This window comes from Hypanus sabinus, chromosome 5 (assembly GCF_030144855.1).
Source record: "Hypanus sabinus isolate sHypSab1 chromosome 5, sHypSab1.hap1, whole genome shotgun sequence".
Taxonomy (NCBI): domain Eukaryota; kingdom Metazoa; phylum Chordata; class Chondrichthyes; order Myliobatiformes; family Dasyatidae; genus Hypanus; species Hypanus sabinus.
Window position 1 is genome coordinate 178,481,426 of NC_082710.1, and position 72,089 is coordinate 178,553,514.

Sequence of the window (72,089 nt, forward strand, 5' to 3'; positions counted from 1 at the left end):
CAAAACAATGAACCTGATACAAACCAGATATAGATGGTAAATCCAATGTGTAGGTCACATTCTGGAATTCAACCTCAGTTCCCACTGATCAACAGAGAGACCCTCACACCCACTGCACCAGACACACTCACAGTCTGTGACTGCAATAGGATGTTACTCTGAGTCTCAGGGGATATTATACGTGGGAATCACAGAAACGATCACCAGTTCAGTGCTCTGATCAGAGTAACTCATTCCCAAGAAGGATGCAGACTGTCCAGCGATGTACAGATGTTATGAGAGGCCGGTTTGGAGACAACAGCCCTGAACAGTCAAATCATCATTCTGGTTTTAATCAGTTTACAACTCCAGTATCAGTAAATCCCACACTGAGTTAAAATACATCATTTTGTGACTATGTACTTTTACAGGACCAAACTGAAATCTCTCACCATGAGGAATATGATATTGTCTTGTTGATCCATCTGTTCCTGTAACTTTGAGATTTCCTCCTGAATAGAATTTAGTTTCTCTTGAATCTCGCGAAGATTTTTCTCCATTGGATTCAGAATCCTCTCCTCTTCTTCTCTGAGATCTCGGAGTGCACGCTGCTCTTTCTTGGTGAGAATCCGGCGCAGTTCATCAAACTGGGATGTGATGTGGGACTGAACGCTTTGTGACTGTTCCTGTCAAATGAAAGGAGAGGCTGGTTTATTATCTGGCCCTGATGTATTTCCTTATGATATGGAAGGGTCTGTCCAGCCCACTATCATCCAAGAGGACCACAACCTTGCCGTTGGGTTTGGAGGCTTCTGTGCCTCAATGACCCAAAGAACTCTGTTGGCTGGAATGTGGGCTTTATGCTTTGACCCCTGTTAGGGTCACCCATGCCAAACAGGTCAAAGGGTAGAGGCCAGAGTGAGAGTGGTCCACTGGTCCTCCAGGTTCATGGGTTCAGCTCAGGGCTAACAACACTGACTGGTAAAACAAAACTGTTACGGAAACAATGAAGAGTCTTTCTACATCTGAGTGCCATGTTATTCCCGAGTCTCCACTCAGGACCTGCATGACTGACAGTAGTGAAAACCGAGAAGCAGCTACTGACATGTTGAATGAAGACATGAACACTGCCGCAGATGGAGGAACTTCATTGCTGTCCCAAACACCAGTGGCAGAACAGGCAGAGAGTGAGTGGTTCCCAGATCTTCATCAGAGTTCCCTGAAACCCAGTCTTCCTCACTGACCCATTAACTCCCACCTGATTCACATACAAACCCCTTCACAGGGTTAATTACAGTTGCCAATTTACTGTTCAACCCTGAACAGTCAAAACATCCGTCTGGTTTAAATCAGTTTACAACTACATTGTCTGTAAATCCCACATTGAGTTGATTGTCGGCTAAAAGAAGGTACCGGTTACTGAGAGAACGTGCAAACTCCACGCAGACAGCACCAGAGGTTAGGATCGAACCCAGGTTACTGGAGCTGCGATACTCTGCTATTCTGCATTAAAGGGAACAAAACTACATAACAAGATTGTATATTCTGCTGAGGAAGTCTCACCCGAACTCCAGAAATCTTCTCTTTCTGTTGCTGTTCCATTTCCTGAAAGTCTGATTTCTTTTTTGCGAGAGAGTCCAAGGAAGATTTAACCCGATCCTGGGAATTAAAGAGTTAATGGATTAGTCAAAACAAAAAGACAACATAAACAGACGATCGAAAGCGAGTTAGTTTTACCTTGTAGATTTCAGCGGCTTCCTTAACCGGCATGAAGTTGTGAGACTTGTGTTCCCGCGCAGTCGCACAGATCAGGCAGATCAGTGTGTCGTCCGTCTCACAAAACGGCTTCAGTTCTTCCTCATGTTCCTCGCAGTGAAGTTTACTTTCCTTCCCTTTCGGATTCAGGTTTAGTTTCCGAGCTTTCTCAGACAGATTTGCTAAAGCCCGACTGACCCTGAGGGTGCGGTCTGCAATCTCCTCTCTACATTCCGGGCAGGAGTTTCTCTCCTCCCTTTCCCAACACTGTGTGATGCAGGAGCGGCAGAAGTTGTGTCCACACTCCAGTGACACCGGATCGGTGAAGAAATCCAGGCAGATGGGACAAATTACCTCCTCGGTCCAACTCTCGAACAGTTGTTTCGAAGCCATGTTAACTCCCGGTACTTCCGGGTTCAGGGTCCTTTCACTTTCGGGCGCTGCAGAACCCAGCAGTACCGGGAATGTCCACTAGGGGCGCTGCAGACTCGGGAATGAACAACGTTGCTCCAACTGTTCTCTGGGCAGGAATCGCGGCAATTTCCACGTCAGGGTGGGATCAGAAATACATTACAGAGGTCTGAATATAAATGAACCCGGAGTGCGGAGCCTGGATCAGTGTAAAGTAGAACTGAAAGGGACAATTCCTGAAAAGCGAGATAGACAGTTGGCCTATGTCCCTGCCTGCTCCAGCCCCACTGAACTTGTCCTCATACATTGTCTCCATTCTAAACCCTTCAGGTCAATCCCTCCCAACCCACATCCGCGACACTTCTCATGCCCTCAATCTCCTCAGCAATTTTCAATTCCCAGACACTGACTGCCTCATCTTCACCATGGATGTCCAGTTATAACTTCTATCCCCCATCAAGAAGACCTTACAGCTCTCTGTTTCTTTCTCAATAAAAGAACAAACCAGTTCCCCTCCAGCTGGAAGGACTGGTGCTCACCCTCACCAATCTTCCTTCCGTCCTCCACCTTCTCCAGACTCGAGGGCTATCCATGGGTATCTGCATGAGCCCCAGTAATGACTGTCTCTTTGTTGGTTACGTAGAACAGTCCATGTTCCAGGCCTTCCCCAGTAATGCTCCCAAATCTTCCTCAGAAACATTAATGACTGCATAGGTGCTGCTTCATGCACCCAGGCCGAGTTTATCAATTTCATCAACTTTGCCACTAACTTCCACCCTGCACTTGAATTCACTTGGTCCATTTCAAACACTTCCCTCCCCTTTGCCCTTCTCTCTGCCTCCATCTCTGGAAACAAACTGTCAACTGACATACTTTATAAAGCTACTGATTCCCACAGGTACCTTGACTATACCTCTTCCCACCCAGTCTCCTGTAACTTTTCTAAACTCCTTCATTTCCACTGAATCTGTTCCCAGAATGTTCCCTTCCAGAACATCAGGTATGTCCTCTGTAAAGAACGGTTTCCTTTCCTCCGCTATTGATGTTGCCCTTACATGCATCTCCTCCATTTCCCGAACATCTGTGCTCTCCTCATCTTCCCTCTGCCTCAAAAGTGATAGAGTTCCTCTTGTCCTAACCTACCAGCACATAAGTGTCCACATCCATCACCTCATCCTCCATAAACCTCCACCATCTCAGAATCAGAATCAGGTTTATTCTCACCGGCAGGTGTCATGTGTCATGTCCTGTATTGTGTTAACGTAGCAGCAACAGTTCAATGCATAATATAGAAATACTATATACATATATATATAAACAACATGTGGTAGTGTTCATGGGTTCAATGGCCATTTAGGAATCGGATGCAGAGGGGAAGAAGCTGTTCCTGAATTGCAGAGTGTGTGCCTTCAGGCTTCGGTACCTCCTCCCTGATGGTAACAGTGAGAAAGGGGCATGTCCTAGGTGCTGGGGGTCCTCAATAAAGGATGCTGCCTTTCAGAGACAAGATAGAGCCAACTAAATTTATGACCCTCTGCAGCTTTTTTCGGTCCTGTGCAGTAGCACCCCCACACCCCATACCAGACAGTGATGCAGCCTGTCAAAACGCTCTCCAAGGTACATCTGTAGATGTTTTTGAGTATTTTTATTGACATGAAGTATAATCACTGTCTTGCCTTCTTTATAACTGCATCAATATGTTGGGACCAGGTTAGGTCATCAGTGATCTTCACGCTCAGGAACTTCAAACTGCTCACTCTATGTGTTCCTTCATCTTACCCTTCCTGAAGTCCACAATCAGCTCTTTCGTCTTACTGACGTTGAGTGCCAGGTTGTTGCTGCGACACCACTCCACTAGTTGGTATATCTCACTCCTGTACGCCCTCTCGTCACCACCTGAGATTCTGCCAACAATAGTTGTATCATCAGCAGGTATATAGATGGTATTTGAGCTGTGCCTAGCCACATAGTCATGGTATCTGATCACCAAACACATCTTTACCTCTTCCCTTCTCTACTTTCCTCAGGGATCACTCCCTCCATGACTCCCTTGTCCATTCACTCTCCCCACTAGTCTCACTCCTGATACTTAACCCTGCAAGTGGCCAAAGTACCTATTCACCTCCTCCCTCACCTCCATTTGAGGACCCAAAATGTCCTTCCAGGTGAGGCAACACTTCATCTGCTGGGTCATTTATTTGCTCTGCTGCTCCCAATGCAGCCTCCTCGACATTGGTGAGACCTGTTGTAAACTGGGGTTCTGCTTCATCAAGCACCTCTGCTCCATCTGCCAAAGATGGAACATTTTACTTCCAATTCTCATTCCCATTCCGACCTGACAGTCCATGGCCTTCTTTTGTGCCACGATGGAGCTACCCTCAGGCCGAAGGAAAAACACTGTGTAGTATGTTTGGGTAGCCTCCAAATAGATGGCATAAATATTGATTTCTCCTTCCCGAAAAAAAAATTCCCTCCCTCTCCCTTCTTCTTCTATCCCCCACTCTGGTCCCTTACCTTCACCTTCCTGACTGTCATCTCCCCGTGCGTCCCCTCCTCCTTCCATTTCCCCTATGGGCCATTCTGCTCTCGTATCAGATTCCTTCTTCTCCAACCATTTACCTTTCCAACCTACCTGGCTTCACCTATCCCTTTCCAGCTATCCTCCCTCCCGTCCCCCACCTTTCTATTCTGGAGACTTCCCACTTCCTTTCCAGTTCTGAAGAAGGATCTCGGCCCGAAACCCATTTCCATAGATGCTGTCTGACCGGTTCCTCCAGCATAGAACATGGAAAATCCACGGCACATTATAGGCCCTTCCGCCCACAATGATGAGCCAGCCATGAATCCTGCTCCAGAAGCTGCCGAGAATTTCCCAACCACACAGCCCTCTATTTCCCTAAGCTCCATGTACATATCTAAGAGTCTCTAAAAAGCCTTTATTGATTCCGGCTCTACCACCTTCACTTTGCATTCAATGCACCCACCACTCTTTGTGTGAAAAATTCACCTCTGACATCCCCTTGTACCTCCTTCCAAGCACCTTAAAACTATGCCCCCTCATGTTAGCCATTTCAGCCCTGGGAAAAAGCCACTGGCCATCCACATGATCAATGCCTCACATCATCTTATACACCTCTATCACGTCTCCTCTCATCCTCTGTCACTTCAAGGCCAAGTTTACTCAACTTGTCTCATAAGGTACGCCCTCCAATCCAGGCAACATCTTTGTAAATCTCCTCTGCACTCTCTCTAGAGCAGTGGTTCCCAACCTTTGTTTAGCCATGCCCCACCTAATCACCTCTAAAATCCTGATGCCCCCTGTGGTGATATATAATTCTTATTATTCAAAAAGTGAACTCCTATTCACCTGGAGGAAGCCTAAAAGACCATTAACTTGGGTTAAACAAGCTTCCAAAGAACATGGCGTTCATGAAAGAGAAAAATAAAAGAACCAAAGGACTGTTAAAGTTCTGAGGAAGAAATTACTAAGAAATTGTAAAATAAAGAACATTAAGTGATATTAAAATAATAAAAATAACAAATAAATAAAACAATGCCGATTCATTTCTACAGCATACAAAGACAGATACACTGTTTAAAAGAGATGACGCAATGTACACACCTTCACAACACCAAGAACCGAAAGCTGCTGCAAAAAGCAGCATTGGTGCGACCTCGTACGAGTTTCTTACACGTTTGGACTTGTTCATTCCTTCCTTCCTACATCAGTCAATTCATTAATTTAATTATGAAAGCCATTTAATGGTTGTAATGATGGTGATACACTATATACACAATTACACATGTACATACACACAAGTATTTTTATGTATGCATACTGTATATACACATAAGTATTAACTCGCACACACACTCATACTCACACAGACTCACTGGAAAAAATTCACTTCTAATAACTCATTCTCAAATTGCCCCCCCTTAAAAATCAAATTACCCCCCATGGGGCCTACGCCTGACGTTGGAAACGACTGCTCTAGAGTATCCACAATCTTCCTGTAGTGAGGTGACCAGAACTGAACACAGTACTCCAAGTGGGGTCTGACCAAGGTCTTATATACCTGTAACATTACCCCACGGATCTTAAACTCAATCCCACAGTTGATGAAGGCCAACACAACATACGCCTTCTTAACCATACTGTCAACCTGCGCAGCAGATTTGAGTGTCCCCTGGACAAGGTCTCACTGATCCTCCACACTGCCAATATTCTTACCATTAATATTACATTCTGTCTTCAAATTTGACCCACCAAAATGAACCACCTCACGCTTACCTCAGTTGAAGTCCATCTGCCACTTCTCAGCCCAGTTCTGCATCCTATCGATGTCTGCTGTAACCTCTGACAACCCTTCAGACTATCCACAACACCCCAACCTTTGTGTCCTCAGCAAATTTACCAACCCGTCCTTCTGCTACCTCATCCAGGTCAATAATTAAAACCACAAAGCGGAGGGATCCCAGAACAGATCCCTGCGGAAAGCCACTGGTCACCATCTTCCATACAGATAGGAACCATCTACAACCACTCTTTGCTCTCTGTGGTCAAGCCAAAAAGCAAGGTCTCCTTGGATCCCTCGATCATCTGGTAATGCCCCCAATCCCTCTCCTCCACCATTCCCCATCCCCCTTTTCCCTCTCCCACCTTATCTCCTTGCCGCCCATCGCCTCCCTACGGGGCTCCTCCCCTCTTTTTTCCTTCCATGGCTTTCTGTCCTCTTCTGTCAGACTCCCCCTTCTCCAGCCTTATACCTCTTTCACCAATCAACTCCCCAGATCTTTACTTCACCTCTCCCCCTTCAGGTTTCACCTCTCACCGAGTGTTTCTCTCTCCCCTCCCCACCTTTTAAATCTCCTCAGCCTTTTTCCCCCCCAGACCTGCCGAAGCGTTTCGGTCCAAAGTGTCAATTGTACTTTTTTTCCATAGAGTTCCTCCAGCATTTTGTGTGTGTTCACCGTGTACATCGAGTCCTTCCTGGTGACTTGTGGTCAGTGGTGTTAGTCTGGAGGAACTGTGCCCAAGTTCATTAACGCAAAGTTCACATGCACAGGCGATAAACGAAGTTACTGGTAGGAGCTTCCCCGCCGGGGATCGGGGCCTGTTGTCCGCAGCTGCCTGAGGGTGACCGGTCTTTCCTCACCGGGGATCGGGGCCTGTTGTCCGCAGCTGCCTGAGAGTGACCGGCCTTTCCTCACCGGGGATCGGGGCCTGTTGTCCGCAGCTGCCTGAGGGTGAACGGCCTTTCCTCACTGGGGATCGGGGCCTGTTGTCCGCAGCTGATGAGGGTGACCGGTCTTTCCTCACCGGGGATCGGGGCCTGTTGTCCGCAGCTGCCTGAGAGTGACCGGCCTTTCCTCACCGGGGATCGGGGCCTGTTGTCCGCAGCTGCCTGAGGGTGAACGGCCTTTCCTCACTGGGGATCGGGGCCTGTTGTCTGCAGCTGCCTGAGGGTGACCGGCCTTTCCTCACCGGGGATCGGGGCCTGTTGTCCGCAGCTGCCTGAGGGTGAACGGCCTTTCCTCACTGGGGATCGGGGCCTGTTGTCTGCAGCTGCCTGAGGGTGACCGGCCTTTCCTCACCGGGGATCGGGGCCTGTTGTCCACAGCTGCCTGAGGGTGAACGGCCTTTCCTCACTGGGGATCGGGGCCTGTTGTCTGCAGCTGCCTGAGGGTGACCGGCCTTTCCTCACCGGGGATCGGGGCCTGTTGTCCACAGCTGCCTGAGGGTGACCGGCCTTTCCCCGCCGGGGATCGGGGCCTGTTGTCCGCAGCTGCCTGAGGGTGACCGGCCTTTCCCCGCCGGGGATCGGGGCCTGTTGTCCACAGCTGCCTGAGGGTGACCGGCCTCTCCTCACCGGGGATCGGGGCCTGTTGTCCGCAGCTGCCTCCGAAACCCGCCTCCTGCTGCTGGGAGACCGGAGCTGCTGATGGATCTCTGGTGCTCTCACCTCTCTCCCGTGCAATCCGACAGACTGAAGGGCGAGGGAGGTCAAGCACCGATGACCCGTTCTGCCGTCCTCAACCCTCCTCCTCTCCCTGGTCACCCCGCTCTGGATCGTTTCATTGCAAACTGCCGACGAGACATCGACCGTCTCCACTTCCCCACTCCTCCCTCCAATTCCAAACTCACTACTTCCGAACGCCCTGCTCTCCACTCCCTCAGCACTAATCCTTACCTCACCCTCAAACCCGCGGATCAGTGGGGTGCTGTAGTAGTCTGGCGTACTGACCTCCACCGCTGAGGCCCAGCGACAATTCTCAGACACCTCCTACTTACTTACCCCTCAAACAGGACCTCACAGAGGAGAACCAGGCCACTCTCTCCCACACCATCACCGACTTTATAAGCTCTGGGGATCTCCCATCCACTGCCTCCAACCTCATAGTTCCCGTACCTCCCCTTTCTACCCAAGATCCACAAACCTGCCTCTCCAGTCAGACCCATTGTTTCAGCTTGTTCCTGCCCCTGAACTCATATCGACACACCTCGACTCTGTTTTATCCCTCCTGGTCCAGTCCCTTCCTCCCTACAACAGTGGCACTTCACACTCTCTGGATCTTTTCAATGATTTCACGATCCCTGGCCCCAATCATCTGATTTTCACTCTGGATGTCCTGTGCCTATACACCTCCACCCCCAACCAGGAAGACCTCAAAGCTCTCCATTTCCTACTGAACAGCAGACCCAACCAGTTCCCCTCCACCACCACTCTCCTCTGTCTGGCAGAACTGGTCCTCACTCTCACTCATTTCTCCTTTGGCTCCTCGCACTTCCTTCAAACCAAAGGTGTAGCTATGGACACTCACAAGGGTCCCAGCTTTGTCAAGGGTATCTTTTTGTCAGCTTTGTGAAACAGTTCATGTTACAAGCCAACCCTAGTGTCCGTCACCCACTTTTCCTACACTACATCGACGACTGAATTGGTGTTGTTTCCTGCACTGATTCTGAGCTCTTCGATTTCATCAACTTTACCACCAACATTCACCCCACCCTCAAATTTACCTGGTCCATTTCCGACACCTCCCTCCCCATTCTCGATCTCACTGTCTCTATCTCTGGAGACAGCTTATTAACTGATGCCTATTATCAACCCACAGACTCTCACAGCTACTTGGACTATTCCTCTTCCCACCCTGTTACTTGTAAAAACAACATCCCCTTCTCTCAACCCCACCAGGGACAGGGTTCCTCTTGTCTTCACCTGCCACCCCACCAGGGATAGGGTTCCTCTTGTCCTCACCTGCCACCCCACCAGGGATAGGGTTCCTCTTGTCCTCACCTGCCACCCCACCAGGGATAGGGTTCCTCTTGTCCTCACCTGCCACCCCACCAGGGATAGGGTTCCTCTTGTCCTCACCTGCCACCCCACCAGGGATAGGGTTCCTCTTGTCCTCACCTGCCACCCCACCAGGGATAGGGTTCCTCTGGTCCTCACCTGACACCCCACCAGGGACAGGGTTCCTCTGGTCCTCACCTGCCACCCCACCAGGGATAGGGTTCCTCTTGTCCTCACCTGCCACCCCACCAGGGATAGGGTTCCTCTGGTACTCACCTACCACCCCACCAGGGATAGGGTTCCTCTTGTCCTCACCTGCCACCCCACCAGGGATAGGGTTCCTCTTGTCCTCACCTGCCACCCCACCAGGAATAGGGTTCCTCTTGTCCTCACCTGCCACCCCACCAGGGATAGGGTTCCTCTTGTCCTCACCTGCCACCCCACCAGGGATAGGGGTCCTCTTGTCCTCACCTGCCACCCCACCAGGGATAGGGTTCCTCTGGTCCTCACCTGTCACCCCACCAGGGATAGGGTTTCTCTGGTCCTCACCTGCCACCCCACCAGGGATAGGGTTCCTCTGGTCCTCACCTGACACCCCACCAGGGACAGGGTTCCTCTGGTCCTCACCTGCCACCCCACCAGGGATAGGGTTCCTCTTGTCCTCACCTGCCACCCCACCAGGGATAGGGTTCCTCTTGTCCTCACCTGCCACCCCACCAGGGATAGGGTTCCTCTTGTCCTCACCTGCCACCCCACCAGGGATAGGGTTCCTCTGGTCCTCACCTGACACCCCACCAGGGACAGGGTTCCTCTGGTCCTCACCTGCCACCCCACCAGGGATAGGGTTCCTCTTGTCCTCACCTGCCACCCCACCAGGGATAGGGTTCCTCTGGTACTCACCTACCACCCCACCAGGGATAGGGTTCCTCTTGTCCTCACCTGCCACCCCACCAGGAATAGGGTTCCTCTTGTCCTCACCTGACACCCCACCAGGGATAGGGTTCCTCTGGTCCTCACCTGCCACCCCACCAGGGATAGGGTTCCTCTGGTCCTCACCTGCCACCCCACCAGGGATAGGGTTCCTCTTGTCCTCACCTGCCACCCCACCAGGGACAGGGTTCCTCTGGTCCTCACCTGTCACCCCACCAGGGATAGGGTTCCTCTGGTCCTCACCTGCCACCCCACCAGGGATAGGGTTCCTCTGGTCCTCACCTGCCACCCCACCAGGGACAGGGTTCCTCTTGTCCTCACCTGCCTCCCCACCAGGGATAGGGTTCCTCTTGTCCTCACCTGCCACCCCACCAGGGATAGGGTTCCTCTTTCCTCACCTGCCACCCCACCAGGGATAGGGTTCCTCTTTCCTCACCTGCCACCCCACCAGGGATAGGGTTCCTCTTTCCTCACCTGCCACCCCACCAGGGATAGGGTTCCTCTTTCCTCACCTGCCACCCCACCAGGGATAGGGTTCCTCTGGTCCTCACCTGCCACCCCACCAGGGATAGGGTTCCTCTGGTCCTCACCTGCCACCCCACCAGGGATAGGGTTCCTCTGGTCCTCACCTGCCACCCCACCAGGGATAGGGGTCCTCACCTGCCACCCCACCAGGGATAGGGTTCCTCTTGTCCTCACCTGCCACCCCACCAGGGATAGGGTTCCTCTTGTCCTCACCTGCCACCCCACCAGGGATAGGGTTCCTCTGGTCCTCACCTGCCACCCCACCAGGGATAGGGTTCCTCTGGTCCTCACCTGCCACCCCACCAGGGATAGGGTTCCTCTGGTCCTCACCTGCCACCCCACCAGGGACAGGGTTCCTCTTGTCCTCACCTGCCTCCCCACCAGGGATAGGGTTCCTCTTGTCCTCACCTGCCACCCCACCAGGGATAGGGTTCCTCTTTCCTCACCTGCCACCCCACCAGGGATAGGGTTCCTCTTTCCTCACCTGCCACCCCACCAGGGATAGGGTTCCTCTTTCCTCACCTGCCACCCCACCAGGGATAGGGTTCCTCTGGTCCTCACCTGTCACCCCACAAGGGACAGGGTTCCTCTGGTCCTCACCTGCCACCCCACCAGGGATAGGGGTCCTCTTGTGCTCACCTGCCACCCCACCAGGGATAGGGTTCCTCTTGTCCTCACCTGTCACCCCACCAGGGATAGGGTTCCTCTGGTCCACACCTGCCACCCCACCAGGGATAGGGTTCCTCTGGTCCTCACCTGCCACCCCACCAGGGATAGGGGTCCTCTTGTGCTCACCTGCCACCCCACCAGGGATAGGGTTCCTCTTGTGCTCACCTGCCACCCCACCAGGGATAGGGGTCCTCTTGTGCTCACCTGCCACCCCACCAGGGATAGGGTTCCTCTTGTCCTCACCTGTCACCCCACCAGGGATAGGGTTCCTCTTTCCTCACCTGCCACCCCACCAGGGATAGGATTCCTCTGGTCCTCACCTGTCACCCAACCAGGGATAGGGTTCCTCTTTCCTCACCTGCCACCCCACCAGGGATAGGGTTCCTCTGGTCCTCACCTGTCACCCCACCAGGGATAGGGTTCCTCTGGTCCTCACCTGCCACCCCACCAGGGATAGGGTTCCTCTGGTCCTCACCTGCCACCCCACCAGGGATAGGGGTCCTCACCTGCCACCCCACCAGGGATAGGGTTCCTCTTGTCCTCACCTGCCACCCCACCAGGGATAGGGTTCCTCTGGTCCTCACCTGCCACCCCACCAGGGATAGGGTTCCTCTGGTCCTCACCTGCCACCCCACCAGGGATAGGGTTCCTCTGGTCCTCACCTGCCACCCCACCAGGGATAGGGTTCCTCTGGTCCTCACCTGCCACCCCACCAGGGATAGGGTTCCTCTTGTCCTCACCTGCCACCCCACCAGGGATAGGGTTCCTCTGGTCCTCACCTGCCACCCCACCAGGGATAGGGTTCCTCTGGTCCTCACCTGCCACCCCACCAGGGATAGGGTTCCTCTGGTCCTCACCTGCCACCCCACCAGGGATAGGGTTCCTCTGGTCCTCACCTGCCACCCCACCAGGGATAGGGTTCCTCTGGTCCTCACCTGCCACCCCACCAGGGATAGGGGTCCTCTTGTGCTCACCTGCCACCCCACCAGGGATAGGGTTCCTCTTGTGCTCACCTGCCACCCCACCAGGGATAGGGGTCCTCTTGTGCTCACCTGCCACCCCACCAGGGATAGGGTTCCTCTTGTCCTCACCTGTCACCCCACCAGGGATAGGGTTCCTCTGGTCCACACCTGCCACCCCACCAGGGATAGGGTTCCTCTGGTCCTCACCTGCCACCCCACCAGGGATAGGGTTCCTCTTGTCCTCACCTGTCACCCCACCAGGGATAGGGTTCCTCTTGTCCTCACCTGTCACCCCACCAGGGATAGGGTTCCTCTGGTCCTCACCTGTCACCCCACCAGGGACAGGGTTCCTCTTGTCCTCACCTGCCACCCCACCAGGGATAGGGTTCCTCCTGTCCTCACCTGCCACCCCACCAGGGATAGGGTTCCTCTGGTCCTCACCTGCCACCCCACCAGGGATAGGGTTCCTCTGGTCCTCACCTGCCACCCACCAGGGATAGGGTTCCTCTGGTCCTCACCTGCCACCCCACCAGGGATAGGGTTCCTCTGGTCCTCACCTGCCACCCCACCAGGGATAGGGTTCCTTTGGTCCTCACCTGCCACCCCACCAGGGATAGGGTTCCTCTTGTCCTCACCTGCCACCCCACCAGGGATAGGGTTCCTCTTGTCCTCACCTGCCACCCCACCAGGGATAGGGTTCCTCTTGTCCTCAATGGAGAACGTGGTGGAGGGATTGTCTGCTGAGTCAGTGTGGGTGGAAGTGAGAAACAGGAAGGGAACAAGCCCTCTGTTTGGAGCCAGAGGATTGGGAGGGTATTAAAAACTAATAAAGCCAACTAAAAGACAGGTTAACAAAGATGAAATATGAAGATGAGCTGGTCAGTAATATAAAGGAGGATATCAAAAGTTTTATCCGATATATAAGAATAAAGGAGGGGTGAGAGTGAATATCGGTCCGCTAGAAAGTTACATTGGAAATGGTGGACAAAGTCATGAAGTACATTGTGTCAGTCTTCATTGTGGAAGACACCAACAGTGTGGCAGAATTTTGAGAGTGTCAGGTCACAGAAGTGAGTGTTGTCACTCACTATGGAGAAGGACCGTGGAAAGCAGAAAGATCTGAAAGTAGACAAGTCACCCGGAGCAGATGAGTGAGACCCAGAAGCAGCTGAAGTGTTCCTGGAGACATTAGTTCTGATCGTTCAGTTTTCACTGGGGGTTTTGGGGGACTGGAAAATTGTAAATGCCACTCTTTAAAAAGAAAGGGAGGCAAATGACAGGAAATTATAGGTGACTTCTGACTTCACTGGTTGGCGAGTGTCTGTTATTAAGGATGAGGTTTCAGAGTAATTGAAGGACATGATGGGTGAAATCAGCATGGTTTCCCAGTGGAGAAATCTTGCCTGACCAATCTGTTGCATTCTTTGAGGAAATAACAGGAAGGATAGACAAAGGAGAGTTAGTAGATGTTGTTTACTGGGATGTTCAAAAGACATTTGACAAGGAGCCACACATGAGGCTGCGAAACAAGGTGAGAGTCCATGGAATTACAGGAAAGATACTAGCACGGATAGAAGATAGACTGATCTCAGGAGGCAAAGAGGGGAATAAAGAGGTCCCTTACTGGTGTTGGTGACAAGTGGTGTCCGCAGGGGCTGGTGTTGGGACCACTTCATTTCATTTGATCAGTCAGTGATACGGGTGGCAGAATTGCTGGTTTTATGGATAATACAAAGATAGCTGGAGGGGTAGGGAGTGTTGAGGAAGCAGGGAGTCTGCAGTAGGCCTTAGATTCCAGAATGGCAAAAAATTGGCAGCTGGAATATAGTGTAGGGAAGTCCATGGTCATGCACGTTGGTAGAGGGAATAAAGGTATTGACTATTAAACATGCAGCAAATTCAGAAATCGGAGGAGCAGAGAAACTTGGGAATCCTGGTGCAGTTTTATCCAAAGCTTAACATGCAGGCTGAGTCAGTGGTCAGGAAGGCAAATGCAATGTTAGCATTAATTTTGAGGGGACAAGAATGTAAAAGATGTAATACTGAGCCTTGATAAGGCATTGGTCAGACTCCATCTGGAGTATTGAGAGCAGTTTTGGCTCCTCGTATCAGAAAGGTTGTGGTGACATTGGAGAGGGTCCAGAGGTGGTTCAGAAAAATGATCCTGGTAAAGAACGGGGTAGTGAGAAGAAGTATTTGATGGTTCTGTGCCTGCACTTGCAGGAGTTTAGATAAATAAGGAGTTATCTCATTGTGACCAATCAAATATTGGATGCCTACAGAGAGTGGAGTTGGAGAGGGTGTCTCCAACAGTGGGAGAGTCTAGGACCAAGGCGCACAGACCCATAATACAAATACATCCCTTTTGTACAGTGGTGATGGAGAATTTCTTTAGCCAGAAGTTCGTGAAACTGGAATTCATTGTCACAGAAATATGTGGGAGCCAAGTCATTGAGTACATTTAAAGTTGAGGTTAATGGGTTCTTGATTAGTAAGGCCATCAAATTGTTGAGAGAAGTCAGGAGAATAGGATTGAGAGGGTAAATAGGTCAACCATGGTGGGTTGACAGCACAGACTTGATGGGCCGAATGGCGTAATTCTGCTCCGATGTTCTATGCTTTACTGCTCAAACTCAGTTCGATCCTGTCTCTCAGAAATTTTCCCATCACAGATGTTCGGCTCAGCGGCCTGGAGTTCCCTGGATTGTCCCTCCTGCCCTCCTCAATTTCTGTCCTTCAGCCACCCTCCAGTCGTCCGGCCCCTCACCTGTGGCTAAGTACGAAGTAAATTTCTCTGCCAAGATCCCTGACATTTTGACCTGGTCCTGATGTCTTTGCATGCCCCTGATCAGGCTCTGGGGATTTATCCACCTTAATTGGCTTTAAGACCATCCGCACCTATTCTCTTGTAATGTGAGATTTTCCAAGATGTTAATGTTCAGTTTCCTTCATTCCGTGGATTCCATGATGTTTTCCCTGGGAAACAGAGATGGGAAATATTGATTTCAGACCACTCCCCTCCCGAGCTGATGAGAAGTCAGAGTGAAAGGTGAGGGGAGGGAAAGAGGAAACATAAGTTTGTAGGTGACCAGTGAAACCGGGAGAGGGGGAGTGGTGAAGTAAAGAGCTGGGAAAGAGATTGGTGAAATCGATAAAGGGCTGGAGAAGGGGGAATCTGATAGGAGAGGAGCGAAGGCCTTGGAAGAAAGGGAGGGTGGAGGAGCAGCAGAGGGAGGTGATGGGCAGGAAAGGAGACAAGCTGAGAGAGCAAAATGGGAATGGGGAATGGTGAGGGTGTGGCCATTACCGGAAGTTCGAGTAATTGATGTTCATTCCATCAGGTTGGAGGCTACCCAGAGGGAATAATGATTTGACAAGATGTATGTAGATAGTTCGACTAGAGAAGGGAGTGCAGATGACCGCCTCCCAGTCAGTGAGGCTGGGACCAAGTGGTTAATGTGTCACTTTGCCCCAGTGAGCATCTTTCTATTTGTTTTGAAATAGTTATGGGAAAATTGGACCAGTGCAGAGCCTGCATCTACCTGGAAAGCAGCGAAGATGTCTCAGGCTCTCTCTCTCGCTTTCTCCGCCTCTGACAGAGAGAGAGTGAGACACACACACACACGCACACGTGAGCTCAGACATTTACCTTTACCCACAGGCTCGTCTTCAATAACACTTACACCCAGTTTCTTCTGAATCTCCCTCAACTTTGATCCGTCTTGTCCTCTCCCTCAGGATTTCTCCTGCCCCTTACCTTCTGTGCACCCTTCCTCAGACCTCATGCCTCCAACACTTCCCCACCCCTCCCATTGTTGCACCCTGTGCGACCTAACGTTTGGACGTTCAGTTCATGGCGGTACCGCTTTCAACCAGGAGATGGGGATAGTGAGCTGTCCGAGGATCAGTTTGACGGTGAACATCCCCACCTGCTGCTGGGCACCGGTACTGCAGGGGCTGCCGGGGGAAAAAAAATCCAGCTGATAAATGTTTGGACGTTCAGTTCATGGCGGTACCGCTTCCAACCAGGATCAGTTTGACGGTGAACATCCCCACCTGCTCCTCCGTCTTATTCCGACTTTAACCCCCACCTTCCCAGTCCCGATGAAGCGAAACATCGTTTGTTCATTTCTTCCATAAATGCAGCCGTTCCCACTGAGTTCCTCCAGCATTTTGTGTTGCTCGGGATTTCCAGTGTCTGCAGACTCTCGTCTGTCAGATCCATTTGTTGTTGTTTGCTTGTTTGTTTATTTGAATCAGATGCTCAAATAACTCAAAATAAACTGAAAATACTTGACCTGTATTCCCAGATCTCTTGGTTCTGCTGCACTCCTCACTCAGGTAGGCCCTACCAAAGTGCAACATTTTACAGTTGTCCCACTAGATTCCATCTCCAGTACAAATTTTCTAATCTTCAGCAATGAGCCCATTTACACGGAGCTACATGGACCATTATTTCTGGCTGTTCACCCTCCCACTTAAGAATGCAGAGGACTCGATCCTAGAGGTCCTGGACCCCTGCACCTCTGAGGCAACATACCATCCAGGAATTTCATTCTCGTCCACAGAACCTTCTGTCTGTTCCTCTAACAAATCCCACATCACCACAGCATTCCTCTTCTCTCCCCCTATCCCTTCTGAATCAGAGGCAGACTCAGTGCCGGGGCCCGACCACTGTAACTTTCCTCTGTTAGCTTATCCCCCCAACAGTATCCAAAATGATATACCTGTTATTGAGGGGGATGGCCACTCTGCACTCGCTGTTTAACCCTTTTCCCATCCTGTCACCCAGTTTTCTGTGTCCTGTACCTTGGATGTAACTATCGCCATCTATCCTATCTAGATATGTCCTATCTCTCACACCTTCAGCCTCCCGAACGATCTGGAGTTCATCCAGATCCACCTCCATCTCCTTAAAGTGGATTATAAGAAGCTGCATCTGGATGCACTTCTCGCAGTTGTAGTCATCAAGGATGCTACAGGTCTCTCTGCTTTCCCACGTCCTACAAGAGGAGCATTCAACTATCCTGCCTGGCATTTCTACTGTCCTAACTAAGCAGATATAACGAAGGGATGGGGGGAAAAAACACTTTACCTGGAGCTTTTCTTTGATTTCTCTTTGCTGAAGCTTTGAAGTGCTAAAGCCTCAAGATCACCACTCTTACTCTGTCCACTCAGACTATGGCTGCTGTGCTTGCCCCTGCCTTCCTTTAATTTCATCAGCGAGGAACCGGATGGCCCACAGGGCCGCGTCCAATGGCGCGCGTCTTCCAGGCCACACCTGGAGATACTGAAACGCGGGACCACACGATGAGAACCCACTGCCCGTGGAGAACCATAGTCTGAACTGCAACTGTAGACCACTGACACGACCCCAGCCATCTTGAAATGAAAAGAAATTAGCCTATCTGAACATATTTTAAAAGCTCCATATGTACCCACACCACCCCAGGCACCCAGCACTCCCTGTGTAAGAAAAAACTTAACCTCTCACATCTCCTTTGAAAATACCCCCCTCATCTTTACTGCATGCCCTCTGGTATTGGAGATTTCAACCCTAGACAACAGATACTGTCTGTCTACTCTATCTGTTCCTCTCATAATCTCTATCAGATCTCCCCTCAGACTCCACTGCTCCTGGGAAAACAACCCAGCCTCCTGTTATTGTGTTGTGTAATCCAGGCAGTACCCTGGTAAACCTCTTCCGCATCCTCTCCAAACCCTTCCCGCGATCCCTCACGGTCTTACCTATCAGATCCTCTTCTGCTCCGTGTGGAATAACCCCAGGGTCTCCAGACTATGCACGGAACGACCATCTCTCATCCCTGGACTAATTCCAGTCAAACATTTCTGCACTCCCTCTACATCCTGCACATTTTCCCTGAAGCATGGCCCTCCTCCCCAGGACTGAATCTGTGTGTCAATGCGAGGAGCATTCGTAACAAGGTGGATGAATTGAATGTGCAGATAGTTAATAATGAATATGATATTGTTGGGATCACAGAGACATGGCTCCAGGGTGACCAAGGATGGGAGCTCAACATCCAGGGATATTCAATATTCAGGAGGGATAGACAGGAAAGAAAAGGAGGTGGGGTAGCATTGCTGGTTAGAGAGGAGATTAATGCAATAGAAAGGAAGGACATTAGCCTGGAGGATGTGGAGTCGATATGGGTAGAGTTGCATAACACTAAGGGGCAGAAAACGCTGGTGGGAGTTGTGTACAGGCCACCTAACAGTAGTAGTGAGGTTGGGGATGGCATTAAACAGGAAATTAGAAATGTGTGCAATAAAGGATCAGTAGTTATAATGGGTGACTTCAATCTACATATAGATTGGGTGAACCAAATTGGTAAGGGTGCTGAGGAAGAGGATTTCTTGGAATGTATGCGGGATGGTTTTCTGAACCAACGTGTTGAAGAACCAACTTGAGAGCAGGCCATTCTAGATTGGGTATTGAGCAATGAGGAAGGGTTAGTTAGCAATCTTGTCGTGCAAGGCCCCTTGGGTAAGAGTGACCATAATATGGTGGAATTCTTCGTTAAGATGGAGAGTGACATAGTTAATTCAGAAACAAAGATTCTGAACTTAAAGAAGGGTAACTTTGAAGGTATGAGACGTGAATTAGCTAAGATAGACTGGCAAATGATATCTAAAGGGTTAACGGTGGATATGCAATGGCAAGCATTTAAAGATCGCATGGAAGGACTACAACAATTGTTCATCCCAGTTTGGCAAAAGAATAAACCAGGGAAGGTAGTGCACCCGTGGCTGACAAGGGAAATTAGGGATAGTATCAAGTCCAAAGAAGAAACATATAAATTAGCAAAAAAAAGCGGCACACCTGAGGACTGGGAGAAATTCAGAGACCAGCAGAGGAGGACAAAGGGCTTAATTAGGAAAGGGAAAAAAGATTATGAGAGAAAGCTAGAAGGGAACATAAAAACTGACTGTAAAAGCTTTTATAGATACGTGAAAAGAAAAAGATTGGTCAAGACAAATGTAGGTCCCTTACAGTCAGAAACAGGTGAATAGATCATAGGGAACAAAGACATGGCAGACCAATTGAATAACTACTTTGGTTCTGTCCTCACTAAGGAGGACATAAATAATCTTCTAGAAATAGTAAGGGACCAAGGGTTTAGTCAGATGGAGGAACTTAGGGAAATACATGTTGGTAGGGAAGTGGTGTTAGGTAAATTGAAGGGATTAAAGGCAGATAAATCCCAGGGCCAGATGGTCTGCATCCCAGAGTGCTTAAGGAAGTATCCCAAGAAATAGTGGATGCATTAGTGATAATTTTTCAAAACTCCTTAGATTCTGGATTAGTTCCTGAGGATTGGAGGGTGGCAAATGTAACCCCACTTTTTAAAAAAGGAGGGAGAGAGAAACCGGGGAATTATAGACCAGTTAGTCTGACATAAGTGGTAGGGAAAATGCTAGAGTCGGTTATCAAAGATGTGATAACAGCACATTTGGAAAGAGGTGAAATCATCAGACAAAGTCACCATGGATTTGTGAAAGCAAAATCATGTCTGATGAATCTTATAGAATTTTTTGTACATGTAACTAGTAGAGTGGATAGGGGAGAGCCAGTGGATGTGGTATATTTAGATTTTCAAAAGGCTTTTGACAAGGTCCCACACAGGAGATTAGTTTGCAAACTTAATGCACACGGTATTGGGGGTATGGTATTGATGTGGATAGAGAATTGGTTGGCAGACAGGAAGCAAAGAGTGGGAGTAAACGGGACCTTTTCAGAATGGCAGGCAGTGACTAGTGGGGTACCGCAAGGCTCAGTGCTGGGACCCCAGTTGTTTACAATATATATTAATAATTTTGACAAGGGAATTAAATGCAGCATCTCCAAGTTTGCGGATGACACGAAGCTGGGCGGCGGTGTTAGATGTGAGGAGGATGTTAAGAGGATGCAGGGTGACTTGGATAGGTTAAGTGAGTGGGCAAATTCATGGCAGATGCAATTTAATGTGGAGAAATGTGAGATTATTCACTTTGGTTGCAAGAACATTAAAACAGATTATTATCTGAACAGTGGCCAATTAGGAAAAGCGGAGATGCAACGAGACCTGGGTGTCATTGTACACCAGTCATTGAAGGTGGGCATGCAGGTACAGCAGGCAGTGAAAAAGGCAAATAGTATGTTGGCATTCATAGCAAAAGGATTTGAGTACAGGAGCAGGGAGGTTCTACTGCAGTTGTACAAGGCCTCGGTGAGACCGCACCTAGAATATTGTGTGTAGTTTTGGTCCCCTAATCTGAGGAAAGACATTCTTGCCATAGAGGGAGTACAGAGAAGGTTCACCAGATTGATTCCTGGGATGGCAGGACTTTCATATGAAGAAAGACTGGATTGACTAGGCTTATACTCACTGGAATTTAGAAGATTGAGAGGGGATCTTACTGAAATGTATAAGGGATTGGACAGGCTAAATGCAAGAAGATTGTTTTCGATATTGGGGAAGTCCAGAACGAGGGGTCACAGTTTAAGGATAAAGGGGAAGCCTTTTAGGACCGAGATGAGGAAAAACTTCTTCACACAGAGAGTGGTGAATCTGTGAAATTGTCTGCCACAGGAAACAGTTGAGGCTGGTTCATTGGCTATATTTAAGAGGAAGTTAGATATGTCCTTTGTGGCTAAAGGGATCAGGGGTATGGAGAGAAAACAGGTACAGGGTTCTGAGTTGGATGATCAGCCATGATCATACTGAATGGCGGCACAGGCTTGAAGGGCCGAATGGCCTACTCCTGCACCTATTTTCTCTGTTTCTATGAATCCAATCCTCAGGGTGTCAGATTCATCATCACCACTTACATGTGCTGTTTTGCAGCAGCAAAGCTCAAAGTGAAAGTAAACTTTCTGATCAGAGGACAGACACGTCTCCACACACAACCCCGAGATTCTTCTTCTGTGGGCAGACTGAGCAAATCTATAGAACAGTATGTAAACAGGATCAACGGACAACAAACCAACAACGCAAATATAAATAACTAGCAATAAATAATGATCATGGAATGACAACATAAAGAGTTTGTAAAATGAGACAATTGGCTGTGGGAACACCAGAAGCAGAATGAGTGTATTTATCCCCTTTTGTAAAAGAAACTGATGGTTGAGGGGTAGGAGCTGTTTTGAATGTGGTGGAGTGGCCAGTCGTGACACTTGTACCTTCTGCCTGATGGCAGCAGCGAGAAAAGAGTAAAATGTGATAACATAGAAACACTATAAACTACAAAAGTAAATACAGTGTAATAAAAAGAAATAAAGAAGAAAATACAGAGGTCTGATGGGTTAGATTGTCCGGAGTCAGAGGTCTGTTGTCTGCGAGTCTGAGCCAGGATGTGAGGTTGTAGTCAGGGACTGAAGGCCTAGAGGCAGCCTGTCCTGTGTTTGGCCCAGAGGCAGCCTGTCCAACGCCAAGGACTGAAGGCCTAGAGGGAGCCTGACAGAGTCAAGGACTGAAGGCCCAGAGGGAGCCTGACAGAGCCAAGGACTGAAGGCCTAGAGGGAGCCTGACAGAGTCAAGGACTGAAGGCCCAGAGGGATCCTGACAGAGCCAAGGACCAAAGGCCTAGAGGGAGCCTGACAGAGCCAAGGACTGAAGGCCTAGAGGTGGCCTGTCCAACGCCAAGGACTGAAGGCCTAGACACAGCCTGTCCAACGCCAAGGACCGAAGGCCTAGAGGGATCCTGACAGAGCCAAGGACTGAAGGCCTAGAGGTGGCCTGTCCGACGCCGACTGAAGGCCTAGACACAGCCTGTCCAACGTCAAGGACTGAAGGCCTAGAGGCGGCCTGTCCTGTGTTTGGCCCAGAGGCAGCCTGTCCAACGCCAAGGACTGAAGGCCTAGAGGCGGCCTGTACAACGCCAAGGACCAAAGGCCTAGAGGGAGCCTGAGAGCCAAGGACCGAAGGCCTAGAGGTGCCCTGTCCTGTGGTTGGAAGTCTGTGTGAGAGAGTGGGTGTGAAAGAGGTTTGTTCTGCTGTTGTGGTCTTGTTTTTGTTGTGTTGTTGTTCTGACCGTTCTGGGCACCCTATAGCAGAATGTGTGCTGATACTTTCGAGCTGCCTCAGCAAATCCTTGCCTGTGTTGGTTTTTAACACAAAGGACACATGACTGTACGTTTTGATATAGGTGTGATAAAAAGAATCTGTATCTGAATCGTTCATGGGCTCACGGGGATTGTGTTCATTTAGGACCGTTCGAAGATCTGATGGAGGAGGGGAAGAAGCTGTTTCTGAATCATTGAGTGTGGATCCTCGGGGTTCTGTACCTCTTCTCCAAGAGGTCTTGGGCAATCAGTGGCAGAAGAGATTCTGGAGACGCTGAAAATTCAGAACAACTCACACACCAAAATACTACAACAGAAATTTTATTGTTTGCTTTATTTTTCTGTAAATGCCGGCATGAAAATTAATTTCAAGGTGGTAAACGGTAACGTACAGGTACTTTGACAATGAATGTTACTGAACTTTGAGTGCTGGAACTGAGGGCAACACAGAGCCAACCCCAACATCCTGGACAGTGTTTACCACACAAACACCAAACTAAAGAGCCATTTTGGATGTTTTCAGCTTGTTATGCATGAACACACAAGATTCTGCAGAAACTGGAAATCCAGAGTAACACTCACAAAATGGAGTGTTCTGTGTGATGAGAAAACCAGATGGAGATAGGGTCCAGAGTTGACCCCCTCCCCTGTGAACTATGCTGTTAATGAGAGAGAGAGAGATGAAGAACAGAGGGAGAGGCATCTGATACAGATAAGAGAGAGAGACACACATGATTTAGTATTATGGCTTCTTCACTGATTATTTACCTTTTGCTGCAAGGACACTGCTTTGCTCGTTAACATTCCTGCGGAGACAGCGGGGAGTGGCCAGTTGGATGGTCATGGAGTTGATGGATGGCTGGTACCCCTTCAGGGGAGATAAAAGACGGGTCTGCTGATACACGGGCAGACACGCCACGAGGCACTGCAAGAGTGTTGTGCACCCACAGGAAGGTGGGGGCTTAGAAAACCGAATCGGGAGATCAGTCACAAAGCTCACAGTGTGACGGCAGGACCGGTGGGGGCTTGTGTGTGTGTCCACTCATGCCAGAGTGACGAGTCCACCACAGAAGAACGGTCTGGCTGAGAACGGAGGGGTCATAACCGAATGACCACAACGGTACAACGGAACAAGAAGACAACGGAAGGTTTGCCTGCTGCAGCTGCTCAAATCTCTCTCTCTCTCCCTCTCTCTATCTCTCTCTTGCTCTCTCTATCTCTCTCCCTCTCTCCAACGTCACAACAGCAACTACCTCAAACCAAACTGAACTGAACTGAACTCTGCATTAGCTTAAGACTCTTCATTTACCCCTGGACTATGATACTTGGTTTTGATTCTTATTCCTACACTTCTGTATTTATTATTGCTAGCCTGTTTTATATGTATATTTGCATTTTTGATACAGTATTACTTAGTTTACTAATTTACTAGTTTACTATTACTTAGTTTACCTTTATATACAGTACACCAGACTCCAACATACCATTCCATTTCTGCAGGTTTGTTAGCCCAGTGACGGGGTACGTAACAGGAGGAACTCAGCCGGTCAGGCAGCATCTTTGGAGTCAAATTAAGAGTCGGCTTCTCAGGCCGAGACCATTCGTCAGTGTGCGATGATTTGAGATACTGATGAAGGGTCTCGGCCCAAAATATCGACTATTTATTTCTCTCCATAAATACAACACAGTACAGGTGCTTCGGCTAATGATGGAGTGCTGACATTTTAGCCTGCTCTACCATAAACATAACCCTTCCTTCCACACAGCTCTCCACTTTTCTTTCATCCTCGTGCTTGTCTGAGTATCTTAAATGCCCCGAATGTATCTGCCTCCACCACCACCACCTTTTCAGAGCGTTCCACGCAACCACCAATCACTGTGTAAAAATGTACCTCTGACAACCCCCCAGACCTTCCTCCATTCTTCTTCAAATGATGCCCCCTCGTTTTAGCGATTGCTGACCTGGGAAATACTTCCTATGTTTTAAAAGCTCCATATGATGGTTGAGGGGTAGGAGCGGTTTTGAATGTGGTGGAGTGGCCAGTCGTGACACTTGTACCTTCTGCCTGATGGCAGCAGCGAGAAAAGGGTAAAATGTGATGACATAGAAACACTATAAACTACAAAAGTAAATACAGTGTAATAAAAAGGAATAAAGAAGAAAATACAGAGGTCCGATGGGTTAGATTGTCCGGAGTCAGAGGTCTGCTGTCTGCGAGTCTGAGCCAGGATGTGAGGTTGTAGTCAAGGACTGAAGGCCTAGCGGCCGCCTGTCCTTTGTTTGGCCCAGAGGCAGCCTGTCCACGCCAAGGACTGAAGGCCTAGAGGGAGCCTGACAGAGCCAAGGACTGAAGGCCTAGAGGGAGCCTGTCCAATACCAAGGACTGAAGGCCTAGAGGGAGCCTGTCCAGAGCCAAAGACTGAAGGCCTAGAGGGAGCCTGACAGAGCCAAGGACTGAAGGCCTAGAGGGAGCCTGTCCAACGCCAAGGACTGAAGGCCTAGAGGGAGCCTGACAGAGCCAAGGACTGAAGGCCTAGAGGGAGCCTGACAGAGCCAAGGTCTGAAGGCCTAGAGGGAGCCTGACAGAGCCAAGGACTGAAGGCCTAGAGGGAGCCTGACAGAGCCAAGGACTGGGGCCTAGAGGGAGCCTGTCCAACGCCAAGGACTGAAGGCCTATAGGGAGCCCGTCCAACGTCAGGGACTGAAGGCCTAGAGGGAGCCTGACAGAGCCAAGGACTGAAGGCCTAGAGGGAGCCTGTCCAACCTCAGGGACTGAAGGCCTAGAGGGAGCCTGACAGAGCCAAGGACTGAAGGCCTAGAGGGAGCCTGTCCAACGCTAAGGACTGAATGGTTCACATCATGAACGGTTTAACAGAGGATAGTTGAAGAGAAGACCAGGCAGTAAACAGTTTAATGTGGGGTGGGGGGAATGGTGGAAGTGAAGGAAATGAATTCTGTGCTAAACACGAAACAGCAGAACCTCACTTCGGGAAGTCTGATCACCTGTCTGTACTTCTACTCCCTGAGTACAGGCAGAGACTGAAGACTGGATCACCAGCAGTGAGGACCAAGAAGGTTTGGACAAGGGAAGCACAGGAGCGCTTACAGGACTGCTTTGAATCGGTGGACTGGACTGTATTCAGGGATCCATCTTCGAATCCAGATGAGTATGCCGCAGTTGTTTAATGCCGGCTTCATTAAAACCTGTGTGGATGAGTGTGTGCCTAATAAAATTTGCCGTACTTTTCCAAACCAAAAGCCGTGGATGAACCAGGAGGTATGTCGTCTGCTGAGGGCTGGATCTGTGGTATTTGAGTCTTGGCAACCCAGGTCTGAACCAGAAAGCCAGGCAGACTTGTGGAGGGCTGTTTCAAGAGTGACCAAACAATTCCCAGCAAAGTTGTCGGCAACATCGGATGCATGGGAACTCTGGCAGGGTTCGCAGGACATTACTTCCTGCAAAGCGAAACCCCATAGTATGACTGGCACCGATGCTTCACTACCAGATGAGCTCAACGCCTTCTATGCCCGCTTTGAAAGGGAGAATAGAACCACAATTGTGAAGACCCATGCTGCACCTGGTGACTCTGTGATCTCTGTCTCGGAGGCCGATGTCAGGCTGTCTTTCCGGAGGGAGAACCCTCGCCAGGCAGCAGGCCCTGTTGGACTACCTGGTCATGCTCTGAAATCTTGTGCCAACCAACTGGCAGGTACATTTTCAACCTCTCGTTGCTATGGTGCGAAGTTTCCAAAGGGCAACAATTATACCATTGCCCAAGAAGAGTAGTGTGAGCTGCCTTAATGACTATCGTCCAGGAGCAATCACATCGACAGTGACTGAGTGGTTGGTCGTGGCTAGATTCAACTCCTGCCTCAGCAAGGACCTGGACCTGCTGTAATTTGCCTATCGCCACAATAGGTCTACAGCACACACAATCTCAATGGCTCTCCACACGGCCTTGGATCACCAGGACAATACAAATACCTCCGTCAGGATGCTGTTCATTCACTGTAGCTCAGCGTTTAACACCATCATTCCTACAGTCCTGATCAATAAGCTACGGAACCTGAGTCTCTGTATCTCCCTCTGCATCTGGATCATTGTCCAAACTGGAAGACCACAATATGTGTGGATTGGTAATAATATCTCCACCTCGCTGACGATCAACGCTGGCACACACCAGGGATGTGTGCTCAACCCACAACTCTACTTTCTCTGTGTGGCTGGGTAAAGCTCAAATGCCATCTGTGAATTTGCTGATGATAGAACCATTGTTGGTAGAATCTCAGTGGTGACGAGAGGGAGTACAGGAGTGAGATATTCCAGCTAGTTGAGTGGAGTTATAGCAACAACCTCGCACTCAACGTCAGTAAGACCAAAGAACTGATTGTGGACTTCAGAAAGGGTAGGACGAGGGAACATGAACCAATCCTCATAGAGGGATCAGAAGTGGAGAGAGTGAGCAATTGGTTCCTGGGTGTTGAGATCTCTGAAGATCTAATCTGGTCTAACCAGAACAGGAGCTATTTTTCATTGGGATTTTGAGGAGATTTGGTTTGTCACCTAAACCAGTTGAAAACTTCTATAGATGTACCACAGAGAGCATTCTGACAGGCCACATCACTGTCTGGTTTGGGGACGGTGTGACTGCATGGGATCAAAAGCAGCTACACAAAGTTGTAGAATTAGTCAGCTCCATCTTGGCTCCATGGTATTCAAAACATTTTCAAGGAGCGGTGCCCCAGAAAGGCAGCATCTATCATTACGGACCCCCATCACCCAGGACATGTCTTCTTCTCCTTGTTACCATCAGGAAGGAGGTACGGAAGCATGAGGGCACACACTCAGTGATTCAGGAACAGTTTCTGCCCCTCTCCCATTCGATTCCTAAATGGACACTGACCCTGTGAACACTAACTCAACTTTTTAATATAATTCCTTTTGCACAATTTTTAATCTAGTCAATATTATCTGGATAGACAGGGTCTGATTAGGAATAGCCAGCATGGATTTGTGCAGGGAAGGTCATGTTTGACTAATCTTATTGAAATTTTTGAAGAGGTTACGAAGAAAGTTGATGAGGGTAAAGCAATGGATGTTGTCTATATGGACTTCAGTAAGGCCTTTGACAAGGTTCCACACGGAAGGTTATTTAGGAAGGTTTAATCGTTAGGTATTAAAATTGAAGTAGCAAAATGGATTCAACAGTGGCTGGATGGGAGATGCCAGAGAGTAGTGGTGGACAACTGTTTGTCAGGTTGGAGGCCGGTGACTAGCGGTGTGCCTCAGGGGTCTGTACTGGGTCCAATGTTGTTTGTCATATACATTAATGATCTGGATGATGGGGTGGTAAAGTGGATTAGTAAGTATGCAGATGATACTAAGATAGGTGGAGTTGTGGATAATGAAGCAGTGTTTCAAAGCTTGCAGTGAGATTTAGGCCAGTTAGAAGAGTGGGCTGAACGATGGCAGATGGAGTTTAATGCTGATAAGTGTGAGGTGCTACATTTTGGTCAGAATAATCCAAATAGGACATACATTGTAAATGTTAGGGCATTGAAGAATGCAGTAGAACAGAGTGATCTAGGAATAATGGTGCATAGTTCCCTGAAGGTGGAATCTCATGTGGATAGGGTGGTGATGAAAGCTTTTGTTATGCTGGCCTTTGTAAATCAGAGCATTGAGTATAGGAGTTGGGATATAATTTTAAAATTGTACAAGGCAGTGGTAAGGCTGAATTTGGAGTATTGTGTACAGTTCTGGTCACCGAATTATAGGAAAGATATCAACAAAATAGAGAGAGTACAGAGAAGATTTACTAGAATGTTACCTGGGTTTCAGCACCTAAGTTACAGGGAAAGGCTGATCAAGTCAGTTCTTTATTCTTTGGAGTGTAGAAGGTTGAGGGGGGACTTGATAGAGGAATTTAAAATTATGAGGGGGATAGATAGAGTTGATGGGGATAGGCTTTTTCCATTGAGAGTAGGGGAGATTGAAACAAGAGGACATGAGCTGAGAATTAGGGGACAAAAGTTTAAGGGTAACACGAGGGGGAATTTCTTTACTCAGGGAGTGGTAGTTGTATGGAACGAGCCACCCACACCGGACCCCCTGCAATTCACAACCGATCAACAGATGATGCAATAGCCAATGCTCGACATACCGTCCTTACATATCTGGGGAAGAATGGTGCTTATGTCAGAATGATGTTCTTGGACTACAGCATTCAACACAATTCCCTCCAGGCTCGACAGACAGCTCAGAAACCTCTCCCTTGTGCATCTGGATCCTGGACTTCCTGTCAGATGGCCAGCAGGTGTTGAGAGTGGGCTCCCTCACCTCCACCCCTCCGACTCTCAACATACGAGCTCCTCAGGGCTGTGTCGACACCCACAGCTCCAATCTGCTGATTAAATTTGCTGACGACACTACATTGATTGGCCTAATCTCAAACAATAGCGAGGTGGACGACAGGGAAGAAGTCATCTCTCTGATACAGTGGTGTCAAGAAAACAACCTCTCCCTCAATGTCACAAAAACAAAGGAGCTGGTCGTGGATTACAGGAGGGATGGAGACCGGCTAACCCCTATTGAATCACTGGATCTGGGGTTGAGAGGGTAAACAGCTTCAAGTTCTTCAGCATCCACGTCACCGAGGACCTCACGTAGTCTGTACACAACAGCGCCTTTCTCCTCAGACGGTTGAGGAAGTTCGGTACGGGTCCCCAAATCCTAAGAACTTTCTATAGGGGCACAATTGAGAGCATCCTGACTGGTATATGGGAACTGTACCTCTCTTCATCGCAGGATTCGGCAGAGAGTGGTGCCTACAGCCCAGCACATCTGTACGTGAACTTCCCATGATTCAGGACATTTACAAGGACAGGTGTGTCAAAAGGGCCCGTAGGATCACTGGGGACACAAGTCACCCTGAGCACAATCTAATCCAGCTGCTACCATCTGGGAAGCGATACCGCTGCATAAACCCCAGGCTCCAGTGCAGCTTCTTCCATCAAACATCACACTGACTGTTCTGTTTATTATAAATTACTATGATTGCACATTTAGACGGAGAGGTAACGTGAAGATTTTTACTCCACATGTATGTGAAGGATGTAAGAAATAAAGTCAATTCAATTCAGTCCAAGCAACACACACAAAATGCTGGAGAAACTCAGCAGGGCAGGCAGCATCTACGGAAAAAAGTACAGTCGACATTTCGGGCCGAGACTCTTCAGCAGGACTGGAGAAAAAAACATGAGGAATCGCAGTCAAAAGGTGGGCGGCGGGGGGAGAAACACGAGGTGATGGGTGAAACCGGAAGCTGGGAAGTTGATTGGGTGAAAGAGACACAGGACTGGAGAAGGGTGAGTTCTATAGGAGAGAACAGGAGGCCATGGAAGAAAAGTGGGAGGAGCACCAGAGGGAGGCGATGGGCAGGCAAGGAGATGCAGTGAGGGAGGGAAAATGGGCACGGGGAACGGTGAAGGAGGGAAAATGGGCACGGGGAACAGTGAAGGAGGGAAAATGGGCACGGGGAATGGTGAAGGACGGAAAATGGGCACGGGGAACGGTGAAGGAGGGGTGGCCATTACTGGAAGTTTGATAAATCGATGTTCATGCCATCAGGTTGGAGGCTACCCAGACGGAATATGAGATATTGCTCCTCCAACTGAGTGTGGCCTCATCGCGACAGTAGAGGAGGCCCTTGGTGGACATGTGGGAATAGGCAGTGGAATTAAAATGGGCGGCTACTGGGAGATCCTGCATTTACTGGTGAAGCAGACTCCCAATCTATGTCGGGTCTCACCGATGTACAGGCCACACCAGAGGCACCAAACACAGTGTATGACCCCACCTGACACACAGGTGAAGTGTCGCCTCACCTGGAAGTGCCAGGAGGGAGTTCAGTGGGAAGGGACGAATGGACATGAGTCGTGTAGGGAGTGATCCCTGCTGAAAGCAGAAAGTGGGGGAGAGGGAAAGATGTGCTTGGTGGTGGGATCCTGTTGGAGACGGTGGAAATTACAGAAATTATTAAGAGTGAGGACAGGTTCCGCTAGATGCAGGAGAGTGGTGGTGGAAGGGAACAGGTTGGGACGGGTGTCCAGAAAGAAAGAGAGAGCTCTGAGGCCTTCCTGCTGGTGGATGAAGGTGTACAGGGACTGGACATCCACAGTGAAAATAAGATGCTCGGGGCCAGGGAACATGAAATCATTGAAAGATCCAGAGTGTGTGAAGTCACTGAGGGTTCACTCCATCCTGTGACAGTGATCCCGACACTCAACTCCTCAGACAGGGGAAACATCCTCCCTGCATCCTGTCTGTTGAGCCCTGAACGACTTTGCGCTTCCCCGAGATCTCCTCTCATTCTTCTAAACAGGAGAATGTTATGTTCTCTGAGAACATACAACAGTACAGCACAGGAACAGGCACAGAAACTGAAATTTCTGATGTGGACTGTCAAGTTTGTCTAAAGTTACAACAGGACCTCAATCAACTGGGAATATGGGCAAAGGAATGGCAGAAAGAATTCAAAATAGAAATGGGCAAAGTGACGCATTTTGTAAAGTTAAAACCAGGACAGAATGTACACAGTGAATGTCAGGGCTTGAGGTGTGTTATGGAATAGAAATACCCAGGGGAACAAGTACACAGTTCCTGAGAGTAGAGACACAGGTAGACAGTGTAGTGAAGAAGGGGTCTGGTACGCTGGCCTTCATCGATCGGGGATTAAGTACATGAGATGGTTTGTCGTGTTACAGCTGTACAAGACATTGGGGAGACCACATTTTTAGGACATTTGGATTGAAAACGTTTAGAGGAATGCTGGCCAAATGCTGTCAAATGGGACGTGCTGAGGAAGCCAGCTTGGTTGTCAGGGACATGTTACGTCGAAGGGCCGGTGTGTGTGCTGTCACCTCCATTAGTCTCATTCGGAAGAGTGGGACCTCACATCAGAGCAGGGCTGTACAGGGGGGAAGTCAGGAAGTTTTCCTGCATCCGTGTTTGAGTAATCCCAGTGTATCCAACACCTCACAATCTTCTTTACATCAAGATCCCACATTTCAGTGTCAAAGATATTTGCCTGACAATTTAAATAATTGATATTTAATCACCTTTTCAGCCTCCTGCTTTACACCTGTATTTATTCCCCAGACCTTCCATCCTCCCTCTGGTCAGTCTGTACACTGCTCTGAAGAACATCAGAAACAGAAACAGGGAGGCCATTCAGCCCCTCACACTTGCTCTCCCATTAGACATGATCCATACCACTTCCCTGTGCTCCTGCTGTTTCTACTGATTCACTTTGTATCCAAAACTCTATCCACGTCTCTCCTCAACATAGTTACTGTGTAAATGTGCAGAGCCCTGTTAGATTGTGAGCTGTGTAAATACATTTATTCACCTCTGAATGGTCGTCCCCTCACTGTGTCTCCTCATGCTGACATCCCCGTTACCAGAAACATCATCCCTGCATCTACCTGGGGAGCCTGGAGTAAATCTCAGACTCTCTCTGTGTCTCCGCCAAACACAAATACACACAGGGGGCTTCACCATTTACATTTCTCCATTGCGTCAATGACCAACACAGTCTGCCCGAGGATTGTGCTGCGATCAGCCGGCTTGTGTTGCCACACTTCCGGCTCCAAAATATCGTGTCCCCGTCTCTCTAACCTTCACTGTACCTCTCCGGGTAGTTCCAACCTGAGCATCGATTTCTCTGATGGTCCACTCCCTCTCCTCTCACATTCCTCCTTCTTTATCCCCCTTTCCGGAGGAAATTACACTGCACTCCCATTTTTTTCTTCAATCAGATGCTGGAAGAACTAAAACAAAACAGAAATTACTTGAAACCCACAACAGAGCAGGCAGTGTTTGAATCAATTCCGGGAGAGGTCACCAACGTGGAACATGAAGCCTGTTCCTCTCTCCACAGATCATGACCAACCTGCTGTGTTTTTCCCCACATTTCCTGCATATAAACTGGGTCCAAAACTGAATATCTGATTCAAAGTAGAGATCCCGACTCTATTTGCCTTGTAAATTAGAGGAACAGCTTCCCATTTTCCGTCAGGGTGATCGGCAACCTGGCAGCATCAACATCGAACTTTCAAACTTCTGGAAATCGTTCCCTGTCACTTTTCCTGTTTAATTGTCTCTCTCCTCCTGATCCACCAGCCCCATCGCCCTCTCTCTTTCCCCTCCTTCCCCACCCTCTCCTTCTGCCCATCCCCCACACACTCCTGAACCACCCTCTCCATCTGACCATCACCCACACACTCCTCCCCACCCTCTCCATCTGACCATCACCCACACACTCCTCCCCACCCTCTCCATCTGACCATCACCCACACACACCACCCCACCCTCTCCATCTGTCCATCACCCACACACTCCTCCCCACCCTCTCCATCTGCCCATCACCCACACACTCCTGAACCACCCTCTCCATCTGACCATCACCCACACACTCCTCCCCACCCTCTCCATCTGCCCATCACCCACACACTCCTGCCCACTCTCTCCATCTGCCCATCACCCACACACTCCTCCCCACCCTCTCCATCTACCCATCACCCACACACTCCTCCCCACCCTCTCCAACTGTCCATCACCCACACACTCCTCCCCCACCCTCTCCATCTGTCCATCACCCACACACTCCTCCCCACCTCCCTCCCTTTACTCTGGGGTCACTTTCCTCTCCTGTCAGATTCCAAAATCTTCTGCCCTTTGTCACTGACACCTCTCACCTCCCAATCTCCACCCCTCCCTCATCAGCTTTTACTCCCCCTTCCTTCCACCTTTCTGCACCAATTTTTTGGCACTTTGTGTGTTACCACCGGCGCCTGTCCCGTCCCCTAAGATTCACCCTGACCTCCCTCTCCCAGTCAGTATCACCCCCACTTGCCCCAGTTACCCTGTCAGTCCCGGTGGATTTACCACCCGGGGGAGCCGGGGAGCTCAGGACCCGCCGCCCGCGGCTGCTGCTGAATCCGCAGTGTTTCTGTTCCGTTGACGGACGCGGTGAACGAGTTAAAATTAATGGATCGATAATTCTCACATCGTGTTTATTTCACTCTCCGCACCGACTGACTCCTGACACCGGTCCCGGGACCCGACCCGTTTACAGACCCGCAGCGGAACCGGAGCAGATTCTCAGCCACTCGTTTTCATATCCAGTCCAGAAGAAAGGATAAAGTTTCTCCGTGAATTTATTCCCAGTGAAGGTGTGGAGATGGGACTTGGTCTCGGCGTTGTAAAATGAAACTGTCCCGGACTCGTAACTGAGATAAACTCCCACCCTCCCGGGGATGGGACCGGCAGGGAGACGGGACACAGGGGAGGTGTAAACCCACATCTCGTCATCAACCCGCGCGATGGTCCAGAAACCGGTCTCCGGACTCAGTGTGACCCCTCTCTTCCTCTCCACAGACTCTGCGGCGACTCCCAGACACCAGCGCCGATTCCCCATCACCTCCACCTCCCAGTAATGTCTCCCCGATGTGAATCCCTCCGATCCCAGCACACAAGCCCAGACTGTGAACCTCTTCCCGGTGTCAGGGAGATTCCTCCGGGTCCCGGTCCATCTCACACTTTTCCGATCCTCAGACACCTCGAGCCGCGGATGCGCCGTTTCCACATCCAGGGTGACAGAGACTGGGGTGAGAAGCAGAGAATTAGAGAGTCCCCGGGGATCGGGGGGAGACTCGGGCAGCGCGTCCCCGGGGATCGGGGGAGACTCGGGCAGCGCGTCCCCGGGGATCGGGGGAGACTCGGGCAGCGCGGCCCCGGGAATCGGGGGGAGACTCGGGCAGCGCGGCCCCGGGGATCGGGGGGAGACGGGCAGCGCGGCCCCGGGGATCGGGGGGAGACTCGGGCAGCGCAACCCCGGGGATCGGGGGAGACTCGGGCAGCGCGGCCCCGGGGATCGGGGGGAGACTCGGGCAGCGCGGCCCAGGGGATCGGAGGGAGACTCGGGCAGCGCGGCCCCGGGGATCGGGGGAGACTCGGACAGCGCGGCCCCGGGGATCGGGGGGAGACTCGGGCAGCGCGGCCCCGGGATCGGAGGGAGACTCGGGCAGCGCGGCCCCGGGGATCGGGGGGGGGAGACTCGGGCAGCGCGGCCCCGGTTACCGGGGGGGGGGAGACTCGGGCAGCGCGGCCCCCGGGATCGGGGGAGATTCGGGCAGCGCGGCCCCGGTTACCGGGGGGGGGAGACTCGGGCAGCGCGGCCCCGGGACCGGGGGAGACTCGGGCAGCGCGGCCCCCGGGATCGGGGGGAGATTCGGGCAGCGCGGCCCCGGTTACCGGGGGGGGGGGGGGGAGACTCGGGCAGCGCGGCCCCCGGGATCGGGGGGAGATTCGGGCAGCGCGGCCCCGGGACCGGGGGAGACTCGGGCAGCGCGGCCCCGGGATCGGGGGGAGATTCGGGCAGCGCGGCCCCCGGGATCGGGGGGAGATTCGGGCAGCGCGGCCCCAGTTACCGGGGGGGGGGGGAGACTCGGGCAGCGCGGCCCCGGGAATCGGGTGGAGAATCGGGCAGCGCGGCCCCGGGGATCGGGGGGAGACTCGGGCAGCGCAGCCCCGGGGATCGGGGGGAGACTCGGGCAGCGCGGCCCCCGGGTTCGGGGGGAGATTCGGGCAGCGCGGCCCCGGTTACCGGGGGGGGGGGAGACTCGGGCAGCGCGGCCCCCGGGATCGTGGGAGACTCGGGCAGCGCGGCCCCGGGGATCGGGGGGAGACTCGGGCAGCGCGGCCCCGGGAATCGGGGGGAGACTCGGGCAGCGCGGCCCCGGGAATCGGGGGGAGACTCGGGCAGCGCGGCCCCGGGGATCGGGGTGGGGGGGAGACTCGGGCAGCGCGGCCCCGGGATCGGGGGGAGACTCGGGCAGCGCGGCCCCGGGACCGGGGGGGGGGGGGAGACTCGGGCAGCGCGGCCCCGGGGATCGTGGGAGACTCGGGCAGCGCGGCCCCGGGGATCGGGGGGAAACTCGGGCAGCGCGGCCCCGGGAATCGGGGGGAGACTCGGGCAGCGCGGCCCCGGGAATCGGGGGGAGACTCGGGCAGCGCGGCCCCGGGGATCGGGGTGGGGGGGAGACTCGGGCAGCGCGGCCCCGGGATCGGGGGGAGACTCGGGCAGCGCGGCCCCGGGATCGGGGGGAGACTCGGGCAGCGCGGCCCCCGGGATCGGGGGGAGATTCGGGCAGCGCGGCCCCAGTTACCGGGGGGGGGGGAGACTCGGGCAGCGCGGCCCCGGGAATCGGGTGGAGAATCGGGCAGCGCGGCCCCGGGGATCGGGGGGAGACTCGGGCAGCGCAGCCCCGGGGATCGGGGGGAGACTCGGGCAGCGCGGCCCCCGGGTTCGGGGGAGATTCGGGCAGCGCGGCCCCGGTTACCGGGGGGGGGGGGAGACTCGGGCAGCGCGGCCCCCGGGATCGTGGGAGACTCGGGCAGCGCGGCCCCGGGGATCGGGGGGAGACTCGGGCAGCGCGGCCCCGGGAATCGGGGGGAGACTCGGGCAGCGCGGCCCCGGGAATCGGGGGGAGACTCGGGCAGCGCGGCCCCGGGGATCGGGGTGGGGGGGAGACTCGGGCAGCGCGGCCCCGGGATCGGGGGGAGACTCGGGCAGCGCGGCCCCGGGGATCGTGGGAGACTCGGGCAGCGCGGCCCCGGGGATCGTGGGAGACTCGGGCAGCGCGGCCCCGGGGATCGGGGGGAGACTCGGGCAGCGCGGCCCCGGGAATCGGGGGGAGACTCGGGCAGCGCGGCCCCGGGGATCGGGGTGGGGGGGAGACTCGGGCAGCGCGGCCCCGGGATCGGGGGGAGACTCGGGCAGCGCGGCCCCGGGATCGGGGGGAGACTCGGGCAGCGCGGCCCCGGGACCGGGGCGGGGGGGAGACTCGGGTCGCGCGGCCCCGGGGATCGGTGGCGACAGGACCCTTTCCCGGGGTTTTTTCCAAACGCAGTGGATGGACAACCGGCATCTTCCCGAGGTTTTTCCTCGACCTGGAGGATCAACAAACACAAAATTCTGGAGGATCTCAGCGGTCAAGCAGCGTGTGATAAGGGAGATGTCCAGTCGGTGTTTCAAGCCAAGACATTACCTCAAGATCGGAAAGAAAGACGGGAGATAGCAGTGGAAACGGGTGTGAGGAAGGGGTGGAGCAACAACTGGATCCAGATGAGGATGGGGTGAGTAAACACTGGAGGCATTTAAAGAGGCAGAATTCATCCGTGCCGACCAACTCGCTTGAATGAACTCGTTCCATTTACCTGTATTTGCCCATTATTCCTTTAACCCTTTCCCACCCACGTACCTGTCCAGATGTCTTTTAAATCATTGTAACTGTATCCACCTCTACATTTTCCTTTAGCAACCTCCTGAGCTCCAGGAAAAAGACCAAGAATATTCAGCCTCTCCTTATAACCCAAACTCTCCAGTCCCAGTAACATCCTTGTAAATCTGTTTTATACCCTCTCAGTTTAATGACATCCTTCCTGTAGAAAGATAACCAGAACTGTACAGGGTGATCAAAATCATAAAGACAAGAAAGTCTGCAGATGCTGGAAATCCAAAGCAACACACAGAAAACCCTGGCCCAAATCATCAACTGTTTATTCAAATCCATAGATGCTGCCTGACCTGCTGAGTTCCTCCAGCAGTTCGTGTGTGTTACTCTGCTCCAAATGTGGCCTTCCCAATGTCTTGTACACTCATAACGTGACATCCCAGATCCTGTACTCAGTATTCCGACTGATGAAGACAATCACCTCCTGGTCTCTCTGTTCCACAACACTCTCCAGGGCCCCCGATTGATGTGTAAATCCTGTCCTGGTTTACCTTCGAAAATGCAACACCCACATCTTTCTGAATTAAAATCAATTTCCATCCAATGGCCCAGAGACCCAATTAATCAAGAAGTTGTAATCTTGGATAAACCTTGAGCAACAGGGTGATGTAGTGGATAACACAATACTGTTGCACCTCGGGGCATCCCGGAGTTCAGAGTTCAATTCCGACACCATCTGTAAGGAATTTGTACTTTCTCCCCGGGACCTTGTGCATTTCCTCCGGGTGCTGCTGATTCATCCCTCACATTGGGGAGGAGTGGACAGCGAGGAAGACCATCATTTCTTGCAGTGGGATCTGGGGCAGCTGGGAAAATGGGTTGAAAAGTGTCAGCTGGAATTTAATGCAGACAAGTGTGAGCTGTTGCTCTTCGGTAGGACCCCAGTGTCGGTCTTTCACAGTGAATGGTCGGGCACTGAGGACTCTGTTCCACAGCAGATCTGGGAACACAGGTCCAGAATACACCGAAAGTGGTGTTACAGGTAGATGGATGTTATGTTGAAGTAGTATGAGACCTGGGGCCGTCTAATTTGGGATATTGTGTACAGTTTTGGTCACCTACCTACAGGAAGGATGTAAACAAGTTTGAAAGAGCACGGAGAAGATTTCCAGGGATGTAGCTGGGACTGGAGGACCTGAGTCATAAGGAAAGATTGAATAGTTTAGGACTTTATTCCTGTAACTTAGAAGACTGAGGGGAGATTTGATAGAGGTATACAAAATTATGAGGGGTATAGATAGGGTAAATGCAAGCAGACTTTTTCCACAGAGGGTGTGTGGGATTACAACCAGAGGTCATGGGTTAAAGGTGAAAGATGAAAAGTTTAAGGGGAACATGAGGGGAAACTGATTCATTCAGAGGGTTGTGAGAGTGTGGAACCAGCTGCCAGCCCAAGTGGTACAAGCCAGCTCGATTTAAACATTTAAGGGAAGTTTGGACGGTACATGGACGGTCGGAGTTGGAGGACCATGGTCCCGGTGCAGGTCGATGGGAGCAGGTAGTTTAAATGCTTTGGTACAGACCAGATGGGCTGAAGGGCCTGTGCTGTTAGTTTCTATCACTCTGTGACGCTCGTACAAAGACATAACGGTTTGTAGGTTAAATGGTCATTGTACATTGCCCCGTGATTAGGCTGGTTTTAAATAGTTGGGGTGCTGGGTGGAGCGGGTCATTGGTCTGGGACGGCCTGTTTCACACTGTCTCTAAATAAATAAATAACCTCTTCACTGTCCATGAAACCACCAGTTTTAGAGTCCTTCACAAACCTACTAAACACGTCACCTACATTCTCTCCAAATCATTCATATGAATGATGTAAAACAGTGGACCCAGCACCGATCCCTGCAGAACAACCACTGGTCACGGGACTCCACCCAGACAACTCTGCATCCTATTGCAGATCGTACTGTATCCCATGTGATCTAACTCTCTGCGACCTTGTCCAATCCCTCGCTAAACTCCATGGAGACGACGTTTACTGCACTTTCATTGGCTGTAATTTATTTATTGAGATACAGCACGGAATAGGCCCTTCCGGCCCTTTGACCCCCACCACCCAGAAACCCGATTTAATCCGAGCCTGACCATGGGACAAGTTACAATGACCCCCACCACCCAGAAACCCGATTTAATCCGAGCCTGACCATGGAACAAGTTACAATGACCCCCACCACCCAGCAATCCCTGATTTAATCCAAGCCCGCCCATGGGACAAGTTACAACGACCCCCACCACCCAGCAACCCCTGATTTAATCCGAGCCTGACCATGGGACAAGTTACATTGACCAATTAACCTGTCAACCAGTACAGGTTTGGACTGTGCAACTAGAGCACCTGGTAGAAACCCACGTGGCCATGGGAGAACGTACAAACTCCTGACAGGCAGTAACAGGACATGAACCTGGGTCGCTGACAACATAAGGATGTACCTGAATGAGAGAGAGGCTGAGACCCTGTCAGAGTCTGCTAAGTTAGCAGACGAGTCTGCTTTAATCTACAAGGTAAAGTTTTTCCCGAGCAAGAGCTACCAAAGGAGTAGCAGGGATAACAAAGGTTACCCACCGGCTAAACCAGGGAGTAAACCGGGGACTAGTGATAAAAGTCAGGAGTAAGGGAAGCAGTCAAAAGAAAAATTTCCCAGTTTCAAGTGTTACTTTTGTGGGAAGCCTGGTCATGCGGCATCCAATTGTTTTGCTATGAAAAGGGATAAACGGACAGGGAGAGAGAAAACCCCAAATGCCTGCGTCCAGACGGTTAAAACACCGCTGAAGAAGGAGGGGTCTGACTGAGTTCAACAGGGACTTGAGAGATTTATTTCAAATGGGTTTGTGTCTGTGAAGGAGGGATCAACTCCAGTTCCAGTGAGAATCTGGAGAGATACTGGAGCTTTTCAGTCACTGATATTAAAGAGTGTTTTGGAGTTCGGTGCTGAGATGGAGATTTGAGAGTCGGCGGCGTTGAGAGTAAGTGTTCAGCACAGACTGGAAGGGCCGAGATGGCCTGTTTCCGTGCTGTAATTGTTATATGGTTATATGGTGGTGAATATTATCAAAGGTATTGGAAAGGGGACTGAGACCGTGCCTTTGCATAAGATAATTCTGAAATGCGACTTGGTATCTGGACCAGTCACAATAGGGGTGCGGTCTGAACTACCGATAGACAATGTTGATCTCGTACTCGGAAATGACCTTGCAGGTGGGGATGTTTACCCAGCAGTTCAGCTAGCCAGTGAGCCTGCTGCTGCTGACAGCCCGCCCATAGTTGCTGATGTGTATCCCGCCTGCGTAGTCACTAGAAGCATGTCAGAAAAGGCTGCTGATGCTAATATTGATTTATCTAGACTTTCCTACTGTCCCTAAACCAACAGGACTTAGAGGGTAGTAAGGCTGAGGAGAGTAAGGAGGATGAGAAAGACGTCTTTGTTGAGGAGGGAATTTATAGAAGAACTAAATAAAGATCCTGAAATTGTGGCTTTAAAAGAGAGAGCTCTCTCTGAGGATGAAATTCAGAAAGAGTCAGTGGGATATTACCTTAAAGATGGGGTGTTGATGAGGAAGTGGACATCAGCCACCGTGCCTGCAAGTGAGGATTGGGCTATTGTGCATCAGGTAGTGGTTCCAAAAGTTTACAGGGCTTAAGTTTTAAACCTGGCCCATAAGATGCCTTAAGGTGGACATTTCGGAGTAAAGGAAACACTGCACAGGATGATGAGGGAATTGTATTGGTGTAACACGAGGAAAAATATTGTTAATTACTGTAGAGGATGTCATACGTGCCAGGTGGTGGGAAAACCTAATCAGGCCATCCCTAAGGCACCACTGCAGCCGATACCTGCGTTTGGTGAACCATTTTCCAGGGTCATAGTGGATTGTGTAGGTCCATTGCCAAAAACTGCAGCTGGTCATCAGTACTTGTTAACAATTACGTGTGCTGCATCTAGGCTCCCTGAAGCCGTGCCTCCAATAGTCTAACCATGTCAGCAACTTCCCTATAATACCACGGGCTCTTAACTTGGGAAACAGCCTCATGTGTGGCACCTTATCAAAGGCCTTCAGAAAGTCCAAATATACAACATCCACTACATCCCCTTTATCTATCCTACTTGTAATCTGCTCAAAGAATTCCACCAGGTTCGTCAGGCAGGATTTTCCCTGAAGGAAACCATGCTGACTTTATACCATCTTGTCCCGTGTCACGTCGTCCTGTGTCACCATGTGCTCCATCAACTCATCCTTAACAACTGACTCAAATGTCTTCTCAACCACTGAGGTCAGGCTAACTGGTCTATAATTTCCTTTCTGCTGCCTTTCTCCATTCTTAAAGAATTTTCCACTCCTCTGACACCATGCCAGACTCCAATAATTTTTGAAAGGTCATTTCTAATGCCACCATAATCTCTAATGCTACATCTTTCAGAACCCTAGGGTGCAGTTCCTGTGGTCCAGGTGACTTATGTACCTTTAGGTCTTTCAGCTTTTTGAGCACCTTCTCTCTTGTAATAGTAACTGCACCAACTTCTCTTCCTTCACACACAACATCAGGCATACTGTTAGTGTCTTCCACAGTGAAGACTGATGCAAAATAGTCATTTAGTTCATCCGCCATCTCCTTGTCCCCTGTTATTAATTTTCCTGCCTCGTTTTCTGGCCGTCCCATCACCACTCACATTTCACTTTTATTTTTAACATATGTGAAAAAACTTTTACCATCCACTTTGATATTATTTGCTAGTTTACCTTCACGTTTCATCTTTTCCTTTCCAATGATTTTTTTTTGTTGCTCTGTTTAGGTTTTTAAAAACTTCCCAATCCACTATCATCCCACTAATTTTTGCTTTGTTGTATGTCCTTTCTTTTGCTTTTACAATAGTTTTGACATTCCTTGTCAGTCATGGTTGTACCATTTTACAATTTGAGTATTTCTTCATTTTTGGAAGAAATGAAAACATAATCACGTCCTGCAGCTTCCTCATTTCCCCAGAAACACACACCATTGCTGCTCTGCTGATATCCCTGCCAGCAGCTCTTTCCAATCTACTTTGGCCAACTCCTCTCTCATACCACTGTAATTTCCCTTACTCCACTGAAATACTGCTACATCAGCCTTTACTCTAGTGATCACCAACCTTTTTAATCCCAAGCTCCCCTACCTCGGTCATAGTCAAAGGTGACATCGACTCCCAGATTGATTAGTTACACACATGCACACTGGGGCAGAAAAGACCAGAAGTAAAACCCCGGAACCAGGAAGTAGAAATAATGTATAAACACCCGGGGTACACACCCTGTTTTGCACCGCGGACCGGTTTAATATTGACAATATTCTTGCCGACCGGCCGCCGGGGAGGAGACCGGAATACAACGATACTCGATACAACGTGACCGGAATACAACGATACTCGATACAACGTGACCGGAATACAACGATACTCGATACAGGTTCCTTATGTCCAGTCCATTCCACAATTTAGTTTTTGCGGCTCTCGGCACTTAGCTTTTGTCCCACTTGCTCACGTTTTCTCCTCTCAAAAAACTCAGCGGGTTTGTCTTTAAGTGCGGGGTGCTTGGAATCAAGGTACCAAAGCAGTTTTGAGGATTTCATTGCCTCATTAGACAGCCTCCAGGCCCAAACTGCGGCCTCCACCTGCCCACCCGCCGCCAGACACCCTGACCGGGTGCGGCTGGTCATGGGTGGGGTGAGAGGACAAGGTCAGGGCCGGAGGTCCCAGTGCCGGTTCCAGTCCGGAGAAAGCGACAGAGCGGGGAGTGTGACAGTGCGCCCGCATGCCTCCCTTGTAGGATCTATCGGTCGACAAAAGTTTGTATCAGCAGATCGCAGCGAGGTAGCTGCTCTGCTACTTATGGAACCCTGAGCCCGAATTAGATCGTCTGTGAATATTTTAGCACCGGGTTCCCCACGAACAAAACAGAACAAAACCCCGCCACCCAGAAACAATCTTTCAACAGTATTTGTGTATTTGTTTTTTAATTTTTTTCGGGATCTACTGGGAAAGTCTCAAAGATCGACCCGTCGATTGTGATCAATGGGTTGGCGACTGCTACTTTACTTTCTCCCTATCAAATTTCAAGTTAAACTCAATCATACTGTGATCACTGGTTCCTCAGGGTTTTTTACCTTCAGCTCCCTAATCGCCTCTGGTTCATTACATAACAGCCAATCCAGTATAGCTGATCCCCTCGTAGGTTCAATGACAAACTGCTTTAAATGCCATCTCTTAGGGATTCAACAGATTCACCCTTGAGATCCATTATCAGCCTGATTTTCCCAATGGACCTGCATGTTGAAATCTCCCATGACTACCAGAACATTGCCCTTTTGACACAGCTTTTCTATCTCCTGTTGTAATCTGTGGTCCACCGCCCAGCTCTGTTGGAGGCCTGTATATAACTGCCATCAAGGTCTTTTTAACCTTGCTGTTTCTGAACTCAACCCACAAGTATTCAATATCTTCCGATCCAATGTCACATCGTTCTACTGATTTGATGCCATTCTTTACCAGTGGAGCCACTCCACCCCCTCTGCCTACCTTCCTATCACTCCGATATAATGTATAACCTTGGACATTCAGATCCCAACTACAACCATCCTTCAGCCACAATTCAGTGATGGCCACAACATCATACCTGGCAATCGGTAATCGTGCAACAAGATCATCCACTTTATTTCTTATACTACATGCATTTAGAGACAACAGCTTGAGTATCGTATTTGTTATCCTTTCTGATTCTGCATTCCTAAAGTTTTGATACTCAGCCTGTTGGCTGCAACTGAGTTCCATCACCTGTCTGTCCTTCCTGACAGTCTGACTGCAGGCTATCATTACCATTTTTACCATCCGTCCTATCCCGAGTCCCTTCATTCCAGTTCCCACCCCCCTACAAAATTAGTTTAAACCCTCCCCAACAGCTCTAACAAACCTGCCCGCAAGAATATTGGTCCCCCTTGGGTTCAGGTGCAACCCATCACTTCTGATCAGGTCATACCTCCCCCAGAAGAGATCCCAATGATCCAAGAACCTGAAGCCTGCCCCCTGCACCAGCTTCTCAGCCACACATTTACCTGCCAGATCACCCTGTTTCTACCCTCACTGGCACGTGGCACAGGCAGCAATCCAGAAATTGGTACCCAGGAGGTCCTAATTTCTGGATTAGAGAGAGGCAAGAGTGGATATCGGACTGCTGGAAAACAATGCTGGAGAGGTAGTAATGGGGGACAATGAAAGCGTGGATGAACTGAAGACGTATTTTGCATCAGTCTTCACTGTGGAAGACACTAGCAGTATGGTGGAAGTTCCAAGTGTCAGGCGACGTGAAGTTAGCATTACTAGAGAACAGATTCTTGGGAAATGGGAAGATCTTTAGGTAGCTGTCACCTGGACTAGATAGTGTACATGCCAGAGTTCAGAAGGAGGTGGCTGAAGAGATCGTGGAGGCATTTGTAACGATCCTTCAAGGATCACTAGATTCTTCAATGGTTCTGGAAGTATGGAAATATGAAAATGTCACTCCACTGTTCAAGAAGAGAGAGAGAATAAAGGAAAGTCTAGGCCAGTTAGTCTGACCTCAGTGGCTGGGAAGATGGTGAAGTTGATTATTAAGGAGGAGTTATCAGGGAACTTGGAGGCACATGATAAAATAGGTCATGGTTTCCTCAAGGGAAAATCCTGCCTGACAAATCAGCTGGAATTCTTTGAAGAAATAACAAGCCGGATAAACAAAAGAGAATCAGTTGATGTTGTGTACTTGGATTTTCAGAAGGTCATTGACAAGCCATATTTGGCATCTAATTATGACTTAGTAGTGTCTCATAAACAATCACAAATGAATCTTATGTTTTACCATGTTTAATGCCGCCAACCACTTCTTCCGATGCTATGTCGAGCAAATAGGGGTAATCGAATTTTTCAACCAATAGGGCACCGTCTCTCACTGACAATGTCTGGAAATTATCACTAATCCTGTAAATATTATACATCTAGTTATAAACTGAGCATCAGTGATATTTGAACTATTTTACAAATCCATACAGAGTTTCAGTAAAGACCATGTCCTACCTCCTTTTCCGACGAGCTTCCTCCTGAAATAAATCAAACACAGATCTCAATTGACTGAGACTGACCATCAGCATCCGAACAGCAGGAATCTGAGACAAGTTATTAAAAACTGCTGAAAATTCTCACTTAACTCATTCCCACTAACATGAACGGAGAAAGAGGGACATTGAACCATGGGAGAAAGTACAAGGAATATTTATGAGAATTATACGATAACTGAGAGAAGGAACTCACAGGAGAGACTGGACAGGTTTTAAGATTCTGAATGTATTTGATCGAAAATATTTCTGCTTGTGTGGAGACAATAAGTCAAAGATAAAAACATCAGATGGTCGTTAATAAATCCCACAAGAAATGTTGTGAAGAGAATGTGAACTCACTGCTACAGGAGTGGCTGAAGTGGAACAGCAGAGATTGAATGTAATGGGGAAGCTGGATAAACACATGAGGGACCATGGAGTTGGGGACACTGTTACTGGGTGTGGTGAGTAGGTGGGAGGAGGCTTGTGCACCAGGGAAACTGATAGGAGAGAATGGACAGAAAGTCCTGTCTCTGATGAAAATGGGATATAATCTGAAGAAGAATATTTCTGAAAAACAAAAGACAGTGCAAAATTCTCCAAAACAATGAACCTGATACAAACCAGATATAGATGGTAAATCCGATGTGTAGGTCACATTCTGGAATTCAACCTCAGTTCCCACTGATCAACAGAGAGACCCTCACACCCACTGCACCAGACACACTCACAGTCTGTGACTGCAATGGGATGTTACTCTGAGTCTTAGGGGATATTATACGTGGGAATCACAGAAGTGATCACTGGCTCAGTGCTACGATGAGAGTAAACATTCCCGAGAAGGATGCAGACTGTCCAGCGATGTACAGATGTTATGAGAGGCCGGTTTGGAGACAACAACCCTGAATAGTCAAAACATCCATCTGGTTTCAATCAGTTTACAACTCCAGTATCAGTAAATCCCACACTGAGTTAAAATACATCATTTTGTGACTATTTACTTCTACAGGACCAAACTGAAATCTCTCACCATGAGGAATATGATATTGTCTTGTTGATCCATCTGTTCCTGTAACTTTGAGATTTCCTTGTAGATGGCATTTAAATTCTTTTGAATTACTTGAAGATTTTTCTCCATTGGATTTAGAATCCTCTCCTCTTCTTCCCTGATATCTCGGAGTACACGCTGCTCTTTTTCGGTGATAATCCGGCGCAGTTCATCAAACTGGGATGTGATCTGCGACTGAACACTTTGTGACTGTTCCTGTCGAAGGAAAGGAGAGGCTGGTTTATTATTTGGCCCTGATGTATTTCCTTATGATATGGAAGGGTCTGTCCAGCCCACTGTCATCCAAGAGGACCACAACCTTGCCGTTGGGTTTGGAGGCTTGTGTGCGTCAATGGCCCAAAGAACTCTGTTGGCTGGAATGTGGGCTTTATGCTTTGACTCTTGGTGGGGTCACCCATGCCAAACAGGTCAAAGGGTAGAGGCTAGAGTAAGAGTGGTCCGCTGGTCCTCCAGGTTCATGGGTTCAGCTCAGGGCTAACAATAATGACTGGTAAAACAAAATTGTTACAGAAACATTGCAGAGTCTTTCTACATCTGAGTGCCATGTTATTCCCGAGTCTCCACTCAGGACCTGCATGACCGACAGTAGTGAAAACCGAGAAGTAGCTACTGACATGTTGAATGAAGACATGAACACTGCCGGAGATGGAGGACCTTCATTGCTGTCCCAAACACCAGTGGATTGTCGGCTAAAAGAAGGTACCGGTTACTGAGAGAACGTGCAAACCCCACGCAGACAGCACTGGAGGTCAGGATCGATCCCAGGTTACTGATTTGATCATTCTGACCCAATCTGAACTGGAATTTTCCTGCCGAACAAAAAATCTTTTATCCAATTAAAAACTCGTCCACCAACCCCCCATCTTGTGCAGTTTGTGCATCATGTCATGGGCTTTTTCTATGTCAAAATACACTGCAACTACTGACTCTATTTGCCCGAGCCTTTCTTATTTCAGTCTCTAACCTTATCACTGAGTCTATGGAATTCCTTCCTTTCCTAAAACCACTCTGATAACTTGCCAGCATTCCTCTCTTCTCAAGCTGATATGATAACTTTTCTGTTATCATATTTTCCATGATCTTGCATATATTTGACGTTAATGCTATTGGCCTGTAGCTGGTGTGTTTTGACGGGTCTTTGCCAGGTTTCCTTATTGGAATGACTACTGCTTCTTTCCACGCACTTGGTAATCTTACCTCCTCCCACAATCTGTTGTAAAGATGCAGCAACTTCAAGAGCGCTCCTTAGCCTAGATCTTTTTTAGCATAACATAGGCACACCTCAGGGTAGTGTGATTAGTCTGATACTTTTCATCATTATGTCTTCATAGAGGTACCAGTGAAGATAGGTAGGTCACTGTTTGCGGATGATGGGGCCTTGTGGAAAAGAGGTAGGAACATGGAGCATATAATCAGGAAGCTACAAGGAACAATTGATGACATGGTGGAGTGGAGTTATGATTGAGGTTGCCCCCTAACTCTCAACTCACGTCCTCTTGTATGAATCTCCCCTATTCTCAATGGAAAAAGCCTATCAACATCAACTCTATCTAGTCCCCTCATAATTTTAAATACCTCTATCAAGTCCCCCCTCAACCTTCTACACTCCAAAGAATAAAGTCCTAACTTGGTCAACCTTTCTCTGCACCATAGGTGTTGAAACCCAGGTAACATTCTAGTAAATCTTCTCTGTACTCACTCTATTTAGTTGTTATCTTTCCTATAATTCGGTGACCAGAACTGTACACAATACTCCAAATTTGGCCTCACCAATGCCTTGTACAATTTTAACATTACATCCCAACTCCTAGACTCAATGCTCTGATTTATAAAGGCCAGCACACCAAAAACTTTCTTCCCCACCCTATCCACATGAGATTCCACCTTCAGGGAACTATGCATCATTATTCCTAGATCACTCTGTTCTACTGCATTCTTCAATGCCCTAACATTCACCATGTATGTCCTATTTTGATTATTCCTACCAAAATGTAGCACCTCACACTTATCAGCATTAAACTCCATCTGCCATTGTACAGCCTACTCTTTTAACTGGCCTAAATCTCTCTGCAACCTTTGAAAATCTACTTCATTATCCACAACACCATATCATCTGCACACTTACTAATCCAATTTACCACCCCATCATGCAGATCATTAATGTATATGACAAACAACATTGGACCCAGTACAGATCCCCGAGGTACACCACTAGTCACCGGCCTCCAACCTGACAAACAGTTATCCACCACTACCCTCTGGCATCTCCCATCCACCACTGTTGAATCCATTTTACTACTTCAATATTAACACCTAAAGATTGAATCTTCCTAACTAACCTTCCGTGCGGAACCTTGTCAAAGGCCTTACTGAAGTCCATATAGGCAACGTCCACTGCTTTACCCCCGTCAATTTTCCTCGTAACCTCTTCAAAAACTTTAATAAGATTTGTCAAACATGACCTTCCACGCACAAATCCATGTTGACTGTTCCTAATCAGACCCTGTCTATACAGATAATTATATATACCATCTCTAAGAATACTTTCCATTAATTTACCCACCACTGACGTCAAACTTACAGGCCGAGGTTTACCCTGAGAACCCTTTTTAAACAATGGAACAACATGAGCAATACACCAATCCTCCGGCACCATTCCCGTTTCTAATGACAAAATATTTCTGTCAGAGCCCCTGCTATTTCTACACTAACTTCCCTCAAGGTCCTAGGGAATATCCTGTCAGGACCCAGAGATTTATCCACTTTTATATTCCTTAAAAGCATCAGCACTTCCTTCTCTTTAATTGTCATAGTTTCCATAGCTTCCCTGCTTATTTCCCTTACCTTATGCAATTCAATATCCTTCTCCTTTGTGAATACCGAAGAAAAGAAATTGTTCAAAATCTCCCCCATCTCTTTTGGCTCCACACATAGCTGTCCACTCAGATTCTCTAAGGGACCAATTTTATCCCTCACTATCCTTTTGCTATTAATATAGCTGTAGAAACCCTTTAGATTTACTTTCACCAAAGCAACCTCATATCTTCTTTTAGCTTTTCTAATTTCTTTCTTAAGATTCTTTTTACATTCTTTATATTCCTCGAGCACCTCATTTACTCCATGCTGCCTATATTTATTGTAGATCTCTCTCTTTTTCCAAACCAAGTTTCCAATATCCCTTGAAAACCATGGCTCTCTCAAACTTCTAACCTATCCTTTCAACCAAACAGGAACATAAAGATTCTGTACCCTCAAAATTTCACCTTCAGATGACCTCCATTTCTCTATTACATCCTTCCCATAAAACTAATTGTCCCAATCCACTCCTTCTAAATCCTTTCGCATCTCCTCAAAGTTACCCTTTCTCCAATCAAATATCTCAACCCTGGGTCCAGTCCTATCCTTCTCCATAATTATATTGAAACTAATGGCATTGTGATCACTGGACCCAAAGTGCTCCCCAACACATACCTCTGTCACCTCACCTATCTCATTCCCTAACAGGAGATCCAATACTGCCCCTTCTCTAGTTGGTACCTCTATGTACTGCTGCAAAAAACTATCCTGCACACATTTTACAAACTCCAAACCATCCAGCCCTTTTGCAGTAAGGGCATCTCAGTCTATGTGTGGAAAATTAAAATCTCCCACAATCACAACCTACAAATATCTGCTATCTCCTTACAAATTTGCTCCTCCAATTCTCGATCCCCATTAGGTGGTCTATAATACACCCCTATAAGTGTTACTACACCTTTCCCATTCTTCAATTTCACCAAATGGTCTCCCTAGACGAGCCCTCTAATCTATCCTGCCAGACCACCGCTGTAATATTTTCACTGACAAGCAATACATCACCTCCCCCTCTTGTCCCTCCTATCCTATCACACCTGAAGCAACGAAATCCAGGAATATTTAGTTGCCAATCACTCCCCTCCTGACACCATGTTTCACTAATAGCTACAACATCATATTTCCAGGTATCAATTCATGCTCTAAGCTCATCCTCCTTTCTTACAATGCTCCTAGCATTAAAGTAAATGCATTTAAGAAATTCTCCACCTCTTCCTCTCTAGTTATCTCTGACAGTGCAAATAACTTTACTATCTTCTTTTTCTTCCTTCTCCCATACATCTGTTCCTACAGTCTGGTTCCCCCACCCCCACTGTATCTAGTTTAAATCCACTGGAGCCTCTCTAGCAAACCTACCTGCAAGAATATTTGTTCCCCCTCCAGTTCAGATGTAAGCTGTCCCACCTTCCCTGGAAAACTGCCCAATTATCTATAAATCTGAAGCCCTCCCTCCTGCACCATGTCTTCAGCCACGTGTTGATCTGCACTATCTTACTATTTCTAAACTCACCTGCACGTGGCACTGGTAGCAATCCTGAGATTGCTCTCCTGGAGTTCCTGTCCTTTAACTTGGCACCTAGCTCCCTAAACTCACCTTTCAGGACCACCTCACTCTTCCTACCCACATCATTGGTCCCTACATGGCCGACGACATCCGGCTGTTCAACCTCCCTCTTGAGAATATTGAGAAGTCGATCCAAGATATCACGGACCCTGGCACCAGGGAGGCAACAGACCATCCGGGATTCTCGATCTCTTCCACAGAACCTCCAATCTGTCCCCCTAACTAATGAATCCCCTAACACCACTGCTCTCCTCTTTTCCCTCCCTCCCTTCTGAGCTGAGGGTCCAGTCTCGGTGTCAGAGACGCAACCACTGCAACTTGTCCCTGGTAGGTCGTCCCCACCAACAGTATCCAAAACAGTATACTTATTGTTGATGGGAACGGCCACAGGGGTGCTCTGCTCTTCCTGTCTAATCCCCTTCCCTCTCCTGACAGTCACTCAGCTACCTGTCTCCTGACTCTTAGAGTTGACTATCTCCCTGTAACTCCTGATTTTTTTCTGCCAAATGATCCGAAGTTCATCCAGCTCCAGTTCCCTAACACTGTTGGTCAGGAGCTGCAGCTGGATGCACCTTTCACAGGTGTAGTCATCAGGGACAGCTGTGCTCGCCCTGACTTCCCACATACTGCAAACGAAGCACTCAACTGCCCTAACTGCTGCCTCCATTACCTACTCCTAATCTAATTAGAGTAATTAAAGGAGCTTACCCGGCCTTTCCTCACCTGGAGTGAAGCTCGTACTCAGCCTCTGCTCGCTTTTTAAATTCCCCCGCTGATCTCAGAGGCCGTACTTCACGTGCTTGCGCAGTCGTGCCCTGTTCAACCTCCCCTCTGCCTGTTCTCGCCGAACCCTGATTGAGCCAAAGCCAAAGCCCAAACTGATATGTTCAGATTCATCCTCGGTTCCAGCAAGTTTAAAGTCTTCTCACTCAAACATCCGGCAAAATGTACGTTATGAAGTCCTTCAGTCAGTCACAAGAGTTACAGATCAGGGAGGGCAGGTAAAATTTCTACAGGTTCCAGCTCATGTAGGGGTGAAGGGGAATGAGAGGGTGGATGAGTTGGCAAAGAGAGCATTAAAGAAAGAAAATATAGAAATGCACATTAGTATCAGCAAAGCAGAGGCTAAGTGTGTAATCTGGAAAAAATCATCCAAATGTGGCAAGAAAGATGAGACAGAGAGGGGAAAGGGAGGCATTTATATCAAATACAAAAGAGTGTTACAGGTACTAGGGTAGAGAGTGGATACAGAAGAGAGGAAACTGTGTGGACTAGTTTCAGGTTGGGGCACTGTGCACTAAACAAAACATTGTAAATGATAGGGACACACCAGACAGGTTTGTGTGAGGAATGTCAGGAAGAGGAGCCAGTAGAACATGTAATTCTGAGTTGCAGGAAGTTTAGGATACAGAGAGAGATGATGACAATTAATCTAAGGTAATTGGGGGTGCAGGAATTCACATTAAAAGGGTTACTGGGCATGGGTGAGAGGGTACAGGTCTGGGTACTTTTAGCTTTCTTAAGGGATACAGGTTTTTTTTATAGGATTATGATGAATAAGCAGGATTATGGTACTAGGATGGCCAAAGAAGGAAAGATAAAGTGTAGTTTAGGGTATGTGTGTGTATGTGTATGTGTACGGGAGAAGGCATTTCATATGTTAAGTCTATCGTCTGATCCGCACTCCGGAGCAGAAGGTGGCGGTAATGCACCATTAAGCTGGGTGCCAACCGCCGAAGAGAAGAAGATCATCCCAGGTTACTGGAGCTGCGATACTCTGCTATTCTTCATTAAAGGGAACAAGACTGCACAACAATATTGGAAATTCTGCTCAGGAGCCTCACCCGAACTCCAGAAATCTTCTCTTTCTGTTGCTGCTCCATTTCCTGGAAGTCTGCTTGTCTTTTTGTGAGAGAGTCCAAGGAAGATTTAACCCGATCCTGGGAATTAAAGGAGGAATGGATCAGACAAAAAAAGACACAACATAAACAGACGATCGAAAGCGGGTTATTTTTACCTGGTAAATGTTAACGGCTTCTTTAACCGGCATGAAGTTGTGAGACTTGTGTTCCCGCGCATCTCTACAGATCAGGCAGATCAGTGTCTTGTCCGTCTCACAAAACAGCTTCAGTTCTTCCTCATGTTCCTCGCAGTGAAGTTTACTTTCCTTCCCTTTCGGCTTCAGGTGCAGTTTTCGAGCTTTTTCAGCCAGTCTTGCTAACACCCGACTGACCCTGAGGGTGCGGTCTGCAAACTCCTCTCTACATTCCGGGCAGGAGTTTCTCTCCTCCCTTTCCCAACACCGTGTGATACAGGTGCGGCAGAAGTTGTGTCCACACTCCAGTGACACCGGATCGGTGAAGAAATCCAGGCAGATGGGACAAATTACCTCCTCGGTCCAACTCTCGACCTGTCCTTTCGAAGCCATGTTATCTCCCGGTACTTCCTGGTTCAGGGTCCTTTCACTTTCGGGCGCTGCAGAACCCGGCAGTACCGGGCATGTCCACTAGGGGCGCTGCAGACTCGGGAATGAACAACGTTGCTCCAAGTGTTCTCTGGACAGGAATCCCGGCAATTTCCACGTCAGGGTGGGATCAGAAACACATTAAAGAGGTCTGAATATAAATGAACCCGGAGCGCGGAGCCTGGTTCAGTGTAAAGTACAACTGAAAGGGAATTCCTGCTCCAGCCCCACTGAACTCGTGTCCTCATACATTGTCTCCATTCTAAACCCTTCAGGTCAATCCCTCCCAACCCACATCCGCGACACTTCTCATGCCCTCAATCTCCTCAGCAATTTTCAATTCCCAGACACTGACCGCCTCATCTTCACCATGGATGTCCAGTTATAACTTCTATCCCCCATCAAGTTTCTTTCTCAATAAAAGAACAAACCAGTTCCCCTCCAGCTGGAAGGACTGGTGCTCACCCTCACCAATTTTCCTTCCGCTCCTCCCACCTTCTCCAGACTCGAGGGCTATCCACGGGTATCTGCATGAGCCCCAGTAATGACTGTCTCTGTTGGTTACGTAGAACAGCCCATGTTCCAGGCCTTCCCCAGTAATGCTCCCAAATCTTCCTCAGAAACATTAATGACTGCATTGGTGCTGCTTCATGCACCCATGCTGAGTTTATCAATTTCATCAACTTTGCCACTAACTTCCACCCTGCACTTGAATTCACTTGGTCCATTTCAAACACTTCCCTCCCCTTTGCCCATATTTTTGGAAACAAACTGTCAACTGACATACTTTATAAAGCTACTGATTCCCACAGGTACCTTGACTATACCTCTTCCCACCCAGTATCCTGTAACTTTTCTAAACTCCTTCACTTCCACTGAATCTGTTCCCAGAATGCAGTTTCCCCTCCAGAACATCAGGTATGTTCTCTGTAAAGAACGGTTTCCTTTCCTCCGCTATTGATGTTGCCCTTACCTGCATCTCCTCCATTTCCCGAACATCTGTGCTCACCTCATCTTCCCTCTGCCTCAACAGTGATAGAGTTCCTCTTGTCCTAACCTACCAGCAAGTAAGTGTCCACATCCATCACCTCATCCTCCATAAACCTCCACCATCTCAGAATCAGAATCAGGTTTATTCTCACCGGCAGGTGTCATGTGTCATGTCCTGTATTGTGTTAACGTAGCAGCAACAGTTCAATGCATAATATAGAAATACTATATACATATATATATATAAACAACATGTGGTAGTGTTCATGGGTTCAATGGCCATTTAGGAATCGGATGCAGAGGGGAAGAAGCTGTTCCTGAATTGCAGAGTATGTGCCTTCAGGCTTCTGTACCTCCTCCCTGATGGTAACAGTGAGAAAAGGGCATGTCCTAGGTGCTGCGGGACCTCAATAAAGGACGCTGCCTCAGAGACATCGCTCCTTGAAGACGTCTTGGATACTTTGTAGGCTGGTACCCAAGATGGAGCTGACTAAATTTATGACCCTCTTCAGCTTTTTTCGGTCCTGTGCAGTAGCAGCCCAAGCCAGACAGTGATGCAGCCTGTCAGAATGTTCTCCAGGGTACATCTATAGATGTTTTTGTTGCCATGAAGTATAATCACTGTCTTGCCTTCTTTATAACTGCATCAATATGTTGGGACCAGGTTAGGTCATCAGTGATCTTCACACTCAGGAACTTCAAACTGCTCACTCTATGTGTTCCTTCATCTTACCCTTCCTGAAGTCCACAATCAGCTCTTTCGTCTTACTGACGTTGAGTGCCAGGTTGTTGCTGCGACACCACTCCACTAGTTGGTATATCTCACTCCTGTACGCCCTCTCGTCACCACCTGAGATTCTGCCAACAATAGTTGTATCATCAGCAGGTATATAGATGGTATTTGAGCTGTGCCTAGCCACATAGTCATGGTATCCGATCACCAAACACATCTTTACCTCCTCCCTTCTCTACTTTGCGCAGGAATCACTCCCTCCATGACTCCCTTGTCCATTCACTCTCCCCACTAGTCTCACTCCTGATACTTAACCCTGCAAGTGGCCAAAGTACCTATTCACCTCCTCCCTCACCTCCATTCGAGGACCCAAAATGTCCTTCCAGGTGAGGCAACACTTCATCTGCTGGGTCATTTATTTGCTCTGCCGCTCCCAATGCAGCCTCCTCGACATTGGTGAGACCTGTTGTAAACTGGGGTTCTGCTTCATCAAGCACCTCTGCTCCATCTGCCAAAGATGGAACATTTTACTTCCAATTCTCATTCCCATTCCGACCTGACAGTCCATGGCCTTCTTTTGTGCCACGATGGAGCTACCCTCAGGCCGAAGGAAAAACACTGTGTAGTATGTTTGGGTAGCCTCCAAATAGATGGCATAAATATTGATTTCTCCTTGCCGAAAAAAAAATTCCCTCCCTCTCCCTTCTTCTTCTATCCCCCACTCTGGCCCCTTACCTTCACCTTCCTGACTGTCATCTCCCCGTGCGTCCCCTCCTCCTTCCATTTCCCCTATGGGCCATTCTGCTCTCGTATCAGATTCCTTCTTCTCCAACACTTTACCTTTCCAACTTACCTGGCTTCACCTATCCCTTTCCAGCTATCCTCCCTCCCGTCCCCCACCTTTCTATTCTGGAGACTTCCCACTTCCTTTCCAGTTCTGAAGAAGGATCTCGGCCCGAAATCCCATTTCCATAGATGCTGTCTGACCGGTTCCTCCAGCATAGAACATGGAAAATCCACGGCACATTATAGGCCCTTCCGCCCACAATGATGAGCCAGCCATGAATCCTGTTCCAGAAGCTGCCGAGAATTTCCCAACCACACAGCCCTCTATTTCCCTAAGCTCCATGTACATATCTAAGAGTCTCTAAAAAGCCTTTATTGTATCCAGCTCTACCACCTTCACTTTGCATTCAATGCACCCACCACTCTTTGTGTGAAAAATTCACCTCTGACATCCCCTTGTACCTCCTTCCAAGCACCTTAAAACTATGCCCCCTCATGTTAGCCATTTCAGCCCTGGGAAAAAGCCACTGGCCATCCACATGATCAATGCCTCACATCATCTTATACACCTCTATCACGTCTCCTCTCATCCTCCGTCACTTCAAGGCCAAGTTTACTCAACTTGTCTCATAAGGTACGCCCTCCAATCCAGGCAACATCTTCGTAAATCTCCTCTGCACTCTCTCTAGAGTATCCACAATCTTCCTGTAGTGAGGTGACCAGAACTGAACACAGTACTCCAAGTGGGGTCTGACCAAGGTCTTATATACCTGTAACATTACCCCACGGCTCTTAAACTCAATCCCACAGTTGATGAAGGCCAACACAACATACGCCTTCTTAACCATACTGTCAACCTGCGCAGCAGATTTGAGTGTCCCCTGGACAAGGTCTCGCTGATCCTCCACACTGCCAATATTCTTACCATTAATATTACATTCTGTCTTCAAATTTGACCCACCAAAATGAACCACCTCACACTTACCTCAGTTGAAGTCCATCTGCCACTTCTCAGCCCAGTTCTGCATCCTGTCGATGTCTGCTGTAACCTCTGACAACCCTTCAGACTATCCACAACACCCCAACCTTTGTGTCCTCAGCAAATTTACCAACCCATCCTTCTGCTTCCTCATCCAGGTCAAAAATTAAAACCACAAAGAGGAGGGATCCCAGAACAGATCCCTGCGGAAAGCCACTGGTCACCATCTTCCATACAGATAGGAACCATCTACAACCACTCTTTGCTCTCTGTGGTCAAGTCAAAAAGCAAGGTCTCCTTGGATCCCTCGAACTTCTGGTAACGCCCCCAATCCCTCTCCTTCACCATTCCCCATCCCCCTTTTCCCTCTCCCACCTTATCTCCTTGCCACCCATCGCCTCCCTACGGTGCTCCTCCTCTCTTTTTTCCTTCCATGGCTTTCTGTCCTCTTCTGTCAGACTCCCCCTTCTCAAGCCTGATACCTCTTTCACCAATCAACTTCCCAGCTCTTTACTTCACCTCTAACTGAGTGTTTCTTTCTCCACTCCCCACCTTTTAAATCTCCTCAGCCTTCCCCCCCCCCCCCCCCAGACCTGCCGAAACATTTCGGTCCGAAGTGCCAATTGTACTTTTTTTCCATAGAGGCTGCCTGGCCCGCTGAGTTCCTCCAGCATTTTGTGTGTGTTCACCGTGTACATCGAGTCCTTCCTGGTGACTTGTGGTCAGTGGTGTTAGTCTGGAGGAACTGTGCCCAAGTTCATTAACGCAAAGTTCACAGGCGATAAACAAAGTTATCGGGGCCTGTTGTCCGCAGTTGCCTGAGGGTGACCGGCCTTTCCTCACCGGGGATCGGGGCCTGTTGTCCGCAGCTGTCTGAGGGTGACCGGACTTTCCTCGCCGGGGATCGGGGCCTGTTGTCCGCAGCTGCCTGAGGGTGACCTGCCTTTCCTCACTGGGGATCGGGGCCTGTTGTCTGCAGCTGCCTGAGGGTGACCGGCCTTTCCTCACCGGGGATCGGGGCCTGTTGTCCGCAGCTGCCTGAGGGTGACCGGCCTTTCCTCACCGGGGATCGGGGCCTGTTGTCCGCAGCTGCCTGAGGGTGACCTGCCTTTCCTCACTGGGGATCGGGGCCTGTTGTCCGCAGCTGCCTGAGGGTGACCGGCCTTTCCTCACCGGGGATCAGGGCCTGTTGTCCGCAGCTGCCTGAGGGTGACCTGCCTTTCCGCACTGGGGATCGGGGCCTGTTGTCCGCAGCTGCCTGAGGGTGACCGGCCTTTCCGCACTGGGGATCGGGGCCTGTTGTCTGCAGCTGCCTGAGGGTGACCGGCCTTTCCTCACCGGGGATCGGGGCCTGTTGTCCGCAGCTGCCTGAGGGTGACCGGCCTTTCCTCACTGGGGATCGGGGAACCCGCCTCCTGCTGCTGGGAGACCGGAGCTGCTGATGGATCTCTGGTGCTCTCACCTCTCTCCCGTGCAATCCGACAGACTGAAGGGCGAGGGAGGTCAAGCACCGATGACCCGTTCTGCCGTCCTCAACCCCCCTCCTCTCCCTGGTCACCCCGCTCTGGATCGTTTCATTGCAAACTGCCGACGAGACATCGACCGTCTCCACTTCCCCACTCCTCCCTCCAATTCCAAACTCACTACTTCTGAACGCCCTGCTCTCCACTCCCTCAGCACTAATCCTCACCTCACCCTCAAACCCGCGGATATGTGAGGTGCTGTAGTAGTCTGGCGTACTGACCTCCACCGCTGAGGCCCAGCGACAATTCTCAGACACCTCCTACTTACTTACCCCTCGAACAGACCCTCACAGAGGAAAACCAGGCCACTCTCTCCCACACCATCACCGACTATATAAGCTCTGGGGATCTCCCATCCACTGCCTCCAACCTCATAGTTCCCGTACCTCCCCTTTCTACCCAAGATCCACAAACCTGCCTCTCCAGTCAGACCCATTGTTTCAGCTTGTTCCTGCCCCTGAACTCATATTCATGTTGGGGTCGTATACTGTGTCCGGTGCTCCCGGTGTGGCCTCCTGTACATCAGTGAGACCTGACATAGATTGGCAGACTGCTTCGCCAAGCACCTATGCTCCATTTGCCAGAGAAAGCAGGATCGCCTAGTGGCCACCCATTTTAATTCCACTTCCCATTCCCATTCCCAGATGTCAATCCATGGCCTCCTCTACTGTCGCGATGAGGCCACGCTCAGTTTGGAGGAGCAACACCTTATATTCTACTTGGGAATCGTCTGACATGATGGCATGAACATCAATTTCTCACCCCTCCTTTACCATTCCCTGTCCCCTTCTCCCTCTCTCAATTTATCTCCTTGCCTGCCCATCGCCTCCCTCTGGTGCTCCTCCCCCTTTCCTCTTTCCCACGGCCCTCTGTCCTCCCCTATTGGATTTCCCCTTCTCCAGCCCTGTATCTCTTTCACCAATCAACTTCCCAGCTCTTTACTTCACCCCTCCTCCTTCCCGGTTTGACCTCTCACCCTGTGTTTCTCCCTCCCTCCCCCACCGTTTAACCCTGAATCCTCTTCTGTTTCTCTCTGGTCTTGATGAAGGGTCTCGGCCCGAAACGTCGACTGTACTCTTTTCCTTAGATGCTGCCTGGGCCGGCTGAATTCCTCCAGCATTTTGTGTGTGCTGCAAAGGTAAACTTACGTTTTAAGAAATTAAACTTTATTTATAATGAAATATCTGCAAGAGATTTAAACAGTTCCAATGATATTTGACATTCTTAATGAAGGAGCCTCGACAGTGGTCCTCCCCCCAGAAACTTTGCACTGTCTGCCCCGAGATCCACTGTGTCCCTCAGCACGTCCTCCTGCAGCCTGGACTGTGCCTGTCGACAGCATTCCCTGACGGACCTCTGGCTGTGCTGGGAGTCCAACAGGTTTCGGGCAGAACAAAGAGAGTCTCTCACTGAGCTGATGGTCTTCCAGCAGCTGTTCCCGTGCTGAATGACTCAATGGAGAACGTGGTGGAGGGATTGTCTGCTGAGTCAGTGTGGGTGGAAGTGAGAAACAGGAAGGGAACAAGCCCTCTGTTTGGAGCGAGAGAATTGGGAAGATTTTCAAAACTAACAGAAGGAAACTTAAAAAAGGTTAGTAAAGATGAAAAATGAAGTTTAGCTGGTCAATAATATAAAGGAGATATCAAAGTTTTATCAGATAAATAAGAGTAAAAGAGAGGTGAGAGTGAATATCGGTCTACTAGAAAGTTACATTGGAGATGGTGGACAAAGTCATGAAGTACATTGTGTCAGTCTTCATTGTGGAAGACACCAGCAGTGTGGCAGAATTTTGAGAGTGTCAGGGCACAGAAGTGAGTGTTGTCACTCACTATGGAGAAGGACCGTGGAAAGCAGAAAGATCTGAAAGTAGACAAGTCACCCGGAGCAGATGAGTGAGACCCAGAGGTTCTTAAAGAAGCAGCTGAAGTGTATCTGGAGACATTAGTGCTGATCGTTCAGTTTTCACTGCGGGTTTTGGGGGACTGGAAAATTGTAAATGTCACTCCACTCTTTAAAAAGAAAGGGAGGCAAATGACAGGAAATTATAGGTGACTTCTGACCTCACTGGTTGGCGAGTGTCTGTTATTAAGGATGAGGTTTCAGAGTAATTGAAGGCACATGATGGGTGAAATCAGCATGGTTTCCCAGTGGAGAATTCTTGCCTGACCAATCTGTTGCATTCTTTGAGGAAATATCAGGAAGGATAGACAAAGGAGAGTTTGTAGATGTTGTTTACTGGGATGTTCAAAAGAAATTTGACAAGGAGCCACACATGAGGCTGCGAAACAAGGTGAGAGTCCATGGAATTACAGGAAAGATACTAGCACGGATTGAAGATAGACTGATTCTCAGGAGGCAAAGAGGGGAATAAAGAGGTCCCTTACTGGTGTTGGTGACGAGTGGTGTCCGCAGGGGTTGGTGTTGGGACCACTTCTTTTCATTTGATCAGTCAGTGATACGGGTGGCAGAATTGCTGGTTTTGTGGATAATACAAAGATAGCTGGAGGGGTAGGGAGTGTTGAGGAAGCAGGGAGTCTGCAGTAGGCCTTAGATTCCAGAATGGCAAAGAAGTGGCAGCTGGATTATAGTGTAGGGAAGTCCATGGTCATGCACGTTGGTAGAGGGAATAAAGGTATCGACTGTTAAACGTGCAGCAAATTCAGAAATCAGAGGAGCAGAGAAACTTGGGAATTATGGTGCAGTTTTATCCAAAGCTTAACATGCAGGCTGAGTCAGTGGTCAGGAAGGCAAATGCAATGTTAGCATTAATTTTGAGGGGACAAGAATGTAAAAGATGTAATACTGAGCCTCGATAAGGCGTTGGTCAGACTCCATCTGGAGTATTGAGAGCAGTTTTGGCTCCTCGTATCAGAAAGGTTGTGGTGACATTGGAGAGGGTCCAGAGGTGGTTCAGAAAAATGATCCTGGTAAAGAACGGGGTAGTGAGAAGAAGTATTTGATGGTTCTGTGCCTGCACTTGCAGGAGTTTAGAAAAATAAGGAGTTATCTCATTGTGACCAATCAAATATTGGATGCCTACAGAGAGTGGAGTTGGAGAGGGTGTCTCCAACAGTGGGAGAGTCTAGGACCAAGGCGCACAGACCCATAATACAAATACATCCCTTTTGTACAGTGGTGATGGGGAATTTCTTTAGCTAGAAGATTGTGAAACTGGAATTCATTGTCACAGAGAGATGTGGGGGACAAGTCATTGAGTATATTTAAAGTTGAGGTTGATGGGTTCTTGATTTGGAAGGCCGTCAAATTGTTGAGAGAAGGCAGGAGAATAGGATTGAGAGGATAAATAAGTCAGCCATGGTGGGTTGACAGCATAGACTTGATGGGCCGAATGGTGTAATTCTGCTCCTATGTTCTATGGTCTTCTGGTCAAACTCAGTTCGATCCTGTCTCTCAGAAATTTTCCCATCACAGATGTTCGGCTCAGCAGCCTGGAGTTCCCTGGATTGTCCTTCCTGCCCTCCTCAATTTCTGTCCTTCAGCCACCCTCCAGTCGTCCGGCCCCTCACCTGTGGCTAAGTACGAGGTTATTCTGTTGATTCCATGATGTTTTCCCTGGGAAACAGAGATGGGAAATATTGATTTCAGACCACTCCCCTCCCGAGCTGATGAGAAGTCAGAGTGAGAAGGTGAGGGGAGGGAAAGAGGAAATATAAGTTTGTAGGTGACCGGTGAAACTGGGAGAGGGGGAGTGGTGAAGTAAAGAGCTGGGAAAGAGATTGGTGAAATCGATAAAGGGCTGGAGAAGGGGGAATCTGATAGGAGAGGAGCGAAGGCCTTGGAAGAAAGGGAGGGTGGAGGAGCAGCAGAGGGAGGTGATGGGCAGGAAAGGAGACAAGGTGAGAGAGCAAAATGGGAATGGGGAATGGTGAGGGTGTGGCCATTACCGGAAGTTCGAGTAATTGATGTTCATTCCATCAGATTGGAGGCTACCCAGAGGGAATAATGATTTGACAAGATGTATGTAGATAGTTCGACAAGAGAAGGGAGTGCAGATGACCGCCTCCCAGTCAGTGAGGCTGGGACCAAGTGGTTAATGTGTCACTTTGCCCCAGTGAGCATCTTTCTATTTGTTTTGAAATAGTTATGGGAAAATTGGACCAGTGCAGAGCCTGCATCTACCTGGAAAGCAGCGAAGATGTCTCAGGCTCTCTCTCTCGCTTTCTCCGCCTCTGACAGAGAGAGAGTGAGACACACACACACGCACACGTGAGCTCAGACATTTACCTTTACCCACAGGCTCGTCTCCATTAACACTTACACCCAGTTTCTTCTGAATCTCCCTCAACTTTGATCCCTCTTGACCTCTCCCTCAGGATTTCTCCTGCCCCTTACCTTCTGTGCACCCTTCCTCAGACCTCATGCCTCCAACACTTCCCCACCCCTCCCTTTGCTGCACCCTGTACTACCTTCCTGTGACCTCTGCGTTGGGCTCTCCTTCCCACCCAGGTGGGTGACACAGTCCTTGCTTGGGTGACAAATGATCATGTGAGCGAGGCTGAGTGATGGATAGGCCGAAAGGGGCAATGGAACAGTGAGTGCAGGAGGGGCAGAAAGAAATCCACACTCAAACGTCGTGTTAATGCTCTGAAGTTTGCTGATGACACGGCCATAGTGGGGTGTGTCAGGAATGGTCAGGAGGAAGAGTATAGGAAACTGATACAGGACTTTGTGATATGGTGCAACTCAAACCATCTGTGTCTCAATATCACCAAGACCAAGGAGATGGTGGTGGACTTTAGGAGATCTAGGCCTCATATGGAGCCTGTGATCATTAATGGAGAATGTGTGGAGCAGGTTAAGACCTACAAGTATCTGGGAGTGCAGTTAGATGAGAAGCTAGACTGGACTGCCAACACAGATGCCCTGTGCAGGAAAGCACAGAGTCGACTGTACTTCCTCAGAAGGCTGGCGTCATTCAATGTTTGTAGTGAGATGCTGAAGATGTTCTATCGGTCAGTTGTGGAGAGCGCCCTCTTCTTTGTGGTGGCGTGCTGGGGAGGCAGCATTAAGAAGAGGGACGCCTCATGTCTTAATAAGCTGGTAAGGAAGGCGGGCTCTGTCGTGGGCACAGAACTGGAGAGTATGACATCGGTGGCAGAGCGGAGGGCGCTGAGTAGGCTACAGTCAATCATGGAAAACCCTGAACATCCTCTGCACAGCACCATCCAGAGACAGAGAAGCAGCTTCAGCGGCAGGTTGTTGTCAATGCAATGCTCCTCAGACAGGATGAAGAGATCATTACTCCCCAAAGCTATTTGGCTCTACAATTCAACCACCAGGGGCAAGACATGTTAAAGTGCCGGGGTTAGGACTGAACTTAAGTTACCACTCAATGCACTTTAGTAATCTATTTAAGAACTTTTTATAAGCTATTTATTAATGCTTTTTGGGAGGGTGATTTTAAATGCATATCATATTTATACTGAGTTAAATACTGTATGTAATTAGTTTTGCTACAATAAGTGTATGGTACACTGGAAAAATGTTGAATTTCCCCTTAGGGATGAATAAAGTATCTATCTATCTATCTATCTATCTATCTATCTATCTATCTATCTATCTATCTATCTATCTATCTATCTATCTATCTAACTCAAATTCCGCCAATCCAGCTGATAATCGTCTGGACCAGGGGTCAGCAACCTTTACCACTGAAAGAGCCACTTGGACCCGTTTCCCACAGAAAAGAAAACACAGGGAGCTGCAAAACCCGTTTGACATTTAAACTGAAATAACACTGCATACAACGTTTTGTTTTGCCTTTATGCTATGTATAAACAAACTATAATGTGTTGCATTTATGAAATTGATGAACTCCTGCAGAGAAAACGAAATTACATTTCTGCATGCAACAAAAACATTTTGAACTCCGAAAAAAAGACGTTGGGTTGAAGGTTACTTTTAAGTAAAATACTCAACGTCTATTTGAGTCCTTCTTGTATTTATGAAAAACGCCAAACTTAAATTTGCCGCCAGCAGCAAACCAAAAATAACGTCAGCCAGCTGTCAACCTGAAAAATAAAAGGACTATTTCACTGAACAATGAAAACATATGAATATACGTAAAATAATAGGCAATTAAAATATTTATCATACTTGGTCAGGTTGACTCTCACCTGACAATGCAGTCGTAGTCAGTAGGGATGGATCGATGCTTAGGGGAGTGACCGGGAAGGATAATGTGTTTTTTTCCTCTCTGAACTCACAGAAGCGTTTCCCAAACGATGTTTGCATTGCGATGATTGCAGAATGTAAATACTCCGAATTTATCATGTCGTGACCTTGTTTGAACTCTCTCAAATTGGGGAAGTGAGACAATGTGCCTTTCTGTAAATCTCTGGCAAGCAACGTCAACTTGCGCTCGAATGCCAAAACATACTCCAACATGTGCAGGGCTGTACGTCCTTACCCCGTTGAAGAGCTCCATTCAGCGTGTTCAGGTGCGCTGTCATGTCTACCATGAAGTGTAGCTTTTCCAGTCACTCTGGCTGTTCCAGCTCAGGAAAGTTGAGCCCTTTGCTGCCCAGGAAAGTTTTCACTTCTTCCAGACGCGCGACAAAGCGTTTCAGCACCTCCCCTCTGGACAGCCAGCGATAAAAACACGTTGTAGTGGTGTGCTACACGCAGTCAGTAAACTGCAGTCAAAGATAGCTTTATTCGAACTAAACAGCCTTGCTTTTAAGCCTCCCTCAACCCGCCCCCCATGGGCGCGGATGCTGCAAAAGACACGTACTCACAAACCCCCGTAGGCTATCTCCCTTAGCCTGAACGCTGGCTAATTGTGAGCCGGTTCGGATGTGTCAGGAAATGGGTCGCCACAACGTCTTATTTAGATTGTACAAGATCACCATAATCTTCAAATTTAGATTTACATTTCAAAAACTAACAAACTAACATAAAATACATTTTAATTAAATACTGACCATGTAGCGGTGTGCTACACGCAGCGCTAAAATTACGACACGGAGTCGGTAACTGCAGTCGAAGGAAAAAACTTTATTCGAAATCTTCAGCCTCACTTTTAAGCCTCCCTCAACCTGCCCCCCATGGCGCAGAGGCTCCAAAGCTCTGTGCTCGCAAACCCCCATAGGCTATCTAATTGTGAGTCGGTTCGGATGTGCCAGGAAAAGGGTCGCCACAACCAATTATTTCCCAAAGCAACAGGGAGCCGCAGCACAGACGTAAAAGAGGTACATGTGGCTGTGGAGCCGCGGGTTGCCGACCCCCGGTCTGGACGTTCAGTTCATGGCGGTACCGCTTTCAACCAGGGGATGGGGATAGTGAGCTGTCCGAGGATCAGTTTGACGCTGAACATCCCCACCTGCTGCTGGGCACCGGTACTGCAGGCAAAGCCGAGAAAAAGAAAATCAGATTCTCTTCAGCCCTTCACCTTTTCCACCTGTCACCTCCCAGCTTCTTCCTTCATGCCCCCTCTCCCACCCCCGACTCACCTGGTATAACTATCACATATCATTTGTACTCCTTACCCTCCTCTGCCGTATTCCGACTTTAACGCCCTCCTTCCCAGTCCCGAAGAAGGGAAACATCGTCTGTTCATTCCTTCCATAAATGCAGCCGTTCCCGCTGAGTTCCTCCAGCATTTTGTGTTGCTCGGGATTTCCAGTGTTTGCAGACTCTCGTCTGTCAGATCCATTTGTTGTTGTTTTCTTGTTTGTTTATTTGAATCAGATGCTCAAATGACTCAAAATAAACTGGAAATACTTGACCTGTATTCCCAGATCTCTTGGTTCTGCTGCACTCCTCACTCAGGTAGGCCCTACAAAGTGCAATATTTTGCAGTTGTCCACACTAAATTCCCTCTGCCATTTTCCAGTCCGATTTCCAACTGGACCAGATCCCACTGCAAGCTCTGATTGTCCTCCTTGCTGTCCACTACACCCCCAATCTTGGTATCATCTGCAAATTTTCTAATCTTCAGCAATGAGCCCATTTACACGGAGCCCTGCCACAAGAAAGCAGCAACCGTCATCATGGACTCCAACCATCCACACCATGCTCTCTTCTCTCCACTCCCATCGAACAGGACGTTCAGATCCCTTAGGTCCCACACTGCCAAGTTCGTGGACAGCTGTTACCCTACAACCATCAGGCTCTTGAACCGGCGTGGACAACTCACTCACCACAACTCTGAACCGATCCCACACCCTAGACTCACCTTCAACAACTCTTTACAAGTAATTTTTCTTCATTCCGACAGCAGTGCACACTGCCCACCGTCCCTCTGTTTCAGTCTCCTGCAACGCTGCAGTCGGTGACATCAGCGAGGGACCAGGTGGCCCACAGGGCCGTGTCCAATGGCGCGCGTCTTCCAGGCCACACCTGGAGATACTGAAACGCGGGACCACACGATGAGAACCCACTGCCCATGGAGAACCATAGTCTGAACTGCAACTGTAGACCACTAACACGACCCCAGCCATCTTGAAATGAAAGGAAATTAGCCTATCTGAACATATTTTAAAAGCTCCAGATGTACCCACACCACCCCAGGCACCCAGCACTCTGTAAGAAAAAACTTGCCCCTCACATCTCCTTTGAAAATACCCCCCTCATCTTAACTGCATGCCCTCTGGTATTAGGGAATTCAACCCGAGACAACAGATACTGTCTGTCTACTCTATCTGTTCCTCTCATAATCTCTATCAGATCTCCCCTCAGACTCCGTCGCTCCTGGGAAAACAACCCAGCCTCCTGTCATCGTGTTGTGTAATCCAGGCAGTACCCTGGTAAACCTCTTCCGCATCCTCTCCAAACCCTTCCCGCGATCTCTCATGGTCTTACCTATCAGATCCTCTTCTGCTCCGTGTGGAATAACCCCAGGGTCTCCAGACTATGCACGGAACGACCATCTCTCATCCCTGGACTAATTCCAGTCAAACATTTCTGCACTCTCTCTACATCCTGCACATTTTCCTGAAGTGTGGCCCTCCTCCCCAGGACTGAATCCAATCCTCAGGGTCACAGATTCATCATCACCGCTTACATGTGCTGTTTTGCAGTAGCAAAGTTCAAAGTGAAAGTAAACTTTCTGATCAGAGTACAGACACGTCTCCACACACAACCCCGAGATTCTTCTTCTGTGGGCATACTGAGCAAATCTATAGAACAGTATGTAAACAGGATCAACGGACAACAAACCAACAACACAAATATAAATAACTAGCAATAAATAATGATCATGGAATAACAACATAAAGAGTTCGTAAAATGAGACAATTGGCTGTGGGAACACCAGAAGCAGAATGAGTGTATTTATCCCCTTTTGTAAAAGAAACTGATGGTTGAGGGGTAGGAGCTGTTTTGAATGTGGTGGAGTGGCCAGTTGTGACACTTGTACCTTCTGCCTGATGGCAGCAGCAAGAAAAGGGTTAAATGTGATGACATTGTAACACTATAAACTACAAAAGTATATACAGTGTAATAAAAAGGAATAAAGAAGAAAATACAGAGATCCGATGGGTTAGATTGTCCGGAGTCAGAGGTCTGTTGTCTGCGAGTCTGAGCCAGGATGTGAGGTTGTAGTCAAGGACTGAAGGCCTGGAGGGAGCCTGACAGAGCCAAGGACTGAAGGCCTAGAGGGAGCCTGACAGAGCCAAGTACTGAAGGCCTAGAGGGAGCCTGACAGAGCCAAGGACCGAAGGCCTAGTGGTGCCCTGTCCTGTGGTTGGAAGTGTGTGTGAGAGAGAGGGTGTGAAAGAGATTTGTTCTGCTGTTGTGGTCTTGTTTTTGTTGTGTTGTTGTTCTGACCGTTCTGGGCACCCTATGGAGGAATGTGTGGTGATATTTTCAAGCTGCCTCAGCAAATCCTTGCCTGTGTTGGTCTTTAAACAAAGGACACATGTCTGTACGTTCTGATGTAGGTGTGATAACAAGAATCGGAATCGTTCATGGGCTCACGGACATTGTGTCCCTATAGGGCCGTTCAAAGATCAGATGGAGGAGGGGAAGAAGCTTTTTCTGAATCATTGAGTGTGGATCCTTGGGGTTCTGTACCTCTTATTGATTTCTTTATTATTTTTCTGTAAATGCCAGCATGAAAATTAATTTCAAGGTGGTAAACGGTAACGTACAGGTACTTTGACAATGAATGTTACTGAACTTTGAGTGCTGGAACTGAGGGCAACACAGAGCCAACCCCAACATCCTGGACAGTGTTTACCACACAAACACCAAACTAAAGAGCCATTTTGGATGTTTTCAGCTTGTTATGCATGAACACACAAGATTCTGCAGAAACTGGAAATCCAGAGTAACACTCACAAAATGGAGGAACTCAGCAGGTCAGTAGATTCTTCCTGTGACCGTGTGTTTCCTCCAGATGCTCCGGTTTCCTCCCACATTCCAACGATGTATAGGTTGGGGTCAGTAAGTTGTGGACGTGCTGTTTTGGGGCCAGAAGAGTGGTGACTCTCGCCCGGAGCACAGTCTCGGAATGTGTTGGTGACCGACACAAACGACCCATTTCACTGTATGTTTCAGTGTGACAGGCAAGGCCAATTTAAATTCACAAATGCTGTTCAGGGAGGACAGCTGCCTTCCTTACCCCCTCTGGACTGGACAAGACTTCAGATTCTTGGCAATATCACCGTCCCAGATTTTCCCCCGCTAAGCTGATCGTCAAGCCACCCGACCCAGGAGTGAAGGATGAGGGACAAAATGGGCCAGGGAAGGGAACCGATCGTCCCTGGAGTACAACAGTAAGACACTTTGAAAAGCAGCTGACTTGAAACTGGCTGTCAGAGTGAAGAGCAAATTTAGGTCAACAGGTTTTGGAGGAAGTCAAGTTTCAGAATGAGAAGGCAACGGGATAGAATTACAGTCGTGTGTTACCAGACTTAACCCACACAAGGCATTGTAATGATTAACAACTGGAATGCCAGGTTATCCATGGCCTCCTCTATTGCAAAAGCTGTGAACAGAAACTCTGGCAGGGAAATGACAAACAATGGGAACGTCTCCGCAGCTGAGCGATAGAGACTTGGTTCCAATTCTGCTCACCGCACTTTCGGAAGACAGGATTTCCCAGTGTGGGTCAAGAACTAGTATCAGAATCAGGTTTATTATCGCTGACATATGTTGTGAAATTTATTGGTCTGCAGCAGCAGGAGAGCGCAGTAAATAATTTAACTGTACGTTACAATAAGAAATAAATCCGTGGTGCAGAGTAGTGAGACTGCTGATGGTCCATTCAGAAATGTGATGGCGGGAAGAACAAAGTGTCCCGAAAACAGCAAATGTGTCTTCAGGCTCCTGTACCGTCCCCTGATGGCATCAGAGAACTTGTCCTGGGTGGTGAGGATTTTAATGATGGACTCCACACTCTTGAGGCAGCCTCATTTGAAGATATCCAGAATGGTGGGGAGGCTCGTGCCACGATGGAGGCGGCTGAGCTTTCAAACCTTTGTGATGGTTTCCGATCCCGTGCAATGGTACCTCACACTGTCGGTCTGTGACTGGAATGAATGCTCCCTACAGGACATGTGTGGAAGTTTACTTGAGTGAGGGATTTTGATTTTACAAAAAGACTGGGGAGGAGGGAAGAGGGCTGTCCTCCAAGCAAAGAGAGATCAGGTGAAGTCCTGCTGAATTGATTGTGGTGTGTACAAGGCATCATTACGGTCTGGAGACACGACAGGCTGCAGACGCTGGAATCCAGAGCAACACACAAAATGCTGGAGGAGTGTCAGTGGGCCAGGCGGTATCTGTGGAGGGAAACAGGCAGTCCAGTTCTGTTCAGAGGAAGGGTCTCGAGGGGAAATGATGACTGTCCATCTCCCTCCATAGATGCTGCCTGACCACTAACCCCGCTGAGGAATCAGACACCCCACCATCTCCAGCAGCTCATGTGTTGCAATGAAGCACTTTCAGCAGCAATACAGGCACAGACAATGGCAGAAAACTTAAATTCTGCATCAGGTTTACAAAGCAGTGAAGGAAGTGTGCTAGAAAGAATGAGGGGAGAGTGAACGGAGGAGTTTCACATCATGAACGGTTTAACAGAGGACAGTTGAACAGAAGACCATGCAGTAAACAGTTTAATGGGGTGGGGGGAATGGTGGAAGTGAAGGAAATGAATTCTGTGCTAAACACGAAACAGCAGAACCTGACTTCGGGAAGTCTGATCACCTGTCTGTACTTCTACTCCTGGAGTATAGGCAGAGACTGAAGACTGGATCACCAGCAGTGAGGACCAAGAAGGTTTGGACAAGGGAAGCACAGGAGCGCCTACAGGACTGCTTTGAATCGGTGGACTGGACTGTATTCAGGGATCCATCTTCGAATCCAGATGAGTATGCCGCAGTTGTTTAATGCCGGCTTCATTAAAACCTGTGTGGATGAGTGTGTGCCTATTAAAATTTGCCGTACATTTCCAAACCAAAAGCCGTGGATGAACCAGGAGGTATGTCGTCTGCTGAGGGCTGGATCTGTGGTATTTGAGTCTTGGCAACCCAGGTCTGAACCAGAAAGCCAGGCAGACTTGTGGAGGGCTGTTTCAAGAGTGACCAAACAATTCCCAGCAAAGTTGTCGGCAACATCGGATGCATGGGAACTCTGGCAGGGTTCGCAGGACATTACTTCCTGCAAAGCGAAACCCCATAGTATGACTGGCACCGATGCTTCACTACCAGATGAGCTCAACGCCTTCTATGCCCGCTTTGAAAGGGAGAATAGAACCACAATTGTGAAGACCCATGCTGCACCTGGTGACTCTGTGATCTCTGTCTCGGAGGCTGATGTCAGGCTGGCTTTCCGGAGGGAGAACCCTCACCAGGCAGCAGGCCCTGTTGGACTACCTGGTCATGCTCTGAAATCTTGTGCCAACCAACTGGCAGGTACATTTTCAACCTCTCGTTGCTATGGTGCGAAGTTTCCAAAGGGCAACAATTATACCAGTGCCCAAGAAGAGTAGTGTGAGCTGCCTTAATGACTCACATCGACAGTGACTGAGTGGTTGGTCGTGGCTAGATTCAACTCCTGCCTCAGCAAGGACCTGGACCCGCTGTAATTTGCCTATCGCCACAATAGGTCTACAGCACACACAATCTCAATGGCTCTCCACATGGCCTTGGATCACCAGGACAATACAAATACCTCCGTCAGGATGCTGTTCATTCACTGTAGCTCAGTGTTTAACACCATCATTCCTACAGTCCTGATCAATAAGCTATGGAACCTGAGTCTCTGTATCTCCCTCTGCATCTGGATCATTGACTTCCAAACTGGAAGACCACAATATGTGCGGATTGGTAATAATATCTCCACCTCGCTGACGATCAACGCTGGCACACAACAAGGACGTGTGCTCAACCCACAACTCTACTTTCTCTGTGTGGCTGGGTAAAGCTCAAATGCCATCTGTGAATTTGCTGATGATAGAACCATTGTTGGTAGGATCTCAGGTGGTGACGAGAGGGAGTACAGGAGTGAGATATTCCAGCCAGTTGAGTGGAGTTATAGCAACAACCTCGCACTCAACATCAGTAAGACCAAAGAACTGATTGTGGACTTCAGAAAGGGTAGGACGAGGGAACATGAACCAATCCTCATAGAGGGATCAGAAATGGAGAGAGTGAGCAATTGATTCCTGGGTGTCAAGATCTCTGAAGATCTAATCTGGTCTAACCAGAACAGGAGCTATTTTTCATTGGGATTTTGAGGAGATTTGGTTTGTCACCTAAACCAGTTGAAAACTTCTATAGATGTACCACAGAGAGCATTCTGACAGGCCACATCACTGTCTGGTTTGGGGACGGTGTGACTGCACGGGATCAAAAGCAGCTACATAAAGTTGTAGAATTAGTCAGCTCCATCTTGGCTCCATAGTATTCAAAACATTTTCAAGGAGCGGTGCCTCAGAAAGGCAGTGTCTATCATTACGGACCCCCATCACCCAGGACGTGTCCTCTTCTCCTTGTTACCATCAGGAAGGAGGTCCGGAAGCATGAGGGCACACACTCAGTGATTCAGGAACAGTTTCTGCCCCTCTCCCATTCGATTCCTAAATGGACACTGACCCTGTGAACACCACCTCAACTT

General features: G+C 49.1%; 2 protein-coding genes across 2 annotated transcripts in view; both read right to left on the minus strand.

The window, feature by feature from the left end:
* The window catches only part of LOC132394675 (zinc-binding protein A33-like), a 10,183-nt gene extending 8,040 nt beyond the window's left edge, over positions 1–2,143 (minus strand). The window contains exons 1-3 of the mRNA XM_059971044.1: positions 1,717–2,143; positions 1,543–1,638; positions 432–665 (exon numbers count right to left, since the gene is read on the minus strand). Coding sequence (XP_059827027.1) covers positions 432–665; positions 1,543–1,638; positions 1,717–2,127 — 741 coding nt within the window. The 5' untranslated portion in view covers positions 2,128–2,143. The remainder of the gene's footprint in view (positions 1–431; positions 666–1,542; positions 1,639–1,716) is intronic.
* Positions 2,144–33,497: 31,354 nt separating this feature from the next.
* LOC132394674 (nuclear factor 7, brain-like) lies at positions 33,498–53,405 on the minus strand. Its single transcript, XM_059971043.1, has 6 exons — positions 52,553–53,405; positions 52,380–52,475; positions 46,080–46,313; positions 45,030–45,052; positions 44,815–44,933; positions 33,498–34,261 (listed from the first exon to the last, which is right to left on the minus strand). The coding sequence occupies exons 1-6, from the start codon at positions 52,961–52,963 to the stop codon at positions 33,729–33,731; spliced, it is 1,416 nt and encodes a 471-aa protein (XP_059827026.1). The 5' UTR covers positions 52,964–53,405; the 3' UTR covers positions 33,498–33,728.
* Between the last annotated feature and the right edge of the window lie 18,684 nt (positions 53,406–72,089).

Excerpts from the sequence above, each read along its gene's own strand:
- LOC132394674 (XM_059971043.1), bottom strand. The coding sequence starts at position 52,963 with ATGGCTTCGAAAGGACAGGTCGAGAGTTGGACCGAGGAGGTAATTTGT. Across the intron at positions 45,053-46,079 it reads ACAATATCATATTCCTCATG|GAGGAAGCTCGTCGGAAAAG; the intron begins GTGAGAGATTTC and ends GATTTATTTCAG. Across the intron at positions 34,262-44,814 it reads GGTTGGCGGCATTAAACATG|TCTCTGTCACCCTGGATGTG; the intron begins GTAAAACATAAG and ends TTCTCACCCCAG.